This window comes from Zingiber officinale, chromosome 8A (genome assembly GCF_018446385.1).
Source record: "Zingiber officinale cultivar Zhangliang chromosome 8A, Zo_v1.1, whole genome shotgun sequence".
NCBI lineage: Eukaryota > Viridiplantae > Streptophyta > Magnoliopsida > Zingiberales > Zingiberaceae > Zingiber > Zingiber officinale.
Window position 1 is genome coordinate 5681182 of NC_056000.1, and position 72089 is coordinate 5753270.

Consider the following 72089-nt stretch of genomic DNA (forward strand, 5'->3'; position numbering starts at 1 on the left):
CCCAGGTGCCCAGAATTGAATCTTGACCGGATCGTGATTAAACGCGATCCGTTGCGAAGGGGATAAAATTTTATCCCCTCCCAGGTGCCTGGAACCCTTTCAGGCACTCTGACTAAGGCTATAAATACAACCTTGGTCCAGAAGCTTTTAAATTCATTCAAGAAATTGTAACAACACTTGTGCGCTTCTATTGTTTTGTTTAGCTTCCTTCTTTCTGTGCTTACACTGCTGTAAACGAGGCTTCTCCGCCTGAAGGAGAATTTAGTGTGATCATTTTCCTTGGAGTAACAACCTCCCCAGTTGTAACTAAGTTAAATCTGGTGCCTCTTCTTTTTGTTATTTTCTGTTTATTTAATTTATGCAAGTGTTCCTTTGAAAGTCTGTGAAGGGTAGTTTGTTTTTATTTGTGCAGGCTATTCAACTCTCTTTTAGCCGGCCAAAGGTCTCCAACACCAGCGACCTTCTGACAACTTAGTCAACATAGAAGACAGGTCATCATACTCTCCTCCTCTGGGACATGGTGACCTAGTAATTATTCCAGCCACATCGCACCAGCAGGTTCCTCCTTCTTAGCTTCCTGACAGGATCATATTTGACACCATCTGTGAGAATCTCCGCCTGATCTAGAACGTGAAGATGGATGATACTAGAAAACTCTACGTTCATCATGATTCCAGGGGATTTAGACGAACACATTATATTCTCCTCTTACTCCACAGGTATTCAAGAGTCAAGGAACCGAGTCAGATCCTCAACTGGTCAGCAGGTTAGATTTTTTATTATACTATGTTTTTCCTTCTGGCCGTAGAATCCACTACAGCTCTTCGATCAAGGATTAGGGGCTCAACTCTCTGGTACGGTATGCTACGGGCTTTGATCCCTTATATTGTTATGAGCTTTGCTCCCTTTGACTATCAGAGCTCAGATTATTTCCTCCTTGACTCTGCGGACATTAGGGAGTCAATGGATTGATATTATTTATCTCTCCGACTCCACGGGCATTCAGAAGTTGAGGTATTAAGTCATATCTTTAGATGGTTAGCACGATTCCATGATAATGCATGATAAGTGCCCTGCTCCCTTATATTACTACGAGCTCCGTTTCCACTGACATCAAGGCCCAACCTCCACCTGTTCGAGATTGAGCTATCTCCACTAGTCTCGGAACAGCTTATCGAAGCCTCCATCTCCTCCATTCGGGGTCAAACTATCTTCACTGGTCTTAGACCAGCTTATTGAATCCTCCATCTCCTTCGTTCAAAGTCGAGCAGTCTCCACTGGTCTCGGACCAAAATACATCAACAATTGAACGATGACTATAAATCATTGAGTCAGAGAACATCAACAGTCAAACGATAACTATAAATCCTTGAGTTAAAGAACATCAACAATCGAACGACGATTATAAACCCTTAACTCAAGGAACATTAATAGTCGAGTGATGACTATAAACTTTTGAGTCAGAGAACATCAATAGTCGAATGACAACGATAAACCCTTGTGTCAGAGAACATCAACAGTCGAGCAGCGACCATAAACCCTTAAGCCAGATAACATCACAGTCGAGCGGTAACTATTAACCCTCGAGCAGTCTCCACTAGTCTTGGACCAGCTTATTGAAGCCTCCATCTCCCATGTTTAGGGTCGAGTAGTCTCTACTAGTCTTGAGCCAGCTTATTGAAGATTCCATCTCCCTCGTTCGGGGTCGAGCAGTCTCCATTGATATCGAACCAGCTTATTGAAGACTCTATCTCCCCTATTCAGGATCGAGTAGTATCCATTGGTCTTGTACCAGCTTATTGATGCCTCCATCCCCCTATCTCGGACCAGCTTATTGATGTCTCCATTCCCCCCCCTAATTCGGGGCGAGCAGTTTCCACTGGTCTCAGACCAGCTTATTGAAACCTCCATATCTCCCGTTCGGGGTCTAGCAGTCTCCACTGGTCTCGAACCAACTTATTGAAGACTTCATCTCCCTCGTTCGGGGTCGAGCAATCTCCATTGGTCTTGGATCAGCCTATTGATGCCTCCATCTCCCCTATTTGAGGTCGAGCAGTCTCCACTAGTCTCGGACCAACTTATTGAAGCCTCCATCTCCCTTGTTCGGGGTCAAACAATCTCCACTGGTCTTGGGCCATCTTATTGAAGACTCTATCTCCCCCGTTCAGGGTCGAGCAGTCTCCACTGGTCTTCGACCAGCTTATTGAAGACTCCATCTCCCTCGTTTAGAGTCGTGCAGTCTCCACTGGTCTCGAACCAGCTTATTGATGCCTCCATCTCCCCCGTTCGAAGTCGAGTAGTCTCCATTGGCCTCGGACCAACTTATTGAAGCCTCCATCTCCTCCGTTCGGGGTTGATCAGTCTCCATTGGTCTTGGACTAGCTTATTGATGCCTCCATCTCTCCCGTTTGAAGTCGAGCAGTCTCCACTAGTCTCAGACCAACTTATTAAAGACTCTATCTCTCTCGTTCGGGGTCGACCAATCTCCATTAGTCTCAGACCAACTTATTGATACCTCCATCTCCCTCGTTCGGGATCGAGAAGTCTCCACTGGTCTTAGACCAGCTTATTAATGGCTCCATCTCCTCTGTTTAGGGTCGAACAGTCTCCACTAGTCTAGGACCAGCTTATTGAAGCCTCTATCTCAGTTGTTCGGGGTCGAGCAGTTTCCACTAGTCTCGGACCAGCTTATTGAAACATCAACCTCCTTCATTTGGGGTCGAGGTATCTCCACTGGTCTCTGACCAGAGTATCTCACGAGCTTTGCGCCCGCTCGACTCACGAGTTTTGTTCTAGTTCGCCTTTGATTTCACTGTCTATGCTCCCACTCAATTCTCATGTTCTGCATCCATTCAGTCACTTGCTTTGCATTCCCCCCTTAGCATCGCTCGGCATTCGCTCGATCGTCTGCTTGACATCTGCTCGACGCTATTTTTTGTCGCGTGCTCAGAATTGCTATTTCCGTTAGATCGACACCGCTACTATCCCTTGTGCGACACCACTACTATTGCGACTAATTGTGTGGAATTATATGATGGTTTCAACAATTTGACTCTATAGACGGAAGTGATTCAGCCTTTGTGATAGACTATCTAGTCAGTCGGATTTCCGCCTCCTTCGATTAGACTTGAAGGGGATGCTTGTGATGTGGATATATATATCTTAGGCACATGATAGAAATTAGGAAAGGAGAGAAGGGTATTTTGAGGAATTCACTGTTAGGTCTTTTTAGAGGAGAAGGCAATATTCACAGAGAAGAGGCGTCTTCTTTGCTTCTTCCACCATTGCCAATAGAGCCACGCACGCCTCCACTCCTCTTCCCCTTCCTTTGGCCATCCGCTGAGATAGCAGTCGGAGTCGTACACGTCGAGGAGCATCACGCCATTATCTCCCTCAAGTTAGCTCTGTTCGACTTTATCGTCGCCACCCCCTCTCACGGATGAGGCGACGTCGGCACTGTTAGGATCGACGGTCGCGGCTAGAGAGGGGGGGTGTGAATAGACGACCCCAAATTTGCGTTTCTTTCTACAAATCAAGTTAGCGCAGCGGAAAAATAACAACAGAAACGTAAATGAAGAATTCAAACCTCAAGCACAGCGATGTAACGAGGTTCGGAGATGAAACTCCTACTCCTTGGCGTGTCCGTAAGGTGGACGAAGCCTATCAATCCGTCGGTGGATGAGACCCCGGAAAACCGGCTAATATGAACTCCTTCTGGGTGGAGAAACCTCGCCACAATAACTCTTGCAACAGCAAGATAGAAGTACACAAAATACAAAGAAGCACAAGACAGTATGAATGTAAAACAAACAAGCTTGCCTTCTCGTCTGGAGATCCGTTGATGAAGCAGCAGCTTCACGGATGAAGCTCACGCGAAGCTTCAAGAAGTACGAGCTCAAGAAAGCTCGCAGAAGGAACCCGGAAGAACTTACGTAAGCAAGAAGAAGGTCCCGTATACCGCCGACTCTTTATATAGCCGAACCTGCAAACCCGTGAAGGCGTAAGAAGACACTGAAGATCGAGATCTAGCCGCTGTCACCACAACGATTAGGCACCGACCGATCGAGCCCAACTGATCGGTCCATCGCCCCGATCGGTCTTGGGACCGATCAGAGACGAGCATCGCGAGAAAGTATACACTCTAACTCTCCCGGACCGATCGCCTTCTCCTTCTTCCTCCCTGCCGCCTTCTTCCTCCTTCCTCACGACGCCATCTCCATTGCCGCCAACCGACCACCGTGCCATCAGTCAGACACCGATCGGTCCCCAGATCGATCCAGAGCTTGGTTTTCCCCCCAAGTCTCCCACACCAACATCCGGTCAACCTTGACCTGTTGATACATCATGCTTAGCATCCGGTCACTCCCTTGACCTGCTAAGACTCCCCACCAAGTGTCCGGTCAATCCCTTTGATCCACTTGGACTTTTCTCTTCGTGCTAAGTATCCGGTCACTCCCTTGACCTACTTAACCTTCTCAACACCAGATGTCCGATCATCCTTGATCCATCTGGATTTTTCCTTGCCCGGCTTCACTCACCAGGACTTTCACCTAGCTTCATTCACTAGGGTTTGCACCTGGCTTCACTCACTAGGATTTCTAATCTGCCTGGCTTCACTCACCAGGACTTCCAAACTGCCTAGCTTCACTCACTAGGACTTTTTACCTGGCTTCACTCACCAGGATTTCTCCGTCTGCCTGGCTTCACTCACCAGGACTTTCACCTGGCTTCACTCACCAGGATTTTCTATCTGCCTTCCTGGTCTAGAGAACGAGCTACCGAGCCCTCTCTGACCACAGTCCGGAGAACGAGCTATCAAGCTCTCTCCGACTTCCACATGCCAAGCTTCCATACTTGGACTTCTCCGTGCCAAGTCCCTGCTTGGACTTTTCCCATGCCAAGCTCCCTGCTTGGACTTTCCCGTGCCAAGTCTCCATACTTGGACTTTTCCCGTGCCAAGCTCCCTGCTTGGACTTCTCGAAATAGATCAACTCAAGTCGGGTCAACCAGGTCAACCTTGACCAAGGGTTGCACCCATAACCTCCCAAGTTTTCCAATATTCTTGTCAAACATCAAGATACAACTCTTCTATTCTCATCAAATATCAGAATAGAACTTTTCTATTCTCGTCAAACATCAGAATAAAACTTTTCTATTCTCGTCAAACATCAAAATACAACTCGAGTCAGGTCAACTCGAGTCAGGTCAACCAGGTCAACCTTGACCTAAGGTTGCACCAACAATCTCCCCCTTTTTGATGTTTGACAAAACCATAATCAAGTTAGGTTAAACCGATAACCTAACTTAGGTTCTTCCTTGAACATTCTTTGGACATTCTCCCATTCTCCCCCTTTTTTACACACATCAAAAGAAGTGAATCAAGGTCAAGAGTTTCTTCCTAATGAAAGTCTCATACCTTTCATTGAAACTCTTAATTTCCCCCTTGATACTAAGGTCAACAATTAACTTAGTGATAATCTCATATCACTCAAGTCTTTAGGAGTAAAAACTCCCTCTAAAGGTCAACTCCCCCTTGACCATTGCACCAACAATGTCTTGGAGAGTTTCAAACCTTTAGAAATCTAAACCACCAACTTCCATAGCTGAAATTTCAGTCAACAGTCGAAAAATCAGCATTTGGCACGCTCTGATCGGTCACCAGACCGATCAGCCTTCACTGGATCGGTCACCACACTCTCCTGGATCGGTCCTAGTGACCGATCCACACTTTCCTGGACCGATCAGAATCCTCTCTGATCGGTCCACAAGACTGATATCAGAATTTCTGTTTTTCCTCCCGAAATTCAGAAACTCCTAGAAAATTCCAAAAAATTCCAAAAATTGTAAAACTTTGAGGATACATTCCTCATAACATATACTATCAAGAAAAAAAAATAGTTTTCTATGAAAATAACTTCCATTTCCAAATCTTGATACAAACTTCAAAAGATTTTGAAATAACTCAAAGTTAATCAATCTTTGTATCAATTTACTCAATGATGAATGCTATCACTAGAAAAGCTTCATCAAGGTTTTTCAAATCAACTTTGAAATGATTTTAAACCATTTAATTTAGGACCACAATCTTAGGACTAAATGTACATGACTTGTACACAAGCTTTCCCTATGATCCTCAATTTCGAATTAGGCTCATCTAGGTACAAGAACTATGCACCTTGATCCTAACTCATGATCCTAATATCTCACACACATCTAAGGTGTATCAAACACATCCAAGTCAATTTTGATGTGAGATATGAGTTTAGGTCATCTTAGGCTAAGTTCTCATGCATTTTCTAAACAACAATTTGATCTCCATATCAAATTGTGTTTTTGTCCTTAAATCGAATTAATTGATTATAAATGCAAAAGATGATGGCATGGCATATAATGATATCATAAGTAAAAACATGTGCCAATGTCATGATGTCATGGCATAAAGTATGAAACTTAAATAGAGCATGACTTTTAACTAACCTAAGCATTATCATGACATTTCAAATGATAATAAATTAAATATGATGTCATGACATGGCATATGACAAACAATATATGGCAAATAACATGTAAGGGTATAGAAGATACCTAATTCTAGCCTTAATTACCATTTTTGATAGTTTTGATCATTTTGCCATAGGTTCTATATTCCTAAGTGTAATAGACATAGCATCTTATACCAAAGATTTTTAGATCACTATGTGCCAATTAGATTGACTCTAGACAACTCCTCAAATATGATTGGCACATCCTAATCACCTTAGGAATAACTTTTCATTTTATTTTCAAGGCTTGATTACACCTTGAAAATTCCTAAAGTGCCACCTTTTGCCATGATTAGGTTACCTACCTATTCAAGTACGGTTGGCACACCCTAAACCATCTAGCGTAATGGAATCACGCTCCTAGGAACCCAATACCTATTTGAGCTCATTGGGTTCACTAAATATTCACTAGGGATGACTTCCCTAGCAACCCTCCTAATGACCCTCCTATGATTTAAAGCCTTGGTCATTTGGGACTCATCAAGATCAACTCTAGGGGTGACTCCCCTTGTGACCTTGGTGATGGTCTTTCTAGCCCTAGGTCTTGTTCCATAATCGAATGGAACATTATAATAAGTGGGCTTTGATTTTTGACCCTTAGGCCATTGAGTTGACTTCTCTAAATTCTTAAGGGTCTTTTCTAAATTGTCAAGTCTTGACCTCAAGACTTGATTTTCCTTTTCTAATACCTCAAGTTTTAATTTGTCATTTATCTTTGAGGTATTCCTAGGTATATGTCTAGTTGTTTTGGGATTTCTACCTAGGTTTTCCTTAACCTTAGATGAGTTAATTCTAGGGTTGGTTTTTCTAGTATTGTCCTTATCTAGGCTAACATGTTTGGCACCTAAGCACGTGTATCGGTTACTATAGTTATCATGCTTATTATTATTGACAATAGCAATAAGGCTACTAGAATGCATCCTACTAGAATTGCAAGAATGTGCCTTAGAGATTACCTTAGGGTTTGCCTTATCTCCCCCTATAGACATGCTCGGTCTCTTGTCCTTGTGAGATTGCCTCCCCCTCGGACATTGGCTCCTATAGTGTCCCCTTTGCTTGCATTGGAAGCACACCACGTGCTCCTTACCCTTGCGTATCGGGACTCCGGCTTTCTTGACCTTTGGCGCCGGTGGAGTCTTCCTAATCCTCCTTGGACATTTACTCTTGTAATGCCCAAATTCCCTACACTCAAAGCACATTATATGTAATTTACAAGAAATTAAATTGCTTGAGTTACATAGGGTTGAGGATGGTTGTATGCTTTCTTCTTCATCCCTTCCGGAAGTAGAGGCTTCTTCTTCTTGCTCCAATCTTGAAGAAGAACTCTCCTCCTCTTCTTCCTTAGATGTTGAGTAGCCCTCAACTTCTAATTCCTTACCTCCATGAAGTGAGCTACTTGACTCACTTGACTCCTCTTCATGACTTGAATTGGAGCTTCCCTCATGGAACTTGGCCAAGTTGTTCCACAATTCCTTGGCATTGTTGTAACCACCTATCTTACACAAGATATCGTTAGGTAATGAGAATTCAAAAATTTACATTACCTCGTCGTTGATTACGGATTGGTGGATTTGTTCCTTCGTCCACCTCTTCTTCTCAAGAATTTCTCCTTCTTCATCCCTTGGAGGAACAAAATCTACTTCTACACAATTCCAATTAACTAAGTTAGTCATAAGAAAGTACTTTATTCTTACCTTCCAAAACGCGAAGTCGTCGCGATCGTAGAAGGGTGGAATCGTGATGTCTTCTCCAAGTTGATCCATTCTCTAGCTTGTGCTCCCCCGGGTGTTAATCCGACGAAGAGCAACCTTGCTCTGATACCACTTGTTAGGATCGACGGTCGCGGCTAGAGAGGGGGGGTGTGAATAGCCAACCCCAAATTTGCGTTTCTTTCTACAAATCAAGTTAGCGCAGCGAAAAAATAACAACAGAAACGTAAATGGAGAATTCAAACCTCAAGCACAACGATGTAACGAGGTTCGGAGATGAAACTCCTACTCCTCGGCGTGTCCGTAAGGTGGACGAAGCCTATCAATCCGTCGGTGGATGAGACCCCGGAAAACCGGCTAATATGAACTCCTTCTGGGTGGAGAAACCTTGCCACAATAACTCTTGCAACAGCAAGATAGAAGTACACAAAATACAAAGAAGCACAAGACAGTATGAATGTAAAACAAACAAGCTTGCCTTCTCGTCTGGAGATCCGTTGATGAAGCAGCAGCTTCACGGATGCCAGCAGCAGGGAAGCTCACGCGAAGCTTCAAGAAGTACGAGCTCAGCAAAGCTCGCAGAAGGAACCTGGAAGAACTTACAGAAGCAAGAAGAAGGTCCTGTAGAGTCGCTCGACTCTTTATATAGCTGAACCTGCAAACCTGTGAAGGCAGAAGAAGACACAGAAGACTGAGATCTAGCCGTTGTCACTCACAACGGCTAGGCCTGGACCGATCAGGCTCCAACCTGATCGGTCCACACTGTCCCTGATCGATCTTGGGACCGATCAGGCTAAGCCTGGACTGATCAGGCTATGTCCTGATCGGTCCAGGAGGAGTTTGATCGGTCCCTGGACCGATCAGCCTTTCTCCTTCTTCTCTTCTGTTTGCTTCCTAATCTTTCTTCAGACCGATCAGATAATCCACAGAAGCATTCTGTTTGGTTACTGATCGGTCACCAGACCGATCAGCCGTATCACTGGATCGGTCCCCAGATCGATCCAGAGCTTGGTTTTTGCCCTAAGTCTCCCACACCAACATCCGGTCAACCTTGACCTGTTGGTACGTCATGCTTAGCATCCGGTCACTCCCTTGACCTGCTAAGACTCCCCACCAAGTGTCCGGTCAATCCCTTTGACCCACTTGGACTTTTCTCTTCGTGCCAAGTATCCGGTCACTCCCTTGACCTACTTGACCTTCTCAACACCAGATGTCCGATCATCCTTGATCCATCTGGATTTTTCCTTGCCCGGCTTCACTCACCAGGACTTTCACCTAGCTTCATTCACTAGGGTTTTCACCTGGCTTCACTCACCAGGACTTCCAAACTGCCTAGCTTCACTCACTAGGACTTTTACCTGCCTTCACTCACCAGGATTTCTCCGTCTGCCTGGCTTCACTCACCAGGACTTTCACCTAGCTTCACTCACCAGGATTTTCTATCTGCCTTCCTAGTCTAGAGAACGAGCTACCGAGCCCTCTGTGACCTAGTCCGGAGAACGAACTACCGAGCCCTCTCCGACTCCATCAGGTCCAGAGAACGAGCTACCGAGCCCTCTCTTACCACAGTCCGGAGAACGAGCTACCAAGCCCTCTCCGACTTCCACATGCCAAGCTTCCATACTTGGACTTCTCCGTGCCAAGTCCCTGCTTGGACTTTTCCCATGCCAAGCTCCCTGCTTGGACTTTCCCGTGCCAAGTCTCCATACTTGGACTTTTCCCGTGCCAAGCTTCCTGCTTGGACTTCTCGAAATAGATCAACTCAAGTCGGGTCAACCAGGTCAACCTTGACCAAGGGTTGCACCCATAACCTCCCAAGTTTTCCAATATTCTGGTCAAACATCAAGATACAACTCTTCTATTCTCATCAAACATCAGAATAGAACTTTTCTATTCTCGTCAAACATCAGAATAGAACTTTTCTATTCTCGTCAAACATCAAAATACAACTCGAGTCAGGTCAACTCGAGTCAGGTCAACTCGAGTCAGGTCAACCAGGTCAACCTTGACCTAAGGTTGCACCAACAGGCACCACCTCTATCTCTCGATAGAGCACACTGCCTCACGTTGGGGGACGACGCCGCTGTTGGTTTGGTGGGTCGGCTGGAGAGGGTTGAGTTGCCTGAAATAATAAAACGCCTTTCTTGATCTTCCAACTTAGGTTAGCAGCAATAGCAAATAAAATAAAACAGAAATAACAACTTAAATAAAATCAATAAAAGACACCAGAATTTACTTGGTTACAATGTAGCTGGTTGTTAATCCAAGCCAAATGGAAGCTCTTAAAAAGTCTCCTTCACTGAAGGCGGAGAAGCCTTTTACACTTGTTAATAGCTCAGACTATTGCTAGGAAATCAATACAGCAGTTGTTGTTTCTTTCCTAGGTCCAGGGGTCTTTTTATAGCCTCTGAAAAACCTTATCTGTAGACTGAAGGTACCTTCCATAGGGCTGGAAGGCGCCTCCAGCGAAGCGCTCGTGGATAAAACTTTATCATGGCCAATGGCTCATTTGAGCCTGGTCGAAGGCGCCTTCCATAGCCTTGGAAGGCGCCTTCGATGCGAAAGCGCCTTCCATCCATGGAAGGAGCCATCCACAGAAGGCGTGGAGGTGCCTTCAACAGTCTTTGAAGGCGCCTCCAGCAGCACTTACAGCTCTATTTCGCTCCTTTGTTGCTACGATCTCCTAGGTGATTTCGGCCACCGTAATAGAGCTCACCCGAATTCAATTTCTAGCCTTTTCCTCGAGTAGCCTTTCTCCCCAGCTTCTCATCCCTCGGACCGCCACGCACGTCTTTCTCGTTCGCTAGTGTACTCTTCCGCAGCACCTCGTCCCTCAGACGCACCGAGCCCGTCGACTCTCTCCCGAGTCGTCCTTCTCGCTAGCCGCATCTTCCACTCGACTTCCTGTGCTCCTAAGCTCCTGCATACTTAGACACAAGGATCAAAAAATAACAGGACCTAACCTAACTTAGTTGATCACACCAAAAATAACCTTGGGGTTCCAACAATCTTCCCTTTTTTTGGGATGAGCAACCCAAGTTAAGTTAGGATAAATAAATATAAAATTAAAGCAATAAAAATACAAGTATAAAGTGAAAAAATATTTTCAAATTAAATTTAAAATTTTAATTACTACCTTTTTAACTACTATTTCCCCCTAGACTTAATTTTCCTTTCTTTCCATTTGATCACATAAAAATTGGGGTAACAAAAAAGCTAAGGGTAACTTTCCAAGAACAAAAAGTAAGGATTTTTTTTTTAATTTTGAAAAAATTATTTTGATATCACTTAAAAAAATTGCAATAATTTTTGAAACTCTAAGTTTTTTTTAAAAAAATCTAAGTTATGAAATTGACAAAAATTGAAAGCATTATTTTAACTAACTATTTCATACTTATCAGTTTATCAATTAAATATTTTATTTCGTTAATCGGCTTCCAAACTGTGGCGAAACACTAGACATTCTTGGTTATTGGATCATCAACCACTTCTACACAAAACCTCATAATGAAATCAAATATTTAATGTACTCTTTGAAAGCCCCTAAGTCTAATTAAACTTTTAATTAAGACAAGTTTTTGGAACCCAATATATGTTCTAGCCTACTGGGTTAATTAAAAATCTTTTGGGTATATATTTATTTAAAATTTTCTTAACTTAAAAAATTATCCTTTGTGATATTTAAAATACTAGTTCAAATTATATCTTTTATTGTTTTGATTAAACGAACATGCACGATTTTTCAAGTATGTTATTTTTTTTTGTAAATTATTATTCTCCAATTTTATTTTATCAAATTCTTCTAATGGACAAGATTTTACTAGAATTAATTTTAATTTCTTAATTTTTTTTTCTAATTTGCAACAATCTTTATATAATAATTTAACGAATTTAGACATCTTATCGGGAGGAAGAGATCGTACCTGACTTACCTTGTCGATCTCGTTGTCCGTGGATTCCCCTGAACTACTGCTTTCTTCCAATGTCGCTCCCCCTTCATCGATGCTCTCGATACTCATCTCGGACAAGCTTGCTTCGTGTTCATCCTCTTAAGGACTTGCCATCAACGCAAGCCCGGAAAAGGCTTCGACCTCCGATTCGGACGACGTTTCGTCCCATGTCGCCATCAGGGTCTTGTATTTGTTCTTTTTATCGGGCTTCTTGTTCTTGCCTTTGTCCTTCTCGTTGATCTTTAACTTAGAGCAGTTGTCTTTAACGTGTCTTTCTTCATTATAGTGGTAGTATCTTATTGTCCTTCTTTTTCTACCCTGCGGATAGTTTGATTTTCTAGATTTAAGAAACTTTTTAAAATGTCTTACCATCATTACCATTTCATCTTCGTTGAGAGAGGACTCTGAATCTTGTTCGTCCATCTTTGCCTTAAAGGTAATGTAGTGCTTCGGCTCCTTCAGATCTGTACATCTTGTTTCATGGACTTCAAAGGTAAAAAATAATTCTTCTAACGTAGTTGAATCTAAATCCTTAGATATGTAATAGGCATCTACTAATGATGCTCATTCAGTACTTCTAGGGAATGTGTTAAGTGCGTACCTTAGCGGATATCGATTACTTACCTTTTCTCCATGATTCGTGAGTTAGTGATGAGCTCCTTGATCCTTGAATGAAGGTGTGCAACTGTTTCTCCTTATTCCAGTTTGATGTTGCTGATATGGTTTCTGAGCAAATCCCGTCTTGCAAGTTTCGCCTCCGAGGTTCCTTCGTGAAGTTCCAGAAACTTCTCCCAGAGCTCCTTCGTAGACTCGTAGGCTCCAATTTGATTGACTTCTTATGGTAGTAGAACACTTAGCAGATGAAACTTTGCTTTCCCGTTTGCCACAAAATCAGCTTGCTCCTTTTAGATCCAGTGGTATTTATCTTTACCTTCGGGTGCTACAAAATCAAACTCCATTATTAGAAATAAATCGAAATCAGTCTTGAAAAATGCCTCCATCTTCTTTTCCCAGTTGGCGAAGTCCCCCTTGAATTTTGGTGGGTGGATGCTTGAACCGGTCATCTCGTATGCTTCGTTCGACGGTTAGTCCTCCTAAAGTTGTTAGGCTCTGATACCACTTGTTGGTCCGATGGGCCGGCTGGAGAGGGTTGAGTTGCCTGAAATAATAAAATGCCTTTCTCAATCTTCCAACTTAGGTTAGCAGCAATAGAAAATAAAAAAATAGAAATAACAACTTCAATAAAATCAGTAAAAGACACTAGAATTCACTTGGTTACAACCTAGCTGGTTGTTAATCTAAGCCAAATGGAAGCTCTTAAAAATCCCTTTCACTGAAGGCGGAGAAACCTTTTACACTCGTTAACAGCTCAGACTATTACTAAGAAATCAATACAGTAGTTGTTGTTTCTTTCTTAGGTTCAGGGGTCTTTTTATAACCTCTGGAAAATCTTATCCGTAGGTTGAAGGTGCCTTCCATAGGGCTGGAAGGCGCCTCCAGTGAGGTGCTCGTGGATAAAACATTATCCACGCCCAATGTCTTATTTCAGCCTGGTCGAAGGCGCCTTCCATAACCTTGGAAGGCGCCTTCTCACTATTCATCGAAGGCGCCTTCCATCCATAGAAGGCACCTTCAACAGCCTTTGAAGGTGTCTCCAGCAGCACTTGCAGCTCCATTTCACTCCTTTGTTGCTGCGATCTCCTAGGTGATTTCGGCCATCGGAATAGGGATCACCCGAACCCAATTTTTGACCTTTTCCTCAAGCATCCTTCCTCCCTAGCTTCTCGTCCCTCGGATCGTCGCGCGCGTCCTTCTCGTCCGTCGGTGTGCTCTTCCACAGCACCTTGTCTCTCAGACGCACCGAGCCCATCGGCTCTTTTCCGTGTCATCCTTCTTGCTAGCCGCGTCTTCCGCTCGACTTCCTGTGCTCCTAAGCTCCTGCACACTTAGACACAGGGATCAGAAAATGACATAACTTAACCTAACTTGGTTGATCACACCAAAAATAATCTTAGGGTTCCAATAGCCGCCACCACTAGATTGGCCACGTTGCTTGTCACACGCACATCACCTTGAGAGAGGGGTCGCCACCTCCTCGGTCGCCTGCCGGTTGCTTCTCATGCCTCCACCATTCCCTAAACCCCTCCTTCTTCTCCACGTGGAAGCCATAGTCATCTTCCCCCCGCCACCTACTCCGTCTGCCGTATCACGCATGTCGTGACGCCTAGGTAGCCCCCTCTCCTCCTCTCGTCGACAACTCCTCTCGTCGGCAGCCCCTGCGAGTAGCCCAGTGCCAACGCCGTCTCTAGCGTTGAGGTCGTCACTACCACCTCCCTAGCGTCGCCAACCCTTTCTCCATAGCCCCTGTGAGAAGCCACCAGTTGCCGACGCTGCTATCGGCGTCACTATCGGTGCCTCCGTTGTTGAATTCGACTGGCCAGCACCCCTGTCAGTGGATCTGATGATTTAGCATTCCGCTCAGCCTTGATCTAGCCTATTTTCGGCCATTGAGCCATTATGTTTCGCTCTTCATACTACTATTATGATTGTGAGTTGTTGGTATTATCCAGCTTATGAGTCGTTATTATGATCCGACCTTCGTGCCGCTGTAGTATTCGAGCATGCGATCTATTGTTTTATTCTAGCTTGTGTGTCGTGTGCTGTGTTCTGGCCTTCTGGCCTTTGAGTTGCTGGGATATTCAGGCCTGCATACTGCCTTTCGGATCCATGTCGCATCCAACTCCGAGTCGTCACCCATAGATCCAGCTCCTCAGCCGATTCACATTAAGCTACTCTTTCAGGTCACGACGACTCCATTAACATCATGACTAGCTTATCAGTTTATCAGTAAGCGCCCCTGGGTCAAGGTACGTCACCGTACTCACTCTTCATTCATTTCGTTGTTTAACTATATATTATCCTGCTCCTTATATATCTGTGGGATCTGCCTCGAGCATCTAGATGTCAGGGATCGAGGAAATTAAACTCGGGTCATGCATGCATGCAGTTAGCGTTGACCAAGTCTCTATTTGATCAACATAGAAGACAACTCATCATACCCTCCCCCTTCAGGGTATGACGATTTGGTCAGCATTTCAACCACATCACATCAGTAGGTTTCATCTTAGTTTTCCGACTGAATCATATTTGGACCAGAGACCTTTTGACGACTTGATTAACATAGAAGACAACTTATCATATCCTCCCCCTCCGAGGCATGACAACTTGGTCAATATTATTCCAGCCATATCACATTGGTAGATTCAATCTTCTCAGCTTCATGACAGGATCAATATGGATCCCTTCTTTCGTTTGTGAAATAATATGCATTTTGTTTATAAATAATGCTAATGGTCTCATAGATTGAACTGCCAACGTATCAATTTGAGGAGGGATTATCGAAACCAAAGTAAAATGTATGATGATTAATAAAGATAAATTTATCTATATTTTAGACACGCCTCTTTTATCTCCATAGTCTATGCCTTGGCCTTTTATGACAAATTGAGGCGAGTATTGATTTTAGCTAGAGATGAAAGTGAAGTGTTAAGGTGTCAAGTTTTCGATCGCGTAGTAAAGTTTCTCACAGCTGTATGTTTTTACCTTAAATAAAAATATCCCATCAATCAATCATCTTAGTCGTACAAACTTAATGATATTAAAGAAGAAAAGAGGCCTTTAACATCCATGGTTCTAGGTGTGCTCCACCTATTTAAGTTAGTAATTTTCCAAGGCCATGTTCTATACTTGAAAGCAATCATCTGGATGTCTTTGCTCATGAGCAATTGAGGGTGATTAATTTGGGCAGTGTTTATCTTCTTACACCTAATGATACAGTACATAATGATGGGGTTCAATAAAATCATGACAGTTAGAGGTCAAGGGGACGTAGCAGTCAGAAGTCAAGAGGACGTGGCAGTCAGAAGTCAAGAGAACGTGACAGCCAGAAGTCAAGAGGACGTAACAGTCAGAAATCAAGGGAGCGTAGTAGTCAGAAGTCAAGAGGGCATGACGGTCAGAAGTCAAAGGGACGTGACAGTCAGAAGTCAAGGGAACATGGCGATCAGCAGAGAGGAAGTATAAGACCGCGTGATGACGTCAGCAACACGATCCCCGGTCGGGTTCTCACATACCAGGACCCTAGATCTAATGCGCCTTGGTCTAAGCCATTGGGTGGGGGGGGGGGGGGGGGGTTGACAGAGTAATATACGGTCAGGATCTGACTGGTCGGGTTCTCATAGCTCGATTATATCCAGTCCTAGTTCTCTCAGTAAGTTAACTCTCGATCGACTCTTGGACGATCTCACCACAGCTCCTAGTTCCGCAAGGTTTAGGCTAGATATTATACCCGACAGATCATCCTGAGCTGCCCCATTCATACCCGATTGTGACAGAATGTCAGGATGAAAGGTGCTACACGACAACAAGGTCAAGGAATCGTAATCGCCTGTCAGAGGATAACTACTGAGTGTCAGGGAATATTCCAACAGTCGACGATCATCTGCGAATGAAACCTTCCTTCAGTGCACAGGAGGATGTCACGTGTCCTCCATCACCCAATAGGTCCTGACACCCGACATTCTTTTACATCAGTCAGCCTCCAGAGGTACGCACTGTCATATAAAAAGGGAGGTCTTCTCCCTTGCGCAGGTTCGCTCTCTCGCACATTCGCATTTGTCTTCTACTTTTCTTTCTCTTTCGTACACTGTTCTTCTGGAGGAAAAGTACCTGACTTGAGCGTTGAAGGGTCTATTTCGGGATCTTTTTCCTTGATTTCTAGCCTCTAACGTCCTGTGTATTTGTCTGAGCATGCGCAGAGTTTAAGTACCACCAGTGCAGCCATCGTCGTCCGTCAGTACCACGTGGGGGTTCATTCTTGTAGGCGCATACAAGAATAGTATCCTAGTCGCCCCTCCGTCAACACCGACAACAGGTCATCCGACTTCCGTTTGACTCATATTCTAGACAGAATCACCTAACAAACCTTAACGATAATTCCTTCTTCTTAAACAAGTCCAAGACATTGCAATTACCTTAACGATAATTCCTTGCTTCTTAAACAAGTCCGAGACATGCAAATTGCAAGGACAAAGGGTTGGTTATTAACTCGGAACATGAGGAGGCCACTCTACTTATCTTTTCTATATATAGCTACTAAATTCTACAAGCATGGGAAGAATAATAGTATCGATTAGAGAAGAATAAGAACAATAGAAACACTACAATCAGACTAATTTAGGAATCACATGAAGCCCACCACATTTACTCTCTCAAGCTCCCAAACAAGATCCATGGATATGAACCTCCGACAAGAAGACAAAAATCCATTCATGTAGTACCTGCTGAGTCCATGACTTGCTCAGCGGATCATGACAACAGTCCTGCCAATGCTAGCTCACGAGACTCACCTTAATCAAATCCCTTCAATAATGCTCTGAACGATCTCATCCTCCTCCGATTTAAATCCATATCTACAGCTCGCTTTCCTCCCACCCAACAAGTAGCTCTATAGGAAACGAAGCCGACAGGAATGGCTTGCCTGCTTCTTCTTCTACTACTAAGCCTCACTCACGTCGCAATGGCAGCGGCCGCAGGCGCCGGCGCCTCCCGCTGCCACATTCCGAAGGACGATGGCTCCACGCTCCACGTTCTCCACGCCTTCGGCCCGTGCTCGCCGCTCGGCCAATACGCCTCGTGGGAGGACAGAGTGGCCGATCTCATGGGTCGCGACGAGTCACGCCTTGCCTACCTGTCCTCCCTGGCCGTCGCCGCCACCGGAAGCGCTTCCGTGCCCGTCGCGTCAGGCCGGCAGTTCCTTCAGATTCCCAACTACGTCATCCGGGCCGCCGTGGGCTCCCCGGCTCAGTCATTGCTCGTTGCACTCGACACCAGCAGCGACGCAGCCTGGGTCCCCTGCTTCGGTTGCGTGGGATGCACCTCCGCGACTCCAGCCTTCGACCCAGCTCGCTCCGCCACTTACCTCCCGGTCCGCTGCGGCTCCCCTCGGTGCACTCAGGTGCCCAACCCCACCTGCCCCGCAGGCGCGACCGCCTGCTCCTTTAATCTCACCTACGGTGGCTCCTCTGTTCAGGCGGCGCTCGCGCAGGACGTGCTCACTCTAGCATCCAACGTTGTGCCGGTGTATACATTCGGGTGCATGCAGAAGGTCACCGGAAGTTCCTTGCCACCGCAGGGCTTGCTTGGCCTCGGACGCGGCCCTCTCTCCTTCCTCTCCCAAACCAGGGACCTCTATGGCTCTACCTTCTCCTACTGCCTCCCAAGCTTCAAATCACTCAACTTCACCGGCTCGCTGAAGCTTGGAACAACTGGTCAGCCGCGGGTTATCAAGACTACGCCACTACTCTCCAACCCCCGTCGCTCGTCCCTCTACTACGTCAACATGACCGGGATCATGGTGGGGCGCAAAGTGCTCGACGTACCGAGTGCGGCGCTCGCATTCGACCCCGCCACCGGGGCGGGCACTGTGGTCGACTCCGGAACCATGTTCACGCGGCTGGTGGCGCCGGCGTACATGGTCTTGCGGGAGGAGTTCCGACGCCGGATGCGGGCAGTGGGACCGGTGACGTCTCTGGGGGGATTCGACACGTGCTACAGCGGCAGTGCGGTGACGCCCCCGTCCGTGACGTTCATCTTCACGGGGATGAACGTGACGCTGCCGCCTGAGAACGTGATGATCCACAGCACCGCCGGGTCGACCGCGTGCCTGGCGATGGCGGCGGCGCCAGACAACGTGAACTCGGTGCTCAACGTGTTCGCCAACATGCAGCAGCAGAACCACCGAGTGCTCTTCGATGTGCCGAATTCTAGGATTGGATTCGCCCGTGAGCCCTGCACGTCTGCCTGAGTCACCTCTTGTGCGAGCATTAATTGAGCTGTGTTGCCCCACGGGGTTATCTCGGCTGGTAAAGACGTGGAAGTTTACCACTGAGAACATGGGTTCGAGTCCGCAGGGCAACGGGGATTTATTTCCTATCCCTGTGCAAAAAGTCTCGGCCCACTGCGTACTTGCCACCGAGCTACCGTGATTTACCTCCCTCGTGATGACCCTGGGCAGGGTGCGGCGGGGGCCCTGAGGGCGAGGGTTTCGCCTTTTACCACCCCCATTAATTGAGCTGTGTTCTTTTGGGTCGTTTCGTTTAATTTGGGGCCAAATTCCATTGTTGCAGGGCAGTTGTGTTGGATTGTAGTTCTCAAGTAGTTGACTTGAGCCAGATTTGGAAGTGAACCGGGCTTTCCTGATCCTATTTTGTTGAACCATTCAAAATTTCTAATAACCGCAGTTTTTTTTTCCTTGCAATGATCAAATCTGACAGATCATTGAATTAAATCCTTTTTATTTTCAAGAGTCTTGTGTAATGATAAAATTATTATTTTGTGATTTAAAGATTAAGAATTCGAATCCTAAATATAACCTATAGGGTAAAGTAGGGTAAGACCGTGTAATGAATCCTTTTCTGAAACCCATATGACCGGACTATAATTTTTTCTTTTTTATCAGATACGTAAACATCTAGCAGCGGCAAGAAGGACCTCTTTATCCTTCCCAGCATCTTATTTAAATCAGCATGCAGTAAGAAGGGCCTTATGTATAAATCCAACAGTCTTCAAGGAATCGCATTCCTCGACGTCAGTGATGGTCTCATTTGCACTATTTGCTCATCATCAACTCCCATCTTCTTTGCGGACATTCCGGCTTCAAAGAAGCGATTCACGGCAGTGTCCATGTAGGCTATCCCTTCCCTAACATTCATATTCTTCAGTTTATCTCGGAAGTTGATTAGGAGATGATCGCCATTTAGAACTGATGCGAGTTGCATAAGCTCTTGCTGGAACTCACTCAGCTTGGCCTCCTCATTAGCTTCAGTCCTCCTAATCCTCACAGGAGTCGGTAGCTGAGCTGCATTTACAGTCAAAACCATATCAGAAACTTTATCACAGAGAATATATGATATGACTTTTAACTACCTAATTACTACTGGTACGTACACAAATTTTAAGCACAAGTTTAGAAACACTCGTATATAAATTATGACTGAGTTTCTCGGCTGAGTAGGTTATTGAAATAACGACACTATTTTAATGGACATGGATTTATCAAAAAAAAAAAATCTCCTAAGTTTTCATTTTGACCACTAGTGAAATTTTAAACCATTTAATTTGTATGCCAAATATTCATGCAACTAAATTCTTCATGAACATATATCACACACTTTGAGTCCTGATGAATCTAAATTTCAATAAAGCTAGCATCAAACGATGAGCAAACATATCACCTGGGCAATCAGTTCGGGGTTTTGTCCTAGTTTGCACAATGCCTTCGAAAGTTCCAGCCCACGCATCTCTTTTTGTCAGGAAAGGTGAAGGGAGATCAAAAATTTTCTTCACAGTGGCTGGTATGGATGAGTGTTCATATTCTGAAGTTGAAGTGGGTCCGCTGGGACCGTGAACAACTGCAAATATCCATCAACATATATAGTTCTTACTTCTTAATTAACCAATCACACAATTAGGTTAATGACCATATAAATAGAAAATTTTATGAAAATTACCGGTGCCCTTCTTGATCCACGGAGAGACCATGATCGCAGGCACCCTAACTCCCAACCGATCAAACTTAAAGAAGAAAGGGTCAGGCCCAACGATGTCATCAGGACTGGGGACACCCCTCACAGGTGTTGGAACATGATCGAAGAAGCCACCATGCTCATCATAAGTGATAATTAAGAGGGTCTCGTTCCACTGGGGACTGGCGCGAAGGGTTTCATAGACCTCCTTGATAAACATTTGGCCCTGGTAGACATCATGGGAAGGATGATCATCAGTGGCCGGGTTGTCTTTGGAGTCCATATAACGCTGCTCGATGACAACATAGTTCTCGAGGTTGCCTTTTCTAGCACGATCCTTGAACGACTTCTCGTATGAATGAAACTTCGAAATGTATTTGAGCTTCCTAAGGTTGCGATAGAACAGAACGGCTGGTACATTCTGGTAGTATATTCCAAAAGAAAGTCCTGCATCTTCAATGTTCTCGAATATTGTTCTCTGTGGCATCCCCAGTGCCAGAGATCTGCATGAGTTGTATCAAGTTCTTGAGATAGTTAGCAAGTCAAATACAGTGTAGGAAAAGGATATTGTAGTCAAAATTTTGCAATTTAATCAATTCTGGATAATTTTTCTAGGCAATGACAACTTACAATAAATTAATCAAAGATATGAAAACTTCCTTTTCTTTTTTTGGAAAGAAGGGATATTGTGTTCAGATCTCAGATCCAAAGTTATCACTGGAAATAGTACGCAACAGAATGCCTCTTGGGCATCCGTCATTCATTACAAGAGCCAAGAAATCTTGCGGAGGCCTCATCAAATCTAGCAATCAACAAAAGCTCTTTTTGACAAACAGGTATTTAAGGGAAAACTTCTTTTTGCCCTTCAATTTAGTTTCTTTTCTCCATGGAATTCAGAAATCTGAACAATGTAGAATGCCTCACCTAGTCTACAACTCCCTCACTTAAACCTGTTTGCCATGGTGAGGAGTCACCAGTGTGATAATCGAGGAGATTCATTGATGAGTTTATAAGATCTGGGAGCAATATAATTTGATGATTTTGAAATTTTGAGAGCATTTTGAAATCTAGATGTGAAATTATGTTCACATAAACAATCTAAATTGTCCTTTTCACGAGCTCGAACATATAAGCAAACCTGCAAATCTTGAAATTATTTAATCTGATCTTTCAACTTGAATAAGAATCATGACTTATCATAAAGAATCAACAGGAATCTATAAACCTGTTTATTCTTAATTTAAATTACGTAAAAACCCCAAAAAGATTCTAACTACTTAAAAAAAACGCCTTTTTAAAATGAGAGGCATTCTTCATTGAGATTCTATAAAAAATAATAATTTTAATTTTACCTATATATTATAGTCAAACTATTATTTATCTAATAGCCATTTTTTATAAAAAATACAACACATCAAGGTCAACAAATGATTTTGAAGATAAAATTGGATAAAGGGCAGTCCAGTGCAGACACCTCCACCGACACAAAAAATAAATAAATAAATAATAATAATAATAAAGCATCATGGTTCATCAGAGTAGAATTGCGGCTGTAAAATTTTCAGGTAGAATTATATAATATATGCGTCCTATAATGAAGACATGAGGATACATGCATTCAAACAATAAAGTCATCGTTAGGATTAAATTATCTTAGAATTTCTATTTCTTATTATAATTCTTATTATTATAATTATAAGATTACATATTATAAATTTTATTAATTTTGTATAGACATATAAAGACCGGCCCATAATGAGCTTTTACTCTTTTGTAGAGTAATCAGTATGGTTGGACTCCAAGACTTCTTTCGGAGAATGGTGTCCAATTAATGGTCCAGACAGCGATCCAGAGGCGTCCAATTCGATTTCCTAACAACTACTACCAGCAACCTTTTCGATCAAAAGCGAAAAAAACAAACAAACAAGCTAGCTATCAGCTATGATGCCCAAATCGAATTACCCATCTGAAATTCTCAAGCTCTCAGCGACGTTAAAAATACAAGGAACCCGCGGCGATCCATGAGAAGAAAAAACAGAGGAAGCTAATTAAGCAGGCAGGGGGCAGTCGATGCGTACCTCTGGTCGTTGCCGATGAGGCCGTGGGAAGTGCCGGAGTGGACGTAAAGCCGATTGGGCTGCGTCGAGGCCGGCATCGACGCGAACCATCGATCGCACACAGCGAACTCCTGGACCAGCGTTTGGTATACCACCACCATCTCCGGCCGGAACCCATTCATGACGCTCTCCGTCATATTATCCGACATGGATCGCGCCTGCTGCACGAATCCGTTCATGGGCGCCGGATCCGCCGACGAATCGTTCGACCCGAAGATCTGCTCGCGTATGGCCTGGAACGAGTGCCCCGGGTCAGGATCCACGTAGTGTGCGCCGTCGCGGAAGTAGACTCGCCCCGAAGCAGGGTCCGACGCCGAGATCGGGTTCCATTCCTGCCCCGTCACGCCATTGATCTCCGGATTGAGACGCTTCATCCACCCTAGCATGTGGTCGAAGGAGCGGTTCTCCATTACCAGGACTACTATCGTCTTTATTGGCCCGGAGGCGGCGCCACCTCCGCCTCCGGCGAGAAGGAGAAGGATAAGGAGGAGGGGAACTGGGAAAGAGGAGGGTCGGAAGCGGTCCCCCATGACCAAATGTGGATGTCTTCTCGCTTCTGGTTCACCAAGTGGAGCGGGATCGAGTGGGACATGGGATTCCGTTTAGGCAGTACCACGCTCGAGCTATATAAAGCGGAAGACGGTGGGCCATGTGAAATGATTCCTCTCTCGTGTCTCGTGTCGTGTCTCTCTGGCGCGGCCACGTCATCCGAAGATTTTTATTTAGTTTTGTGGGATGTAAAAATTATTAATTATGAATTTGAATTTATATTTATATTTATATTTTTCTAATTTGTTGGATGTGTTAAATATACTTTCAGTTTTAATTACCAGGTAATAAAGCTACTCATTAAATATTTGCCAACACTATAAACCGGATAAATACATGTGCGACGTATCATTGATGTGAAATATAACGATATTTATCGTTTGATTAATTTTTCCATTATTTATTGCTTTGTAGAGGGAGATTGCGTACGTATCGTTTGTAGGAGATAGCACAAACGATCAATTACGTCGATTGAACCAGCTGATTTATAATATCTATATAGCATATAATATTATAAGAAGTAAATTCAATGACGTACGTCCAATTTTTTAGTTTGTTTTTTGCTAAAATTTAAAACAAAATGAATTTTTAATAAGCACCGGTATATATAGTTGTATGTATACAATTAACATTCTACGAGATCCATTAACTACATAGAAAAAAAAATACAATTCCACTTTCGGTTCAATTAAATTGTTTTTTTCCTTAGTGCACGGACTTTCGTAAAGAAGGAGAAGAAAAGTGATATCGAATGTGGATATATAGTTTAGTTGTTTTATTTCTTCCACTGTCAAATCTGGACAGTTAATTGCTTTAATATAATTCTCTTCATATTTGGGTCTGTTGATATGCATTTTGTAGGTATATTTTTATCTTTTGTAAAAGCGTTGCAACTCCACAAATTTTTAGAGATGAAAAACTAAAAATAATCTTCATTCACAATTTTTCAAAATATAAAGTTTAACTTGATTTAATATAACTTCCTTAAGAGAAAAAAAATGGTTGCAGTTTATTTTCCTCAATTTTTTTGGTGGCCGCCATCTTCTTGTGGGAGGGAAATGGAATTAGTGGCGTAAGATTTAGCTGATGCGTAATGGAAAAAGGTTTCTTCGAAGGTTGTGCCAGACTAAGATGTAACTGAGAGTTGAGTGCAAGCATAACCTAAAAGAATATCAGAAACATTAGTTCTCTTTATAGATTGGTGGCCCGCAGATCAAGAAGCTAGCTGGAAACTTCAGAAAAATGCAGATTGAATTTTGAATTCATTAAAGAAAGGGGACGGTGGAAGTTCATGGTATAGCTGACAAAAGCTGCGATAATGTTCGTTGGCATGTTGTTGAAGTCAATTAAGGTCTTGGGGGCATAGTAATGGCTGGAGAGAATATATCTACACACTCACATGATATATAGATCATTTCTATAGCAGATCATTGTCTTTGCAAATTGCAACGCCATTTTTAATTAAAACGATGGGAAAAATACTTCAATCAAGAATCAAGATAGCGCAACAAAAACGAAATCAGGGCCTAGTGCCAAATCAAAATGGTCCAAATTAAAGATGCAGTTCAGGAACTCAAATAAAAGAGGAGGAACCTCAGACCTAATCATTAATAAGATTTTATCGAAATTGATTGCTACAAGGATGCGACAAGTGTTGTCTAAATTAGTTCTCCCTCGCAGAGTGGTTTTATAGCATGGAGATTGATCGCTATAATATTCTTTTGGCTCAAGAACTCACTCATAAGTTGAATTTTCATGTAAGGGGCGGAAATGTGATTATGAAGCTCAATATGGAGAAAGCGTCTGATAGGTTGCAGTGGGGTTTTCTTTTCAAGGTGATGTTGAATTTTGGCTTCCATACGACAGTTATTGATATTATTAGGAGGTGCATTGAGAATTGTTGGTTCTCGGTCCGCAATAATGATCGTCTTTCGGGCTTCTTTCCATCGAAGTGAGTACTTAACTTCGGCAACGTGTCTCTCCTCTCTTATTTATTATTGCTGTGGAGTTTTTATCAAGGGGTTTAGATGACTTATGTAGCAAGGAGCCTCGATTGCATTTTGCTGCCCATGGTGGGGTTCGGTTATCAAATCTAGCATATGTGGATGATGCTATGATCATCATAAATGGCTCCATTAATTGCGTAAAACGAATCAAGGGCTTTTTGGAGAGGTATGAGGCTATATCGGGAGAAGCTATTAATGCTTCCAAGAGTCGATTTTTTCCGGTCAAAGGTATTTCTACTACAAGAAGGAATTTGATTACTACACTATCAGGTTTTGTGGAAGGTTCTCTTGAATATAGTTAGTGATATATGTTTAGTCCCATATTGAAAAGAATGAAGATGTTTGATAGCGTTATTAAAGGATGTACATCTAATATTGTATTTGATTGGTGCCCTTGGTGACCAAGTGGAACATATTTATATGTCAAAAATGGGCACTTGATCCTTCAACCCCAGTCGTGGCCTCTCTATCAGATTTTTGGTTTGATGTGTGGTTGGATTGAGGCCCTCTCTTTCAGTTTTGTGAAGTTATAGGGCATTCGGATTTGAAGGTGGCTGAAGTTATGGTGAGTTATGGTTGGCCATCAAGAGGAACCAGATATGATAAATTGGAGACTCACAAGGAATGACATTTTTTCACTAAAGTCGGCATGGTAGTATGTTCGGTTAGTACAAGAGGCTCCTTCAATTTGAACGGTCTATTGGAGCAAGCTTTTGGTGCCAAAAATTTCTATTTTTTGGTAGTGTGTTCGGTCAGTACAAGAGGCTCCTTCGGTTTGAACGGTCTGTTGGAGCAAGCTTTTGGTGCCAAAGATCTTTATTTTTGGTTGGCGGTTTTTGCAACAAAGATTGCCGGTTGATGAAATTTTAATGGGAAGAGGAGTTTTGCTAGCATCCAAATGCCAATGTTGTGGATATGAGCAATCTTGGGAACATCTATTCTTTCTTGAAGGGGTTGCTTTTGAGGTATGGTCTCACTATGCAAAATTATTTTGGGTTAGTAATTTTACTAATTTTGGGAGTTAGATGGTGGGAACTGTCCAATTCAGGACATATGAGGGAGGCTCTCCCTTTCTTGATCGTGTGGTTTTTATGGGGTGCTCGGAATGATGGAAAGCATCGGGGTATCAAGCCTTCATCACCGAAAATCATTTGGAGCATTTGGGGTTACATCTTCTATGGTATGGAAGCCGGCATCATCAAAGGAGCGTATTGGAAGGGATGGAATGAGGTGGCTTAAGAAGGGAGCTTGCATGTTCGGCTGAGCTTGGTAAATACCATCACGGTGGTGCCTTGGCGAAGGCCTTCTTTTGGGATAAGCTAAATACGGATGGTTCTTCAAAAAGGAATCCGGACATATCCTCTTATGGAGCTATCATTCGGGACCATGATGGACAAATGGTCTGAGCAGCCTATGGAGTTATTGGGACGGGTTACAATATTTGAGGAGAGCTATTTGCTATTTGGAAAGGATTCGAGTTTTGTGTGGAGGACCAATTCCTATCTATTTGGCTCAAGATAGATTCTCTTGCTTCTTTACAGATTATTTGGGCGTCGACGGTTTGTTGGAAGCTTCGGCACTTGGTACTCAAAATCAAAAAGATATTTTCTAAGTATCAAGTGAGATGGTCACATATCTATAGGGAAGCAAATGCAGCGGTGGATGACCTTGCCAACCAAGTTTTTCTTTATGTTGGTGATAGAGTGTTGTTTGGACAAGAGATTAACAGAGAGTTGTTTGACATATGTACACTTGGCATTTTTGAGTCACTTTAAGAGGTTAGGCTTCAGGCCCCTCTTGAGATGATTTACTTTATAGTTTTAATAAAGTGGACTCTTTCGTAAAAAAATATAAAAAATGAAAAAAAAAATAAAAAAGTAAATCTATAAATTCCTAATTAATTTGTAAATCTCCTTTGATATTATTATTGTTGAAAAATTCAATTAATTTAGTTTTTATCAAATTAATTGATATTTTTATACAATCAGTTTGTCCAATTTTATTAGAAAATTCGATCAGTTTAATTAATTTGAAAAAAAAAAATCAATTGATTTGATTTCAATTAATTAAATTTAATTCAATTTTAATCAAATACTAGCACCCTATATTCATATAAAAAAAATAAAAACTAATAATAATAAAAGTGTGTTCCATTAGTTTAGCAATAGTAGGGATACTCTAGTCCGTAAATTGCGGATCAGGGGATGGTCCATTGATAATGACTTTTGATTTGGATGAACCTCATCTTTAAGTAGGTAGGGTCCATCCAAATCAAAGGTCCTCATGTAGTGGACCATCCCTTAGTCCGTAATTTACGAACCAGGGGATCAGCTACCTAAAATAATATTAGTTGTTAACAAGATAAATAAATGATAAATAATTATTCAATTTATAAAAAAAATAAAAATGTAAAATATATACTACTTCCTCTATTTTAGCTAGGAGGCTTTGCTTTAAGTAATTTTAATATTTAATGTCAAAACTAATTGCCTTGTGTAAGTCTAATTTCATTTGCTTGAAAAAAAAAGAGAAAGGTGAAAAAAATTTAAAACCATCAAACTAAAATTGTTAACTTATCTGATTATCTGATTATATCCAAGTAGCACTGTATAGGATGATTAAAAATTTAGTTAAATCGAACAAACTAAATAAATCAACCAAATTTAAAAATTATGTTCCATTATTTTAGAATATCATTTTTTCTAAAAAAATTAAAAGTTGATTATCTTGATTAATTTCTGTTTTAAAATCTCTTATTCAATCAAACGAAATAAATTAAAATAAAACTAATCGGTAAATTATTAAGTAAGTTAATCTATAAATTCCTAATCGGTAAATTATTAAGTAAGTTCATCTATAAATTGATGAATTTTCCATGATAAATTCCTAAATTAAAAAATTAATTTTAATTGAAAATTTCTCTTTCAATGAACAAAGTTACAATAGATTTGTCCTAGACATTATGGTATAATTAAATTATATTTTGGCCTAATATTTAAATAAGTAGAATAAAAATGAACATATAAATTAAAAATTCAATAACAAAAAATTGATGGATGGGATAATGAAATTATAATTAATTAGATAAATAATGAAATTTAACGGGAGAAGCTGCTATAACTATTTTTCTAATAAATAAAAAAATTATAAAACTTAGTAAGATACACTGTATTTTATACAATATAGTTTTATTTTAGTGATGGGATTGTTAAAAATAACATACAAAAAGTTAATATATACAGTAGAGATAGGAAACATTAAAGTAAATGCATGATTATTGATATAGGATCTTAATAAAAGTATAAAATTAATTATCTAATTGTCAAGTATACAGCTAGACCAAATTTGATTATACATGGCCTGACTTGCCTTCCAAGATATTGTCATGTAGGAAAATCATGATTCTGCAAGTAGGGGCTATAGTCGAGTCCAGATTTTTTTCCTACGGTGTTGTGCATTATTGGCAACAGAATCACAATTTCATGAGCAAATTGATTGTCACATATTTTCTTCTTTATTTTATTCCTTTCGTTCACTTCATAGATTGGCTATACCTCAAAATGAAGTCAGCTTCTCACTGTACAATCCAATAAGAAGGCCATCTACCTATTATCATAAAAAGAAATTTATCCAAGTCGAATTAACAATTTTATTTGCAAGATCTTTTAGTTCATCTTATTTCTGCATTTATTTTTTATATAATTTAGGTGTTCGAACTTCACCTCCATTAATTCACCTATAGAAAAATCTAAAACATAACTTATACCCACTCATAAGGTAGCATATTCATTTTTATTGAGATTTAAATTATGATATTCTAGTTTATTTCTTTTTAAGTCTTTTACATTGCATCATATTCGTATATATGTATGTAATTTATTTTAAATATTTCTCATATTTATGTAAAGCTTACAGTATTTATTACTTCTATCAATTATTCCACCACTTGATTGATATATATATATATATCATTTTTTTTATTTAGCCCACTAAATTTCACCTCTTTATTTCATCCAAAGTCTAGTCCAACTCTAATTCTCTATCCTGACTTTCATACCCTCTAATACAGCTTTTCTGATGTGATTATGACAAATTAATCTTTAATTTTCATTTTGTTGATCATCGATCAATTTCTTTTTATTTTAGTTTTGTCTACTCGTGTGACAAAGGCGATTCGCTCGCTCCCAACGCCCCCGTCAATCCGTCCTTAGGCCAACACGGAGAAGGTAAATCACGAGTGACTACTAGCCATTAGTGCAAATGACCAAGACATGGAGAAAGTTATGCTCGATCACGTCGAATTTCGATCTCAAAATCTCGTATGACAACACCTTATGTTTTAATCATCGTCCCATCCCGAGGGGACTAATTTTGACTACTCGTGACCCCCCGGATAGTGATGCTCTCGAACTATTAAGTTTTGGCATGAGTATTTGATCAGTCCCCTTTTGTTGGTAGCAAGTCAATATCCATGTGCCTAGAATTTGTATATATCGAACCAGCATGATTGGATCAGTCCCCTTTTGTTCATCGTACACATGAGCATGTTATTAACTTACTACAAGATACGATCGATGGCACCGGCCTTGAGCCTTATCTAAAAGCTGATCGATCTCGCGCTGATTCGAAGGCTGTAAAAAAATTATTTAAATTTGTTACATTTTAAATAACAAAGAGCCAGCCGCCCATGAATTTCATGAAGGTGGCCTTCAGGTTTGCTGATGACCTGCAAATCCCAGCCGGCGGAGGAAGTGGTGGGTGTCTTGGGGATGGTCTTCCAACTCGTGGTCGTCGCGGTCCGGCAGTAACCAGCGGCCATCAGCTTGAGTCATGCCCTTGTTCTCGTCTTGCCTCCAGTAAGGCGGCACCAGGACTTGTTCCTTGAGGAAGTCGCTCGACTTGTTTACCAACGCCGGATCTCTCCCGCTCGCCGACGCAAAGCTACGCCCCTTCCCATGGTACCTGCAACAGTTCAAGTTATATAAATATATTAATTAATGAATTGAATGAGTATATTGATGATGAATATAATCTAATTAAAATTGCTTCTATACCCGTCGAGGATGTGAGAAATAATCCCTCCATGTTATTAGTTTTTTTTTATTATGTTTTATTATCTTGATAATTGGTTATTACTTGGTCTAGATCCTATTTTTATGGATCTCATCTAGATCCTACTTTTATGGATCTTGTGGTTCGTGCTCTTATCATTTGTGATGCTATATAAAGAGTTGTAGAGGCATGTAGAAGGCATCTCGTTGTAAGGTTTCCTTTCATAAGTGAAGTTCCTATTTGTCCTATTCTTCTTGTTTCTTCTTGTGTGCTGTGTGCTTTGAGTGTGTTGTCCTATTCGATTCTAGGCCAACATCTGGTATCAGAGCCTTGGTAGTATAAGACATCCAAGAATCTACGATTCCATAAAATGTCGAGCATCCCAGTAAAGGAGAACGGCGGAGTGTCATTTCCCTATCCGATGGTAAGTTCTCACAATTATACTGTGTGGGCAATAAAGACAGAGGCGATCCTTGATGCCCAGGGAGTCTGGGAGGCGGTGGAGCCAGCGGAAGGAGCCCAGGTGGATGCAAAGAAGGACAAAAAGGCACGTGCATACATCCTGCAGTGTGTCCCCGAAGACATCCTTCTCCAGATCGCAACAAAGAAGACGTCGAACGAAGTCTGGGACAGCCTCAAGACGAGGTACCTTGGTAGTGATCGGGTGAAGAAGGCACGTGTACAAACATTGAAGAGCGAGTTCGACGCTCTCCGGATGACAGAGACCGAAACGATTGATGAGTTTGCTGGCAAACTCAGCGCCCTAAGCAACAAGTTTTCCACCCTTGGTGCCACGCTTGAAGATTCCTCGTTGGTAAAAAATTTGCTCGATTCTGTCCCTGATAAATTCTTTCCTATTGTTGCTGGTATTGAGCAATTCTACGACCTTGAGTCTATTCCATTTGAGGAGGCTATAGGGCGACTGAAGGCGTACGAAGAACGAACGCTACGACTACGCAGCAACACCAACGGCACTGAAGGTGACTCCTATTAACCCATGCTGAATGGCAAATGCGACAGAAGGGGAGCAACGTGGACACTTCGTCAGGAGGAAAGGGGTGTGGGTCCAGCAGGCCTAGTCGTGGCAAATGGCGTGGACGTGGGCAAGGGCGCGGTCGTGGCCGTGGTACGCAACGCCAAGACAGTGCAAGAGGGACTAGCGGCAACAACAGTGGCACTCGAGACAAGAGACATATAAAATGTTTCAATTGCGAGAAAATGGGGCATTATGCGTCCGAATGCTACAACAAGCGGCGTGATGATGAGGCTCACCTCACTTGTGCCACCGATGAAGAGCCGACACTAATGATGACCGTGTCCCACGAGGAGTCTGACACTAGGCGTGAGCGGCAGGATACCATTCTGCTCAGTGAAGATAGGTTGCTACCGGAGATGTACCGCGACGTTAAGAAAGAAGATAAAGACGTCTGGTACCTTGACAACGGTGCAGCAACCACATGACTGGCCATCGCGAGAAGTTTCAAGAACTAGATGAAACCATCACCGGGAGGGTGAGATTTGGCGATGGATCAACCATTGAGATCATGGGCAAGGGGACGGTTGTGTTCGAATGCAAGAATGGCGATCGGAAGGCTCTCCACGAGGTATACTACATTCCGAAACTTTGTAGTAATATCATAAGTCTCGGTCAATTGACAGAAACTGGGAATGAAGTGCACATGGAGAAAGATATCATGAAGGTGATTGATAGGAGCGGGAAGCTCTTGATGCGGGTAAAGCGAACACAAAATCGCTTGTACAAGGTAACCTTGAAGACATGCAAGCAAGTCTGTCTCCTAGCAAGCCTAGAAGACCCAACCTGGTTATGGCACACAAGGCTCGGACATGTCAATTTTCACGATTTGAAACTGTTAGGGGAGAAGAAATTGGCAGTTGATGTGCCTCCATTGCCCCAGCCGAACAAGCTTTGCGAGGTATGTGTGGTCGCTAAACATGCAAGGTCACCATTCCCGCACCAAGCAAACTTTAGAGCGACAAAGCCGTTGGAACTTCTCCATGCTGATATTTGCGGGCCAATTTCACCAAGTACACTGGCTGGTAACAAATATTTCTTTTTGATTGTTGATGATTGTACAAGATGGATGTGGGTATTTGTATTGGCAGCAAAGAAAGATGTATTCCAAGCATTCAAGAAATTCAAGTCCGTGACGGAGAACACGATTGAATACAAGATCAAAACACTTCGGACAGACCGTGGCGGTGAGTTTCTATCCACAGAGTTCACTCGATTATGTGAAAATGAAGGGATCGAGCGGCACCTGACGACTCCCTACACACCCCAACAAAATGGCGTTGTAGAGCGCCGTAATCGCACTATGATGGCCATGGCAAGATCTCTCCTCAAGGGTACACATATGCCGGCAAGGTTCTGGGGAGAGGCAGTTAGGCATGCTGTCTATCTGTTAAATCGTCTCCCAACTAAGGCGCTAGGAGACCGTACCCCATTTGAAGCCTGGATGGGGAGAAAGCCACATCTCGCCCACTTGAGAGTGTTCGGTTGTGTTGCATACGTGAAAAATACAACCCCTCACCTGAAGAAACTTGACCACAGAAGTTCACCCATGGTATACTTGGGTGTCGAGGAAGGCTGCAAAGCTCATCGTCTATTTGATCCAAGGCATGGCAAGCTACAAGTAAGTAGAGATGTAGTATTTCAAGAAAATAGTGAATGGACATGGACTGCAGGTGCTAACCATGAAGAAAACTTACCGGAGTTTATGGTGGAGGATGCACTCGACACCGACGAGGTGATTGTTGTAACAGACATTGAGGCAGGAACAGAAGATGTCGCACCACCGGCAACAGCAGTGGTACCCATGACAAGAGCATCAAGTCCATCTACATCATCATCGAGCACCCATACAACTACCTCACCTGACTCTCATGAAGGGCCAGTTCGGTTTAGGTCCATTGCCGATATCTATGCCAACACTGAGGAAGTGGTTGGTATTGATGAAGAAGAGAATGAGGTAATGCTGTTGATGTCTGAAGAGCCGACCTGTTACCAAGAGGCTGCAACCGAGGCTTGCTGGTACGAAGCAATGGAGGAAGAACTGGAAACTATTAAGATGAACAAGACCTGGACCCTAACTGAGCTCCCATTAGGCCACAAACCTATTGGCCTAAAGTGGGTGTACAAACTGAAGAAAGATTCAGCTGGGAAAGTTGTTAAGTATAAAGCAAAATTAGTTGCTAAAGGCTATGTACAGAGACAAGGCATCAACTTTGAAGAGGTATTTGCACCGGTCGTTAGACTTGATACTATTCGAGTCATTCTTGCACTTGCAGGGAATCGAAGCTGGGAGGTACACCATCTAGATGTGAAGTCAGCATTCCTTAACGGAGAGTTAGAAGAAGAAATATACGTCTCTCAACCGGAAGGGTTTGAGGTACAAAATCAGAAACATAAGGTGTACAGGTTATTCAAGGCCCTCTATGGACTGCGGCAGGCTCCACGAGCTTGGAACATGCGGCTGAACAGGAGTCTGGTAGAGCTCGGCTTCAAAAAATGTATCCAAGAACATGCAGTATATACAAGAGGTGAAGGAGAAGCAAGTATACTTGTTGGAGTGTATGTCGACGATCTCATCGTGACAGGAGGTAGCACAGAGAAAATCAACAAGTTCAAACAACAAATGATGATAGAATTTGAGATGAGTGATTTGGGTCTTCTCTCCTACTACTTAGGAATTGAAGTGGAGCAACAGAAGAGCCGAATTTCACTTAGACAATCAGCTTATGCCAAGAAAATTCTATCTCAATTCAAGATGGCAGACTGCAATGCCACAAAGCATCCAATGGAACCCAAGACACAGTTGCATAAGGACTTGGAAGGGACTCCAGTTGATGCCACGGAGTACAGGCGCATTGTTGGTTGTCTGAGATATTTGCTTCACACACGGCCGGACCTGTCATATTCTGTTGGAATGGCGAGCAGATACATGGAGAGGCCTACAATCATGCATCACAGGGTGGTCAAACAGATTCTCAGGTATTTAAAAGGTACAATTTATTTTGGGCTTGTTTACATAAAGGGACCCCAGGAAATTGGTATATTCTGCTACTCGGACAGTGATTTAGCCGGCGATCTCGATGGAAGGAAAAGCACAAGTGGAATGACTTTCTATTTTAATGAAAGTTTGGTGTCCTGGAACTCACAGAAGCAGAAGACAGTGGCGCTTTCATCTTGTGAGGCAGAGTTCATGGCAGCCACAACTGCGGCCTGCCATGCTTTGTGGTTGAGGAGCCTTGCCAGTGAATTAACAGGTGTAAAGACAAAACTGGTAACTTTGTTTATTGACAACAAATCCGCCATAGCTCTCATGAAGAATCCGGTATTCCATGGTCGAAGCAAGCATATAGATACAAGGTTTCATTTTATCAGAGAATGCATTGAGAAGGGACAGATTGTGGTGGAGTTCGTTAATACCGGAGAACAGCGAGTCGATGCGTTAACTAAAGCATTGCCAGGAGTGAAGTTAGCTGCCATGCGACAACTACTCGGCGTCCGTGATCTACAATCATGTCAGGATTAGGGGGAGTAATGTGAGAAATAATCCCTCCATGTTATTAGTTTTTTTATTATGTTTTATTATCTTGATAATTGGTTATTACTTGGTCTAGATCCTATTTTTATGGATCTCATCTAGATCCTATTTTTATGGATCTTGTGGTTCGTGCTCTTATCATTTGTGATGTTATATAAAGAGTTGTAGAGGCATGTAGAAGGCATCTCATTGTAAGGTTTCCTTTCATAAGTGAAGTTCCTATTTGCCCTATTCTTCTTGTTTCTTCTTGTGTGTGCGCCTCGAGGTTGTGGAAGCAGGAGATGTCGCTGGTGTTCTTGAGGAAGGGCGAGAGTTTGTGGTCGAGTTCCAGTTCCACCCCCACGTGGCTGTAGCTTCACGGCATCTTCTCCAGAATCCGCCACAAGAGCGCCGACACCTGCTCGTTGAACACTAGCCCCGTCACCTTGGGCACCAAGTCGTGCACGTTGACCACCCGGATCGCCTTGATCCCCAGCTCCTTGTCGAACCGCTCCTTGAACCGAGCGTTTCCCACCCTCGGCCCGGCGAATGAGAAGACCGTCAGCGGGACCACCGCCTTCTCCCCCACCTTCGTTAACCCCATCTCCGCGATGTCGTACGCGTTCAGGACCGCCAGCGCGCTCCCCAAGCTGTGACCCATCACCGACACGCTCACCTCTTCGCCTTTCTCGCCGGCGTAAAGTTCAACCAGTTTTCGCACCTCCGACAGCACCTGCTCCTGGGCCGAGTACTTGCAGAACCGGCACGTCGTGTCCTTGTTCACGTACAGATCGGCGAAGCCTGACTCCACCTTGACGGACTCGTCCGGACAGGGGATCCCTCTCGCCTTCACCGGCTGTTGGGAGGTCTTCAGGTCCTCGATCCACTCAAACACCGTCACCGTTCCCCGCCACACCATGATGATGTCGCGTCGGTCGAGCCATGCCGTGGCCTCGTCGCCGGACACCGCGATGTAGCCGATCCAGTTGGCCTTCTGGCTCCAGGTCCTTTGGTGGAGCTTCGAGGAGCGGAAGAAATTGGGGAGCTCGATGTTGGAGGTCGCGTAGAGGTAGCGCGTCACGGAGTAGCCGTGGTCGGCCATGCCGAGGTTGGCGAAGAAGCTTGGCTGGGTGTACCTGCAGTTGCCGCAGAAACGGGAGTAGGGATCGTAGTAGAAGGAGTCGTTAAAAGAAGAATAGAAAGAAGATAAAATAAGAGAGTGATAATTAATTTTATTGTTTGTTGATATTTGTCCTTAAAATAATACAATCTTGGCATGACCGATCAATTAATCAATTAATAAATAATAGAATAATTTTAAAAATTATTCTGAGAATTATTCTAATAATTATAACAGAATTATTAGAATAATCCTAAAACTAATTTGATTTGATTTGATGATTTGATCCGGTCAATTCTGGTAATTCTCTTTTATTTCTTTTATCCCCCGACAAACTTAACGGGAGATCTTTGACGTTGAGTTTGCTTGCTAATTTGTTGAAACGTTGTCTGGATAATGACTTAGTAAAGATATCAACAATTTGATCCTCAGCAGAGATATAAGAGACGGATAATTGTTGAGTTGTCACACGTTCACAAACAAAATGAAAATCAATCTCCACATGTTTTGTACGAGCATGAAAGATTGGATTTGCTGTGAGATATGTTGCTCCAATATTGTCGCACCAAATTTTTGGTACAACATTTGATGTAAGATGAAGTTCAGAGAGAAGTGATTGAAGTTAAATAATTTCAGACGTTGTATTTGCTATAACTTTATATTCTGCCTCAGTACTTGAACGAGATACCGTAGGTTGCTTCTTCGAATTCCATGAGACAGAGCGTCTATCTTCAGGAGAACTTGCCCAATCCGCATCACTATAGGTATGTAAATCTCGAGACGATTGACGATATAAAAGAAGACCATGTAGAATAGTACCTTTGAGATAGCGAAGTATTCTTTTTACATTATCCCAATTTTGTTCAGTTGGAGCATGCATGAATTTACAAGCACGATTTACTGCAAAAGTAATATCAGGGCGCGTAATAGTGACATATTGTAAGGCTCCAACAAGGCTTCAATAAATCTGTGGATCAGACAGAGCAGGAGAGGATGAAGATGGAGAGTTGTTTATAGAAATTGGTGTAGAGACCGGACGTACTCCATCCATTTTGGCTCTTTGAAGAAGTCCAATAATGTATTTGCTATGAGAGAGAAGATAGTCATCCTCATGTGGAATAAGCTCAATACCAAGGAAAAAACGAGCAATGCCCAAATCTCGGGTAGGAAATTCTTGATTGAGAAGACCTAATAAAATTATGATGCCCTTGTGATCATTACCAGTTATCAGGATGTCATCCACATAAATAAGAAAAAATATCATAGACCCATCATTATATTTGTGAAATAGAGACGAGTCAGTCTTTGATCCAGAAAATCCTTGAGATTGTAACCAATTGGATAGTCGATGAAACCATGCACGAGAAGCTTGTCGAAGACCATATAAGGATTTCTTAAGTTGGCAAACATGAGATGGAAATTGTGGATGAATGAACCCAGGTGGTTGCTCCATAAATACAGTTTCCTCAAGATGACCATGGAGAAACGCATTTGAGATGTCCAATTGGCGTACAGGCCAATTGAAACTAACAGCTATCGATAATAATAGTCTGACAGATGTAATCTTGATGACTGGACTAAAAGTGTCATTGAAGTCAATACCTGGTTGCTGACTAAAACCTTTGGCTACAAGTCGAGGTTTGTATCGTTCAAGAAAGCCATCAGCTCGATACTTAAGATGGAATACCCATTTAGAGCCCACAACATTCATTGAGGAAGTGCGTGGAACTAGACTTCATGTTCCATTGCGAAGAAGTGCATCAAATTCTATAGTCATTGCACTACACCAATTTGGATCCTTGTTTGCTTGCGTAAAACAAGTTGGTTCAATAGATTTTGAAGAAACCACTAGAGCCCGTGGAAGAGGATATCGAGTCGCATTTGGTGGGCAATGTTCATAAATGTCACTAATGGGAAGCATGCGACGAGGAGCATTATCATCTGAATCACTTGTTGATGGTGATGAGGAAGTAGACTGACATGGTGATGTAGATGATGGACTTGCATTATCCGAGGATTTAGAACTAGAGAGCATATTATCTTCGACCGGCGAGGCTTCCAAGATTGGAGCAGCATCCTGAGGTGATTCTGATGGTATAGGGGAGTTATTAGAGAGCGGAGCAGGACCTAGGATGTCATCATTTCTGACAATATTATGTGGTATTAAGAAGGTGTCACCTGTATCTGGAGGAGAGATCGAAGAAGATATTGAAAAAGGGAATAGAGTCTCATCAAAAGTAACATGTCGTGAAATATAAATTCGGTCTGTTGGTATATGTAAGCAACGATAACCATGGTGCAAATTGCTATAACCAAGGAAAACACATTGTAGTGAACGAGAGTCAAGTTTGTGTTTAGAGTATGGGCGTAACCATGGATAACATGCACAACCAAAAATTTGAAGGAAAGTGTAATTATGAGTTTGATTATAAAGTGTTTCAAAAGGACATTTATGATTGAGCAATGGAGTAGGAAGTCGATTATGAGATATACAGTAGTGGTAACAGCTTCATTCCAAAATTTACGTGGAACTGATGCATGATAAAGAAGAGCTAAGGCAGTTTCGACTATGTGTCTATGTTTTCTCTCAGCAGAGCCATTTTGTTCTAGAGTATGAGGACAAGAGACTCGATGAACAATTCCACAAGAGACAAGATGACGATGGAGAGTTTGATATTCACCTCCCCAATCAGAATGAAAATAAAATATTTTACGATTAAAATATCGTTCAACTTGATTTTGAAATTTACATAATATATCCAATGAATTAGATTTTCTTTTCATAGAATAGAGCCAAGTATATTTATTAAAATGATCAATAAAGGTAACATAATATTGGAAACCTTGGTTAGATAAAACAGGTGCAGGGCCCAAACATCAGAATGAATTAATTCAAGTGGGAAATTAGAAACATAATCGGATGAATAGAAAGGTAGCTTATGACTTTTAGATTCCATGCAGACCCTACATGAATGAAATGGAGAGGAGGTAATGGAAGTAGGTAAACCATACGTATTGATGATTGACTGGACAATATGAAGAGAAGGATGACCAAGTCGAGCATGCCAAGCTGGTTTATTTGTGTGTTCACCAACAAAAGCTTTGATTGAAGAACTTTGAAGATAGTAGAGGCCATTTTTTATTCTCCCATAAAACACAATAGCATTTGTTTCTTTATCTTTTATAAGATAATGATTATGATGAAACTCAAAAATGACATTGTTATCAAGACAAAACTGACAGGTAGAAAGTAAATTTTTAGTGATAGATAAAACATGAAAGATATTACACATGTGAAAAGTTCGATTAGATAAATGAATATATGTGTTTCCAAGATTAGCAATTTGCAAACCTGAGCCATCGCCTACTTGAACCGTATCTGATCCATAATATGACATTATGTCTGTAAGGATATTATAATCCGATGTGACATGATGAGTTGCTCCAGTGTCAATATACCAATCAGTAGATGAAACTCTGGGATTTTACCGCAAGTAGGCACAGATGAGAGAGCTTTAGGATATGCTAGTGAAATAAACGGTTGTCTTGAGACTGTAGAACCACCAATGAAATTTGAGGCAAATCTTTGAGGGCATAGATTTCCAGGATGACTAATGATGTGACAAATTTGACATTTTACCCGAGAGTAAATCTTTGAGGCAAATCCACCGATCGATCCAAAGGGGTTCTGTTCGCGGGGACTCACCGGATCGATCGGTCGATCGATTGGGCATGATCCAATCGATCGGCTGATCGATCCAGATCTGCTGGATCGATCCACTGATCGATCCAAATCTGCTGGATCAATCGGCTGATCAATCCAGATCTGCTGGATCAATCGGTGGATTAATCCAGATCTTGGTTTTTGCCCAAAACCAAGTCCAAAGCCCCCTAAACCAACATCTAGTCAACCATGACTTGTTGGTACATAAGACCTAGCATCCGGTCACCCTTGACCAGCTAGGACTCTCTCACCAAGTGTCTGGTCAATCCCTTTGACCCACTTGGACTTTTCTCTTCTTGCCAAGTATCTGGTCAATCCCTCTGACCTACTTGGACTTTTCTTCCTCGTGCCAAGTATCCGGTCAATCCCTTTGACCTACTTAGACTCTCACCAGATGTCTGGTCAACCTTGACCCATCTGGATTTCTCCTGCCTGGCTTCACTCACCAGGACTTTCCCAATTGCCTAGCTTCACTCACTAGGTCTTTCACCTGGCTTCACTCACCAGGATTTTCCTCCTGCCTAGCTTCACTCACCAGGACTTTCACCTAGCTTCACTCACTAAGATTTTCCTCTTACCTAGCTTCACTCACTAGGACTTTCTTCTGTCTGGCTTCACTCACCAGGACTTCCTTCTGCCTGGCTTCACTCACCAGGACTTTCACCTAGCTTCACTCACTAGGATTTCCTTCTGCCTAACATCCCAGTTAGGACTTCTCAGCCAAGTATCCGGTTAACCTTGACCTACTTGTCTCTTCTTCAACCAACCTGATCAGACCCTGATCAGAGGAGAATTGCACCAAACAATATCCCCAAATGTACAACTGCATTGTCAAACATCGAAACCCAAACCAAGACTCAAGCTTGGTCAACCAGGTCAGCCTTGACCTGAGGGATATTGCACCAACAATCTCCCCCTTTTTGATGTTTGACAATACCACATTTAAGTTAGGCTAATCCCATAGCCTCAACCTCCTTCATGCCACTAGGTAATGAAGACCTAAGTTAAACCCTTCATTCTCCTCCTAAGAGGGAAAACTCCCTCTAGGTAATGAAGTCCTAACTTAAACCCTTCATTCTCCCCCTATTGACACACATCAACAAATGCCCTATCTTTGGGCACACATCAACAAATTCACATGTTGAACATTCTCCCCTTTGAGACTCTCCCCCTGAAGAGTTGCTCATCGTTGTTCACAACTTCACTCGTTGTGATCAACATGATAATGAAGGTCCCATAGCCTTCATTATCAACCCTACATTTGCCCATTAATGTAGTCAAATGCCCATCCTTGAGCATTTTTAACTTAACCACTTGAACAATGAGGATATCCACTCCCCATTAAAGTTCAAACGCTCAACCTTGAGCATGTTCTGAAAAGAAGGTTAACCAACCTTCCAAGGTTCATGAAAAATAGTTTTCATGTCTTTAAAGAGTCTCTCCCCCTAAAGACATGGTGGTAACTTCTGTCATTGCACCAACAATGACTTGGAATCCCTACACCTTTAGGAAATCCAAATTTAGAAGTTTTGAGATTCAAAAATTCAATATTGAAACCAACCTCAATCTAAACTTCAATTTAGTCTTCCTTAACCAATCCATCCTTGTTTTCAATATGAAAACACCCTTTTTATGTATACACATGTATTTTGAGGGGTTAGGAATGGTTACCTAGACTAAAATAGGTTCAATATGCTGAAAATAAGCTTTCCCAGTCAAAATCAGCATCTTCGATCGATTGGAGTTGGGTTCCAATCGATTGAACCCTGCTGAATCGATCCACTGATCGATTCAGTCTTCTTGGATCGATCGGCTGATCGATCCAGCGAGCTTTTGCTCGCTAGAATTACCTTCTGAATCGATCTACTGATCGATTCAGACACTCCAATCGATCCATGGATCGATCGGAGCTCTGATAGTTGCTGAATTTCAAATTCAGCCAACTTCAGAAACCCTTAGAAAATTCTACAAAAATCCAAAAATCATGAAATTTCGTGTAGACATTATTTAGGGCATACTTTATCATGGAAAAATAGTTTTCTATGAAAATACATCATATTTTCAAAGATTGATACAAGCTTGAAAACTTGCTAAAACTTTAGCGTTTTTCTTCAAGTTTGTGTCTAACTATTCAATGGTGCTTACTATCAAAAGATAGCCTTCACCAAGGTTTTCCAAAAGCCTTTTAAAATAATTTTCAAAACCAATATCCCATCACATTCCTTGGGCTTAATGCACATGACTTGTACATTAGCTTTCCCAATGATGGGAAAACACATAACTATGTGTTTTGATGAACCTAAAATTTAAAAGAATGCACTAAATCAACATCTTGAGTTTTATTCATCTTCCTAACATCTCACTTGTATCTAATGTGCACTAAAACACATACAAGTCATTTTATGTGTCTTTGTGAGATGTAAAATTTGATTTTGCCATAATCTAGGGATCATGCATATCTATCTGGGCATTTTGAGTGGTAAACATCCACCAAGGATGTTACTTGTTGATTCACTTGTTAAACAACTGCCACTTGTTAAACAAATGCCACTTGTTGAACTAATGCCATTTGTTCTTAATTTAAAGAAAATAAAATAATGCATGATAATGTTATGGCATACATCAAAAAGAAATAACGTTCAAAAGAAAGACTTCTATAACTACATGATGTATGTATGACATGACATGATATTTTTGTATTTTTCATAATAAAAGAATGAATGCAAAATACAAACCTAAATATGATGTCATGGCATATCATGGGCAAACAATCATGGCAAAATTTAGCATAAATAAAGTATACCTAGATTACCTATCTAAGTATCTTTAAACCTTAGCTAAACTTAAAAATTAACCTAGATCACCCTAAATGCTTCAGGAAAATGCCAAAACATAAATTGGCATTTCTAATTTTCTTGATTAACTTATGCTAATTGAAATCGAGCTTATTCCTCAAATGTTGGCATATTTCACAAGAGTACCATTTTAAATTAAGGCTTAGATTTGCCTTAAGTTACTAAGCAAATACCAAAATCCCAACTTGGCATTTCTTATGTCTTTCCTAAACAGTGCCATTTTAAAATAAGATCAAGACTTCTCAAATTTGGCACATTTTACTCTTTTCGAAGAATAAACAATAATCCTTTTCATTTTCAAAGGTTAATAATAACCTTGAAAATGCTCCTTGAGTGTCAATTTGTTCAAAGTTGGGTTAACTACCCTTCTTCTTAGAGTTGACACTCTCTAACTCATCTATGGGGTAGAGAAAATGCTCCTATGAACCCAACACCTATCGGTGCTCCTTGGATGCTCTAGGTATTTACTAGGGATAACTTCCCTAGATACCTTCCTAGTGACCTTGTTTGGCTTCTTGGAAACCTTGGTCACATTTTCTAGGTCAACTCTAGGGATAGTCTCCCTTGTGACCTTGTTTGTGACTTTCTTAGACTTCTTAGAAGCCTTAGTCACATTTATTGCAAAAATACTCTTAGGGATGACTTCCCTAGTATTCTTGACTTGACCACTAGACCTAGGGTTAGTTCCATAACTATATGGAACCTTATGGTACGAAATTTCATCCTTCTTAGCCTTAGGTTTGTATCCCAAACCTCTATGGCCATTGGATGACTTTGATACTCCTAGACCTAGATTTTTACCCTTAGACCCTTGTGTCATATTTGTGACTTTTCTAAGGGTCTTCTCTAATTTATCAAGTCTTGACCTCAAGACTTGATTTTTCTTCCATAATCCCTCAACTATAGATTTTTCACTAAAATCATGATTTTTCTTCTTCTTAGGTACATACCTAGAATCCTTAGGGTTCTTACCTAAGTTTCTATCTACCTTTCTAACCCTAGATTGAGAGGTTTTGGCATGATAAGCCACATGATTTTCCTTAACGCTATCATGCTTCCTATTTTCATGGTAAATAGCATTAAAATGATATAAATTTGACCTAGCATGCTTTTTACCATTTTGCAAGGAAATAGGCTCAATAAAAGATACCTCCTTTTTTACCTTTGAGGCTCCCCCTTGAGTTGAGCTTCCTCCATGAGCCTTAACCACCTTCTTCCCATTAGGGCATTGACTTCGGTAATGCCCCTTTTGATTGCAAGAGAATCACACAATGTGCTCCTTGCTCTTCTTTGTTCCGGGGATGGTCTCCTTGGACTTCTCCTTGCCCTTTAATGCCACTTGGCCCTTCTTCTTGGCCAATTTAGGGCATTTGCTCTTGTAATGCCCATGTTCCCTACATTCAAAGCATATAATATTATTTTTATTATTAATTGAAATGTTTATACCTCTTTGTGTAGGGATGACACTTTCTCCTTTGGATCCGGAGGTAGAAGCTTCCTCTTGATCCGAAGATGATATTCCTCCATTTGATTTTGCTTGACTTGTGGAGGTGGAAGCTTCTTCATCCTCTTCTTCTCTTGACCCGGATGTGGAGGATTCTTCTTGCTCTTGTTCCAGTGTCAATGAAGATTGCTCCCCCTCAATCCTAGAGGTGGAGGCTTCACCTTCTTCTTCATCTTCATCCTCTTGTACATGAAACAAGGAATATACTCCTTCCTTGCTCTTTTGATTGCTCTCCTTTGAGGATGAAGCTTCTTGGACCTCCTCTTCGGAGGTTGAGCATCTCTCAACCTCGGAGTCCTCCTCTTCTTGGTTTTGATCCATTGAGTCGCCCTCTTTGGATTCTCCTTGATTTGGTACAGTGGAGGGGATCTCATGAATCCTTGCCAATTTGCTCCAAAGCTCCTTGGCATCTTCAAACTCTCCAATTTGCTCCAGGATGTTGCTTGGCAATAAATTGACCAAAAGCTTGGTCACTTTGTCATTGGCCTCACATCTTTGGATTTGGTCTTGGCTCCACTTGCTCCTCTTGAGTACTTTGCCCTTGGAATTTGTGGGAGCTTCAAAACCTTCCATGAGAGCAAACCATTGCTCTATCTCCACCATTAAGAAGTTTTCGATCCTTGATTTCCAAAGATCGAAGCTTGTAGATGTGTATGGTGGAGGTACCCTCGTGTCGAATCCGAGTCCATCTCGGAATTCCATTTGAAGTTAAGATTCTTGTGATGAAGTCTTCGACTTGTAGAATTGCTCCAACTTCTTCACCCTCTAGCTTTGCTTGTTTTGTTTGCCCCTTCCGGCGATGATTCCGGTGAAGAGCGGCTTTGCTCTGATACCACTTGTTGGGACCGAAAAGTAGCTAGAGGGGGGTGAATAGATCTTCGCGTGCTCTTCGTCGGCGTTGCTCGTTTCTTCAGAGATATGCAGCGGAAATATAAGAAACAAAAGCATACAACGCTAACAAGGATGGTTTACTTGGTATCCACCTCACAAGAGGTGACTAGTCCAAGGATCCACACCTACTCATGCACCCTCCACTATGAATAACACTCCTTTATGGTAACTACCAAAGGCGGAGAAGCCCTACAACACTCTCAATACAAGAAGAAAGGGAAATACAAGATAAGCAAAAGCTTACAAGATGTACAATAAAAACCATAACCCTAACTTCTTCTTCTTGTTTTTGATCCGCCTCTTGACTTGGAAGAGCCTCCAAGAATCTTCAAGAACTGGCGATCTGGAGCTTGGAGAGAGCTATGGAGTTGCTGGAGAGTATCTAGAGTGAATCGTGTAAGCGATGCCGAAGGAAATGAACGCCTGCGGCTTAAATCGACGCTAACGGTCGAATCCCGATCGATTGGAATGCTCACAATCGATCGGGGAGGCTTTGGATCGATCCACACGGATCGATCCAGAGCGCCTCTGTGCTCTGGAGAAATGCCTGGATCAATCCACGGATCGATCCAGCGCTTATCGCGCGAAGCAGCAGCGTCCCAATTGATCCACTGATCGATTGGGACCTCTGGATCGATCCACCGATCGATCCAGAGGGGTTCTGTTCGCGGGGGCTCACCGGATCGATCGGCCGATCAATTGGGCATGATCCAATCGATCGGCTGATCGATCCAGATCTGCTGGATCGATCCACTGATCGATCCAAATCTGCTGGATCAATCGGCTAATCAATCCAGATCTGCTAGATCAATCGGTGGATCAATCCAGATCTTGGTTTTTGCCCAAAACCAAGTCCAAAGTCCCCTAAACCAACATCTGGTCAACCATGACTTGTTGGTACATAAGACCTAGCATCCGGTCACCCTTGACCAGCTAGGACTCTCTCACCAAGTGTCTGGTCAATCCCTTTGACCCACTTGGACTTTTCTCTTCTTGCCAAGTATCCGGTCAATCCCTCTGACCTACTTGGACTTTTCTTCCTCATGCCAAGTATCCGGTCAATCCCTTTGACCTACTTGGACTCTCACCAGATGTCTGGTCAACCTTGACCCATTTGGATTTCTCCTGCCTGGCTTCACTCACCAGGACTTTCCCAATTGCCTAGCTTCACTCACTAGGTCTTTCACCTGGCTTCACTCACCAGGATTTTCCTCCTGCCTAGCTTCACTCACAAGGACTTTCACCTAGCTTCACTCACTAGGATTTTCCTCCTGTCTAGCTTCACTCACTAGGACTTTCTTCTGTCTGGCTTCACTCACCAGGACTTCCTTCTGCCTGGCTTCACTCACCAGGACTTCCTTCTGCCTGGCTTCACTCACCAGGACTTTCACCTAGCTTCACTCACTAGGATTTCCTTCTGCCTAACATCCCAGTTAGGACTTCTCAGTCAAGTATCCGGTTAACCTTGACCTACTTGGCTCTTCTTCAACCAACCTGATCAGACCCTGATCAGAGGAGAATTGCACCAAACAATATCCCCAAATGTACAACTGCATTGTCAAACATCGAAACCCAAACCAAGACTCAAGCTTGGTCAACCAGGTCAGCCTTGACCTGAGGGATATTGCACCAACAATAGAGAGACTGGATCGCCGGAAAGGGGGCCTTTCACCTGGAGAAACTCCCCTTGGAGAAAATAGAAGCCTTGGCTGGAGCAACCACTTGTTGTCGACGTCGAGGTTTGGTCGGCGTTTGGTGGACAGCGGCGGTAGCACAAAAGGAGAAGCCCTTTTGTCGTCTTGTTGTGCGGTTTCAAAAAAAAAAAAAGAAACTCCTCTTTTGTCTTGGGCGGCGACAGAAAAAGGAAGGGAAGAGGATTTGTGAGGGAGAATTAAGAGAAAGAGAAGGAACGAAGGATCATGACTCTGATACCATGTTAAAAGAAGAATAGAAAGAAGATAAAATAGGAGAGTAATAATTAATCTTATTATTTGTTGATACTTGCCCTTAAGACAATACAATATATAGGGTTTAAATAATTACTCGGTCAATTAACCAATTAATAAATAACAGAATAATTCTAAAAATTATTCTGAGAATTATTCTAATAATTATAACAGAATTATTAAAATAATCTTAAAACTAATTTGATTTGATTTGATGATTTGATCCGGTCAATTCTGGTAATTCTCTTTTATTTCTTTTAGTTATAACAGACCTGGACGAACTCTCTGTAGCAGATCAGCTCCGATCGCAGGAGAGGATCCACTAGGTCGAGCAGGCCGACCCAGTCACCGGAACCGTGGATCTCACGCCACCGATCGATGAGTTGCCCATCGACGTTGACCACCGGAGCTTTCTCATAAAACCCCTGTTCCTTCTCGATAATCGAGGACCTGGACTCTCCCTTCATCGCCGCCGATATTTGGAATCGTGCCGTGGAAGCCCTCGACGTAGGTGCCGGCGAGGGTCGGACCTGGACGAGAGGCTGGTTTAGGATGGGCCTGAGAGGCCAGGCGGCGAGCATAAGGAAGCATGGAGGAAGATTGGCTTGTGCGGTCGCCGCCATGGATTGAAAATTGGCTGATGATCGTAGGAGGAAGAACATTCATGGGCTTTTATAGAGGGAAGTGTGGTTAGCTTAGCTTAGCTAGCTAGAGTTGCAACTGGGCTCAAAACTGTCAGCCAGATTATTATGTCATGTGGGAAGCATGATAGTTGAGTTACGAGAGCACTAGCAATTTCCATGCCCCGACGACACAAAAACTTCCAAATTATATAAATCATAATAAAAGCACGTCAAATTGTGAAGCGTATACAAAAGAACACTAATTTAGGGACAAAATTTTGGAACAAAAATAATTCGTCCCAAAATTGGGATAAATTTAGCGACAAAAATAAATATCGACCCAAATTTCCAACGAAATTTGCAACAAAAATATTTCGTTTCAAGTTGGCAACAGAAAATATTTCGTTGCTAAATTTGTCCCCAAATTTGGGACGAATAACAGATTCGTCCCAAATTTAGGGACGAATAACAGATTCGTCCCAAATTTAGGGACGAATCCTGGATTCGTTCCCAAATTTAGGGACGAATCCTGGATTCGTCCCCAAATCTGGGACGAATCTTGGATTCATCCCCAAATCTGGGACGAATCCTGAATTCGACCCAAAATAGAAAATATTTAAAAAAAAAGAAAAAAAACACGGAGGGCTTATATATTAACCTAGAGATATCGAAATTTTATGAAATAAATTTATATGGATTCATATTATTGTCCTGATCATAAATATGCCATCATCCATAATTTTTAATTAATATTTTGAGAGATTCAATTTTTTAAATAAAATTAGGTCATATTAGGATAAAAATTTCAATCAATCAATATATTTGGTCAAAAATATTTATAAATATATATTTATGATCAGAACAATGATATGAACGCATAGAAAATTGTTTCATGAAATTCTGATGTCTCTAGGTCGATATGTAAGTTTTACGATTTTTCTTCTTTTTTTAAACTTTTGGGACGAATCCTGAATTCATCCCAGAATTGAGAATATTCAAAAAAAAAAAGGAAAAAACACGGAGGGCTTATATATTGACCTAGAGACATCGGAATTTCATGAAATAAATTTCTATGGATTTGTATTATTGTCTTGATCGTAAATATACCATAATCCATAATTTTTAATTAATATTTTGAGAGATTCAATTTTTTAAATCAAATTAGGTCAAATTAGGATAAAAAATTCAAATAATCAATATATATGGTCAAAAATATTTATAAATATATATTTACGATCAGGACAATGATATGAATGCATAGAAACTCGTTTCATGAAATTCTGATGTCTCTAGGTCGATATGTAAATTTACGATTTTTCTTCTTTTTTTTTTAACTTTTGGGACGAATCCAGGATTCGTCCCCAAATCTGGGACAAATCTAGGATTCGTCCCAGAATTGAGAATATTAAAAATAAAAGAAAAAAAACACGAAGGACTTATATATTGATCTAGAGACATCAGAATTTCATGAAATAAATTTCTATGGATTTGTATTATTGTCCTGATTGTAAATATACCATCATCCATAATTTTTAATTAATATTTTGATAGATTTAATTTTTTAAATCAAATTAGGTCAAATTAGGATAAAAAAATTGAAACAATCAATATATTTGGTCAAAAATATTTATAAATATATATTTAAGATCAGGACGATGATACGAACGTATAAAAACTTATTTCATAAAGTTATGATATCTCTAGATAGATGTTTTTAAAAACATATATAGTTTACGACTAACTTAAAAGTTATTATGCAACGCATGTTAGTAGATAAGTGACGAAAACCTTAAATTTAAACCTAGAGATATCAGAATTTCATGAAATAAATTTCTATGTATTCATATTATTGTCCTGATCGTAAATATACCATCATCCATAAATTTTAATTAATAATTTGAGAGATTCCATTTTTTAAAATCAAAATAGGATAAAAAATTTAAACAATCAATATATTTGGTCAAAAATATTTATAAATATATATTTACGATCAGGACAATTATACGAACACATAGAAACTTATTTCATGAAATTCCGATATCTCTACGTCGATATGTAAGGCTTACGATTTTTTTTTTTTACTTTTGGGGCGAATCCAGGATTCGTCCCCAAATCTGGGACGAATCCAGGATTTGTCCCAGAATTGAGAATATTAAAAATAAAAAAAAAATATGGGGGGCTTATATATTGACCTAGAAACATCGGAATTTCATGAAATAAATTTGTATGGATTTGTATTATTGTCTTAATCATAAATATATCATTATCCATAATTTTTTCATAATATTAAAAAAGATTTAAATTTTTAAATCAAATTAGGTCAAATTAGGATAAAAAATTCAAACAATCAATATATTTGGTCAAAAATATTTATAAATATATAATTACGATCATGACAATGATACGAACACATAGAAACTTGTTTCATGAAATTCCGATGTCTCTAGGTCGATATGTAAGCCTTACGATTTTATTTCTTTTTTTTTTTAAATTTGGGACGAATCCAGGATTCGTCCCCAAATCTGGGACGAATCCAGGATTCATCCCAGAATTGAAAATATTAAAATAAAAAAAAAAGGAAAAAAAACACGGAGGGCTTATATATTGACCTAGAGACTTCGGAATTTCATGAAATAAATTTCTATGGATTCGTATTATTGTCCTGATCATAAATATATCATCATCCATAATTTTTAATTAATATTTTAAGACATTTAAATTTTTTAGGTTAAATTAGGATAAAAAAATTCAAACAATCAATATATTTGGTCAAAAATATTTATAAATATATAATTATGATCAGGACAATGATACGAATACATAGAAACTTGTTTCATGAAATTCTGATATCTCTAAGTTGATATGTAAGCCTTACGATTTGATTTTTTTTTTTTTTTAAGTTTGGGACGAATCCTGGATTCTTCCCAAAATTTAGGACGAATACGAATCCTGGATTTGTCCCAGAATTGAAAATATTAAAATAAAAAAAATAAAAAAAAACACGGAGGGCTTATATATTGACCTAGAGACATCGAAATTTCATGAAATAAATTTCTATGGATTCGTATTATTGCTTTGATCATAAATATATCATCATCCATAATTTTTAATTAATATTTTAAGAGATTTAAATTTTTTAGGTTAAATTAGGATAAAAAAAATTCAAACAATCAATATATTTGGTCAAAAATATTTATAAATATATAATTATGATCAGGACAATGATACAAACACATAGAAACTTGTTTCATGAAATTCCGATATCTCTAGGTCGATATGTAAGCCTTACGATTTGATTTCTTTTTTTTTTAAAGTTTGGGACGAATCCAGGATTCGTCCCAGAATTGAAAATATTAAAAAAAAAAGAAAAAAAACACGGAGGGCTTATATATTGACCTAGAGACATCAGAATTTCATGAAATAAATTTCTATGGATTCGTATTATTGTCCTGATAGTAAATATACCATCATCCATAATTTTTAATTAATATTTTAAGAGATTTAAATTTTTTAGGTTAAATTAGGATAAAAAATTCAAACAATCAATATATTTGGTCAAAAATATTTATAAATATATAATTATGATCAGGACAATGATACGAACACATAGAAACTTGTTTCATAAAATTATGATATCTCTAAGTCGATATGTAAGCCTTACAATTTTATTTCTTTTTTTTTTTAAATTTGGGACGAATCCAGGATTCGTCCCCAAATCTGAGATGAATCCAGGATTCGTCTCCAAATCTGGGACGAATCCAGGATTCGTCCCAGAATTGAAAATATTAAAATAAAAAAAAATGAAAAAAAAAAACACGGAGGGCTTATATATTGACCTAGAGACTTCGGAATTTCATGAAATTAATTTCTATGGATTCTTATTATTGTCCTGATCATAAATATATCATCATCCATAATTTTTAATTAATATTTTAAGAGATTTAAATTTTTAAGGTTAAATTAGGATAAAAAAATTCAAGCAATCAATATATTTGGTCAAAAATATTTATAAATATATAATTATGATCAGGACAATGATACGAACACATAGAAACTTGTTTCATGAAATTCCGATATCTCTAAGTCGATATGTAAGCCTTAAGATTTGATTTTTTTTTTTTTTAAGTTTGGGACGAATCCTGGATTCGTCCCCAAATCTGGGACGAATCCAGGATTCGTCCCAGAATTGAAAATATTAAAATTAAAAAAAAAAAGAAAAAAAACATGGAGGGCTTATATATTGACCTAGAGATATTGGAATTTCATGAAATAAATTTCTATGGATTCGTATTATTGTTCTGATCATAAATATATCATCATCCATAATTTTTAATTAATATTTTAAGAGATTTAAATTTTTTAGATTAAATTAGGATAAAAAAATTCAAACAATCAATATATTTGGTCAAAAATATTTATAAATATAAAATTATGATCAGGACAATGATACGAACACATAGAAACTTGTTTCATGAAATTCCGATATCTCTAGGTCAATATGTAAGTCTTACGATTTGATTTCTTTTTTTTTTTAAAGTTTGGGACGAATCTTGGATTCGTCCCCAAATCTGGGACGAATCCAGGATTCATCCCAGAATTGAAAATATTAAAAAAAAAAAAGGAAAAAAAAACACGAAGGGCTTATATATTGACCTAGAGATATCAGAATTTCATGAAATAAATTTCTATGGATTCGTATTATTGTCCTAATCGTAAATATACCATCATCCATAATTTTTAAATAATATTTTAAGATATTTAAATTTTTTAGGTTAAATTAGGATAAAAAATTCAAACAATCAATATATTTTGTCAAAAATATTTATAAATATATAATTATGATCAGGACAATGATACGAACACATAGAAACTTGTTTTATGAAATTCCGATATCTCTACGTCAATATGTAAGCCTTACGAATTGATTTTTTTTTTTAAAGATTGGGACGAATCCTGGATTCGTCCCCAAATCTGGGACGAATCCAGAATTCGTCCCAGAATTGAAAATATTAAAAAGAAAAAAAAATACGGATGGATTATATATTGACCTAGAGACATCAGAATTTCAAGAAATAAATTTCTATGGATTCGTATTATTATCTTGATCGTAAATATACCATCATTCATAATTTTTAATTAATATTTTAAGATATTTAAATTTTTTAGTTTAAATTAGGATAAAAAAATTCAAACAATCAATATATTTGGTCAAAAATATTTATAAATATATAATTATGATCAGGACAATGATACGAATACATAGAAACTTGTTTCATGAAATTCCGATATCTCTAGGTCGATATGTAAGCCTTACGATTTGATTTCTTTTTTTTTTTTAAATTTGGGACGAATCCAGGATTCGTCCCCAAATATGGGACGAATCAAGGATTCGACCCAGAATTGAAAATATTAAAAAAAAAAACACGGAGGGCTTATATATTGACCTAGAGACATCGGAATTTCATGAAATAAATTTCTATGGATTCATATTATTATTATGATATTAAATATACCATCATCCATAATTTTTAATTAATATTTTAAGAGATATAAATTTTTTAGATTAAATTAGGATAAAAAATTCAAACAATCAATATATTTGGTCAAAAATATTTATAAATATAAAATTATGATCAGGACAATGATACAAACACATAGAAACTTGTTTCATGAAATTCTGATATCTCTAGGTCGATATGTAAGCCTTACGATTTTATTTTTTTTTTTTAAATTTGGGACGAATCCAGGATTCGTCCCCAAATCTTAGACGAATCCAGGATTCGTCCCAAAATTAAAAATATTAAAAAAAAAAAAAAGAAAAAAACACGGAGGGATTATATATTGACCTAGAGACTTCAGAATTTCATGAAATAAATTTCTATGGATTCGTATTATTGTCCTGATCATAAATATATCATCATCCATAATTTTTAATTAATATTTTAAGAGATTTAAATTTTTTAGTTTAAATTAGGATAAAAAAATTCAAACAATCAATATATTTGGTCAAAAATATTATAAATATATAATTATGATCAGGACAATGATACGAACATATAGAAACTTGTTTCATGAAATTCTGATATCTCTAAGTCGATATGTAAGCCTTACGATTTGATTTTTTTTTTTTTAAGTTTGGGGTGAATCCTGGATTCGTCCCAGAATTGAAAATATTAAAATAAAAAAAAAAGAAAAAAAAACACGGAGGGCTTATATATTGACCTAGAGACATCGGAATTTCATGAAATAAATTTCTATGGATTCGTATTATTGTTCTGATCATAAATATATCATCATCCATAATTTTTAATTAATATTTTAAGAGATTTAAATTTTTTTGTTTAAATTACGATAAAAAAATACAAACAATCAATATATTTGGTCAAAAATATTTATAAATATATAATTATGATCAGGACAATGATACGAACACATAGAAACGTGTTTCATGAAATTCCGATATATCTAGGTCGATATGTAAGCCTTACGATTTGATTTTTTTTTTTTTTAAGTTTAGGACGAATCCTGGATTCGTCCCAGAATTGAAAATATTAAAAAGAAAAAGAAAAAAAACACGGAGGGCTTATATATTGACCTAGAGACATCGGAATTTCATGAAATAAATTTCTATGGATTTGTATTATTGTCCTGATCGTAAATATACCATCATCCATAATTTTTAATTAATATTTTAAGATATTTAAATTTTTTAGGTTAAATTAGGATAAAAAAATTCAAACAATCAATATATTTTGTCAAAAATATTTATAAATATATAATTATGATCAGGACAATGATACGAACATATAGAAACTTGTTTCATGAAATTCCGATATCTCTAGGTCGATATGTAAGCCTTATGATTTGATTTCTTTTTTTTTTAAGTTTGGGACGAATCCAGGATTCATCCCAGAATTGAAAATATTAAAAAAAAAAGAAAAAAAAACACGGAGGGCTTATATATTGACCTAGAGATATCGGAATTTCATAAAATAAATTTCTATGGAATCGTATTATTGTTCTGATCGTAAATATGCCATCATCAATAATTTTTAATTAATATTTTAAGATATTTAAATTTTTTAGTTTAAATTAGGATAAAAAAATTTAAACAATCAATATATTTGGTCAAAAATATTTATAAATATATAATTATGATCAGGACAATGATACGAATACATAGAAACTTGTTTCATGAAATTCCGATATCTCTAGGTCGATATGTAAGCCTTACGATTTGATTTTTTTTTTTTTTTTTAAATTTGGGGCGAATCCTGGATTCGTCCCAAAATTTGGGACGAATCCAGGATCGACCCAAAATTTGGGACGAATCCAGGATCGACCCAGAATTGAAAATATTAAAAAAAAAAGAAAAAAAATACGGAGGGCTTATATATTGACCTAGAGACATCGGAATTTCATGAAATAAATTTCTATGGATTCGTATTATTGTCCTAATCATAAATATATCATCATCCATAATTTTTAATTAATATTTTAAGAGATTTAAAGTTTTTAGGTTAAATTAGGATAAAAAAATTCAAACAATCAATATATTTGGTCAAAAATATTTATAAATATATAATTATGATCAGGACAATGATACGAACACATAGAAACTTGTTTCATGAAATTCCGATATCTCTAGGTCGATATGTAAGCCTTACGATTTGATTTTTTTTTTTTTAAGTTTGGGACGAATCCAGGATTCGTCCCAGAATTGAAAATATTAAAAAAAAAGAAAAAAAAAACACGGAGGGCTTATATATTGACCTAGAGACATCAGAATTTCATGAAATAAATTTCTATGGATTCGTATTATTGTCCTGGTCATAAATATATCATCATCCATAATTTTTAATTAATATTTTAATAGATTTAAAATTTTAAATGAAATTAGGTCAAATTAGGATAAAAAATTCAAACAATCAATATATTTGGTCAAAAATATTTATAAATATATAATTATGATTAGGACAATGATACGAACACATAGAAACTTGTTTCATGAAATTCCGATATCTCTAGGTCGATATGTAAGCCTTAAGATTTTATTTCTTTTTTTTTTTAAATTTGGGACGAATCCAGGATTCGTCCCCAAATCTGGGACGAATCCAGGATTCATCCCAGAATTGAAAATATTAAGGGGGCGTTTGGTTTAGGGGAATAGGAGTGGGGAATGGGAATGAGAATAATTGATTACCATTGTTAATGTTTGGATTATAGAATAGGAATACAAATAAGGGAATGAATCCTTGAAATTGGGTAATGACTCATTCCCATGTACCTCCCCTTTAATGAGTCATTATCCTATTTTCATCAATCAAAATATTCTCTTATTCCAAAAATACCCTTGACCTAAAACTAAAATTTTCTCCCTTAATATCAAATATCAAAATATATTTATTTATTTTTTCTTTCATATCACTTCTCTCTCCTTGTTCTCTCTTATCATATTTTCTCTCTCATCATTTTATCACATACTTTCTCTCTCCTTAATCTATTCTATCACACTCTCTTTCCTCTTTTTTTCTCATTACACTTTCTCTCTCATCATACTTTCTCTTTCCTCAATCTCTTCCATCCCACTCTCTTCCCTGTTTTTCTCATCATACGTTCTCTCTCATCATACTTTCTCTCTCCTCAATCTGTCCCATCACACTCTCTTTTCTCTTTTTTTTCTCATCACACTTTTGCTCTCATCACACTTTCTCTCTCTTCAATATCTCTTGTCACACTCCCTCCTTTTTTTCCTCAACACACATTCTCTCTCATCATACTTTCTCTTTCATCATACTTTCTCTCTCTTCAATCTCTCCCATCACACTCGCTGTTTTCTTTTTTTCTCATCACACTTTCTCTCTCATCATACTTTCTCTCTGATCATACTTTCTCTTTCATCATATTTTCTCTCTCACCATACTTTCTCTCTCCTCAATCTCTCTCATCATACTCTCTCTCCTTATTTTTTCTCATTACATTTTCTCTCTCTTCATCCTCTCCCATCATATTTTCTATCACATCATATTTTCTCTCTCATCTTCTCTCATCATGCTCTCTCTTATCACACTCTCTTTTATCATTTTATCTCATCACACTTTCTCTCTCTTCATTCTTTGTCATCACACTTTCTTTCTCATCATTTTCTTTCATCATATTTTTCTCTCACATTCATCTTTCTCTCACATCTAATTTTTTCTCTTATTTTCCTTTAAGGGTAAAAAAGGAAATTTTGATTTATTCCGATAGAAAATATACAACTAACCAAACATTATTTTTAAGAGTGTTATCCATGCTTATACCCATTCCTATTCCACTATACAATGATTCTCATTCCGATTCCTATTCCTAGGAAAGAACCAAACACTCTCTAAAATAAAAAAAAAAAGAAAAAAAACACGGAGGGCTTATATATTGACCTAGAGACATCGAAATTTCATGAAATAAATTTCTATGGATTCATATAATTGTTCTGATCATAAATATATCATCATCCATAATTTTTAATTAATATTTTAAGAGATTTAAATTTTTTAGGTTAAATTAGGATAAAAAAATTCAAACAATCAATATATTTGGTCAAAAATATTTATAAATATATAATTATGATCAGGACAATGATACGAACACATAGAAACTTGTTTCATGAAATTCCGATATCTCTAGGTCGATATGTAAGCCTTACGATTTGATTTCTTTTTTTTAATGTTTGGGACGAATCCTGGATTCATCCCAAAAGTTGGGACGAATCCAGGATTCGTCTCCAAATCTGGGACGAATCCAGGATTCGTCCCAGAATTGAAAATATTAAAAAAAAAACACGGAGGGCTTATATATTGACCTAGAGACATCGGAATTTCATGAAATAAATTTCTATGGATTCGTATTATTGTCCTGATCATAAATATATCATCATCCATAATTTTTAATTAATATTTTAATAGATTTAAAATTTTAAATGAAATTAGGTCAAATTAGGATAAAAAATTCAAACAATCAATATATTTGGTCAAAAATATTTATAAATATATAATTATGATCAGGACAATGATACGAACACATAGAAACTTGTTTCATGAAATTCTGATATCTCTAGGTCGATATGTAAGCCTTAAGATTTTATTTCTTTTTTTTTTAATTTGGGACGAATCCAGGATTCGTCCCCAAATCTGGGACGAATCCAGGATTCGTCCCAGAATTGAAAATATTAAAATAAAAAAAATGAAAAAAAAACACGGAGGGCTTATATATTGACCTAGAGACTTCGGAATTTCATAAAATAAATTTCTATGGATTCGTATTATTGTCCTGATCATAAATATATCATCATCCATAATTTTTAATTAATATTTTAAGAGATTTAAATTTTTTAGGTTAAATTAGGATAAAAAAATTCAAACAATCAATATATTTGGTCAAAAATATTTATAAATATATAATTATGATCAGGACAATGATACGAATACATAGAAACTTGTTTCATGAAATTCTGATATCTCTAAGTCGATATGTAAGCCTTACGATTTGATTTTTTTTTTTTTTTAAAGTTTGGGACGAATCCTGGATTCGTCCCAAAATTTGGGACGAATCGAGGATTCATCCCAGAATTGAAAATATTAAAAAGAAAAAGAAAAAAAAACATGAAGGGCTTATATATTGACCTAGAGACATCAAAATTTCATGAAATAAATTTCTATGGATTCGTATTATTGTCCTGATCATAAATATATCATCATCCATAATTTTTAATTAATATTTTAATAGATTTAAAATTTTAAATGAAATTAGGTCAAATTAGGATAAAAAATTCAAACAATCAATATATTTGGTCAAAAATATTTATAAATATATATTTATGATCAGGACAATGATATAAACACATAGAAACTTGTTTCATGAAATTCTGATGTCTCTATGCCGATATGTAAGCTTTACAATTTTTCTTATTTTTTTAAACTTTTGGGACGAATCCTGGATTCGTCCCAAAATTTGGGACGAATCCTGGATTTGTTCCAAAAGTTGGGACGAATCTAGGATTCATCCCCAAATCTGGGACGAATCCAGGATTTGTCCCAGAATTGAGAATATTTAAAATAAAAGAAAAAAAATACGAAGGGCTTATATATTGACCTAGAGACATCAGAATTTCATGAAATAAATTTCTATAGATTCATATTATTGTCTTGATCATAAATATAACATCATCCATAATTTTTAATTAATATTTTGAGAGATTCAATTTTTTAAATCAAATTAGGTCAAATTAGGATAAAAAATTCAAACAATCAATATATTTGGTCAGAAATATTTATAAATATATAATTACGATCAGGACAATGATACGAACGCATAGAAACTTGTTTCATAAAATTCTGATGTCTCTAGTTAGATGTTTTTTAAAACATATATAGTTTACGACTAAATTAAAAGTTGTTATGCAACGCTTGTTAGTAGATAAGTGACGGAAACCTTAAATTTGGACCTAGAGATATCGGAATTTTATGAAATAAATTTCTATGGATTTGTATTATTGTTCTGATCGTAAATATATCATCATCCATAATTTTTAATTAATATTTTGAGAGATTCATTTTTTAAAATCAAATTAGGTCAAATTAGGATAAAAAATTCAAACAATCAATATATTTGGTCAAAAATATTTATAAATATATATTTACGATCAGGACAATGATACGAACGCATAGAAACTTATTTCATAAAATTCTGATGTCTCTAGGTAGATGTTTTTTAAAACATATATAGTTTACGACTAAATTAAAAGTTGTTATGCAACGCTTGTTAGTAGATAAGTGACGGAAACCTTAAATTTGGACCTAGAGACATCGGAATTTTATGAAATAAATTTTTATGGATTTGTTTTATTGTCTTGATCATAAGTATATCATCATCCATAATTTTTAATTAATATTTTGAGAGATTCATTTTTTTAAATCAAATTAGGTCAAATTAGGATAAAAAATTCAAACAATCAATATATTTGGTCAAAAATATTTATAAATATATATTTACGATCAGGACAATGATACGAACGCATAGAAACTTGTTTCATAAAATTCTGATGTCTCTAGGTAGATGTTTTTTAAAACATATATAGTTTACGACTAAATTAAAAGTTATTATGCAACGCTTGTTAGTAGATAAGTGACGGAAACCTTAAATTTGGACCTAGAGATATCGGAATTTTATGAAATAAATTTCTATAGATTTGTATTATTGTCCTGATCGTAAATATATCATCATCCATAATTTTTAATTAATATTTTGAGAGATTCATTTTTTATCTATAAACCCTCCGAGCGGAAGACCGTCGAGCTCCGACATTAAAAATCGAGAGACGAGCCGGCGTCTATAAACCCGCCGAGCGGAAGACTGTCGAGCTCCGACGTTAAATATCGAGAGACGAGCCGGCGTCTATAAACCCGCCGAGCGGAAGACCGTCGAGCTCCGACGTTAAATATCGAGAGAGCAGTCTATAAACCCGCTGAGCGGAAGACCGCCGAGCTCGACGTTAAAATCGAGAGACAAGCCGGCGTCTATAAACCCTCCGAGCGGAAGATCGCCGAGCTCGACAAAAGAGACGAGCGTCTATAAACCCTCCGAAGGAAGACCGCCGAGCCGACGTTAAAAATCGAGAGAGCGGTTATAAACCCTCCGGCGGAAGACCGTCGAGCTCCGACGCTAAAAATCGAGAGACGACGCGTTTATAAACCGAGCGGAAGACCGCCGAGCTCCGGCGTTAAAAATCGAGAGACGACGCTATAAACCCTCCGAGCGGAAGACCGTCGAGCTCCGACGTTAAAAATCGAGAGACGAGCCGGCATCTATAAATCTTCCGAGCGGAAGACCGTCGAGCTTCGACGTTAAAAATCGAGAGACAAGCCGACGTCTATAAACCCTCCGAGCGGAAGACCGTCGAGCTCCGACGTTAAAAATCGAGTCGCGCGGCGACTAGAAACCCTCCGGCCGCAAGACCGTCGAGCTCCGACGTTAAATATCGAGAGTTGGCCGGCGACTATAAACCCTCCGCCCGGCAACTATAAGCGGTAATTCCAGTTAAAGCCATGCATGTATTCAACTAAGCGAGTCCGGCGGACCAAGTGTGCAAGCGGCCGGGTTACCAAGAGTACCCCATAAACATCTGACGAAAATCCCACTTGCGAAACGAGATATATTCAGCCGAGCGGACTAGCTATACAAAATACTTCGTGAGAAATCCCTTGTAAAACGCAAGAGAGGTGGGATGAGAGGCGATTAACGAGGAGAAGCGGAGGATGGTTTCTTGGATGCGCCGCTCGGCACTATGGGCGTCCAGTCAGTCGGACTATGCGCCTCCTTCGACTAGACTTGAAGGGGAGGCATGTGATCCGGTGGTAAGGACGGGGGACCCTCATGGGCAGAGGGTCAAAGACACGTGGAGGTCAACCCCAAGTTCGGGCCGAACGGAAGGAGGCCCTGCCGAACGGAAGGATGCCGGGCTGAACGGAAGGATGCCGGGCCGAACGAAAGGATGCCCTGCCGAACGGAGCGAAAGGATGCCTGGAAGTATGCCGGGGTGAGCGGAAGGATGCCGCACGAACGGAGGATCTGGGTCGAGCGGAAGGATGCCCCACGAACGGAGTATCCGGGCTGAACGGAAGGATGCGGGCTGAACGGAAGGATGGGCGAGCGAAGGATGCGGCGAGCGGAAGGTGTCGGGCGAGCGGAGGATGCCGGCCGACGACATTCGGCTAGGAGCTTCCGGGCGGACGAAGACAACCCCACCATGGGCGGGTTTCACGCCATGAAAAGGGACACTTGGCGAGCGGATAGCCGCTCTACCAAGCATAAAGCATTGTTCTTGTGGAACACTCTCGAGCACCGGCCGGACCGATACTCGCGGTCGGACCTATGCTGGCCGCTCGGCCCGGGAACAGAAGAGACAAAAGGACAAAGGAAACATCGGGGGAACATCTCCTGACAGCGGGTATGTTCAATGACCAAGCCATACGCAAGATCTTACAACAGAGGATCCCGCTGTCCCATCATAGATGTGCTCGGACTGTAGCAGTATGTGTCAGGTAAGCTCTTCTGACAAGCCCATACCGAGGTATGGACAGAGGACACGTATGCACTTCGGTATGTGTGTCCAAGCCTCTTCACAACTCTATATAAAGGGTCCTCACCCTTCGCCGGAGGTAGGCGCGTTCTGTTGGATCGAGAAGCGCTAGAGGGGGGGTGAATAGCGCTCGTGGCTATTTCGTTCGATTATCGAAATCGTAAAACACTCGAGTAAAAACGCAGCGGAAATGAAAGAAATACAAGTAGATGAACACAGTGGATTTACTTCGTTCGGAGCCTGTGACGACTCCTACTCTAAAGCCCGCGATCCTTGATCGCTTTCGGTGGGCAACTGTTGGTGCAACATCCCTCAGGTCAAGGTTGACCTGGTTGACCAAGCTGAGTCTTGGTTTGGGTTTAGATGTTTGACAATAAGATATTGATTGAAGAAGAGTCAAGTAGGTCAAGGATGACCGGATACTTGACTGGGAAGTCCTAACTGGGATGTTAGGCAAGAGGAAAATCCTGGTGAGTGAAGCCAGGTGAAAGACCTAGTGAGTGAAGCTAGGCAATTGGGAAGTCCTAGTGAGTGAAGCTAGGCAGGAGAAAAATCCTGGTGAGTGAAAGGCAATTGGGAAAGTCCTGGTGAGTGAAGCCAGGCAAGAGAAAGCCAGATGGGTCAAGGTTGACCAGACATCTGGTGAGAGTCCAAGTAGGTCAAAGGGATTGACCGGATACTTGGCACGAGGAAGAAAAGTCCAAGTAGGACTTAGGGAGTGACCGGATACTTGGCAAGAAGAGAAAAGTCCAAGTGGGTCAAAGGGATTGACCAGACACTTGGTGAGAGAGTCCTAGCTAGCCAAGGGTGACCGGATGCTAGGTCTTATGTACCAACAAGTCATGGTTGACTAGATGTTGGTTTAGGGGGCTTTGGGCTTGTTTTGGCAAAACCAAGGTTTGGATTGATCCGTGGATTGATCCAAAGCAGTTTGGATTGATCCGTGGATTGATCCGAGGTTTGGATCGATCGGTGGATCGATCCGAGATCTGGATCGATCCGTGGATCGATCCGGTGAGTCCCCGAGAATCTCGGATCGATCCGTGGATCGATCAGAGGTCCCAATCGATCGGTGGATCGATTGGGACGCCGCTGCTAATGGCCGGATCGATCCGTGGATCGATCCGAGTTTTCCAGCAGGAGCGCCCGGATCGATCCGTGGATCGATCCAAAGCCTCAATCGATTGGGAGTAATCCAATCGATTGGGATTCGACCGTTAGCGTTGTTGCAGGCGTGCGATTTCTTCACAGAACTTCACCGATTCATTCCAGATTCAACACTCCTCCCCAGACTCTCTAAGCTCCTCACCGCCAGTTCTTGAAGGTTCTTGGAGGTTCATCCAAGTCAAGAGGCGAGTTGCAACGAGAAGAAGAAGAAGCTAGGGTTTTTACTGCATTTCTTGTAAGCTTTTGCTTATTCTTTACTACCCTTTCTTCTTCTTGTACTGAGAGTCTTGTAGGGCTTCTCCGCTCTCGGTAGTTACCGAAAAGGAGTGTTTTCATAGTGGAGGGTGAGTGCGTGGTGTGGATCCTTGGATTAGTCATCTCCGTTGGAGGTGGATACCAAGTAAACTCCTAGTGTTAGCGTGTTTGTGTTTGTTTATGTATTTTCCGCTGCGCATTCTTGAAGAAACAAGCAACACCGAGCAACGAGCACGCGACGAGCTATTCACCCCCCCTCTAGCTACTTTTGGTCCTAACAAGTGGTATCAGAGCGAGGCCGCTCTTCACCGGAATCATCGCCGGAAGGGTCAAGCATATCAAGAAAAGCTAGAGGGTGAAGAAGTTGGAGCAAATTCTTCAGGCTTCAAGACTTTATCAAGCTCAACTTCAAGATGCAATTCCAAGATGGGCTTGGATTTGACACAAGGGTGGCTCCACCATACACTTCTACGAGTTTCGATTCTTGGAAATCAAGAATCGAAAATTTTCTTATGATGGAGATAGAGCAATGGTTTGCTCTAATGGAAGGCTTCAAGGCTCCAAGAAATTCAAAGGGCAAAGTTCTAAAGAAAAGCAAATGGAGCCCGGAGCAAGTCCAAAGGTGCGAGGCAAATGACAAAGTGACCAAGCTTTTGGTCAATTTATTGCCAAGCACCATCCTTTGCAAAATTGGAGAGTTTGAAGATGCAAAGGAGCTATGGAGCAAATTGGCCAAGCTTCATGAAGAGATCCCCTCCACTGTACAAGATCATGAAGAATCCAGAGAGGGTGACTCTTTGGAGCAAGACCAAGAGGAGGACTCCGAGGTTGAGAGATGCTCAACCTCCGAAGAAGAGGAAATCCAAGAAGCTTCATCCTCAAGGGAATGCAACGAAGGGAACAAGGAGGAGCATACTCCTTGTTTCATGTTCAAGATGATGAAGCCTCCACCTCTAGGATTGAGGGGAGCAATCCTTGGTGACGCCGGATCAAGAAGAAGGAGAAGCTTCTACATCCGGGTCAAGTGAAGAAGAAGAAGATGGTGCCACCTCGAAATTCAAGAAATAGCAAATGGAGGAGCAAGTGTCATCCCTACACAAGAAGGTATAAATGTTTCAATTAAAATAAAAATCATATAATATGTTTTGAGTGTAGGGAAAGTGGGCACTACAAGAGCAAGTGTCCCAACTTGGCCAAGAAGAAGGGTCAAGTGACGCAAAAGGGCAAGGAGAAGCCCGAGGAGACCATTCCCGGAACAAAGAAGAGCAAGGAGCATATCATATGCTTCTCTTGCAATCAAAAGGGGCATTACCGGAGTCAATGCCTCAAGGGGAAAGGAGGCATTAGTCAAGGGGCCTCCAAGGTAAAGAAGAAGGTAACATTTATTGAGCCTACTCCTTTACATTATGGTAAAAAGCATGATAGTTCTAATTTTTATTATTTTAATGCGATTTACCATAAGAATAGGAAGCATGAGGGCTTTAAGGAAAAGCATGTGGCCCTACATGCCAAAACTACTACACCTAAGGCTAGGAATGTAGGTAAAAGTCTAGGCAAGAACTCTAAGGATTGTAGCTACAAGCCTAGAAACAAAAATGCTCATGGACTTAATGGAAAACCAAAAACTAAGGACTTAGTGATGGAAAATCAAGTCTTGAGGTCAAGACTTGATAAAATGGAAAAGACCCTAAGAAGGATGGAAAATATCTTATTAGGCCAAAATGAGCATAGCCTAGGTCTAGGAGCACAAAGGTCATCCAATGGTCATAGAGGTTTGGGATACAAACCCAAAGCTAAAAAGGATGTGCCTAGTTATCATAGGGTTCCATATAGCTATGGAACAAACCCTAAGTCTAGAGGTCAAGTCCAAGATACAAGGGAAGATATCCTTAGAAGTATCTTTGCAACCAAGTGACTAAGACTTCTAAGAAGTCTAAGAAAGTCACTAACAAGGTCACAAGAGAGGCTATTCCTAGAGTTGACCTAGAAAATGTGACCAAGGCTTCTAAGAAGCTCAACAAGGTTACTAGGAAGGTATCTAGGGAAGTTATCCCTAGTGAGTACCTAGAGCATCCAAGGAGCACCAATAGGTGTTGGGTTCCTAGGAGCATCTTCTCTACCCCATAGATGGGTTAGAGTGTCAACTCTGATTAGAAGGGTAGTTAACCCAACTTTGAGGAAATTGACACTCAAGGAGCATTTTCAAGGTTTTGTTAACCTTTGAAAATGAAATGGAATTATTATTTACTCCTTGAAAGAGTAAAATGTGCCTAATGGTGGAAAATTGATTTTATCTTAAAAAGGCATAAATTGGGAAAACCTAGAGAAATCCCAAGTTGGGATTTTGGTATTCTCTTATAAATTTTAAGGCACTCCGGGCCTTGATTTATGTGATTACTCTTGAGGAAAAATGGAATATGCCAACATTTGAGGATAAGCTTAATTTCAATTGGCATAAATTAATCAAGAGAATTAGAAATGCCCATTTAGGTTTTGGCACTCTCTTGAAGCACTTTGGGCAATCTAGGGTTTAAGTTTTAGGATTAGCTAAGATTAACGATACTTAGATAGGTAATCTAGGTATATTTTATTTATGCTAAACCTTGCCATGATTGTTTGCTCATAATATGCCATGACATCATATTTTATCTTATTTGTATTTTGCATTCATGACTTATCATGAAAAATACAAAAATACCATGTCATGTCATACATACATCATGTAGTTATAGGAATCTTTCTTTTGAAAGCTATTTTATTTTGATGTATGTCATAACATTATCATGCATTATGTTTATTTCCTTAAAAATTAAGGACATATGGCATTAGTTAAACAAGTGGCATTTGTTTACAACAAGTGGAATAAACAAGTGACATTTGTTTAACAAGTAAATCAACAAGTAACATCCTTTGTGGATGTCTACCTCTCAAAATGCCTAGATAGATATGCATGATCCCTAGAATAGGGCAAAACCAAAATCTTACATCTCACAAAGACCTATAAGATGACTTGTATGTGTTTCAGTGCACATTAGATACAAGTGAGATGTTAGGATGATGAACAAAACTCAAGATGTTGATTTAGTGCATTCTTTTGAGTTTTAAGTTCATCAAAACACATAGTTATGTGTTTTCCCATCATTGGAAAGCTAATGTACAAGTCATGTGCATTATGCCCAAGGAACATGATGGGATATTGGTTTTGAAAATGTTTTAAAATGTTTTTGGAAAACTTTGGTGAAGGCTATCTTTTGATAGTAATCACCATTGAATAGTTAGACACAAACTTGAAGAAAACACTAAAGTTTTGCAAGTTTTCAAGTTTGTGTCAATCTTTGAAAATATAAAGTATTTTCATAGAAAGCTATTTTTCCATGATTAAGTATGCCCTAAATAATGTCTACACGAAATTTCATGATTTTTGAATTTTGTAGAATTTTCTAGGGTTTCGAAGTTGACCAAAATGGAATTTCAGAACTATCAGAACTCGATCGATCATGGATCGATTGAGTTCAATCGATCCGTGGATCGATTCAGAGGGTAAATCTCGCGAGCAGAAGCTCGCTGGATCGATCAGTGGATCGATCCACACATACTGAATCGATCAGTGGATCGATTCGGTTGGTTCAATCGATTGGATCCCAACTCCAATCGATCCAAGTTGCTGATTTTGGTCGGAACGACTTCAGCATCTTTGAACCATGGTTAGTCTATGTAACCATTCCAAACCCTTAAAATACATTTGTATACATAAAAGGGTGTTTTGTGTTGAAAACAAGGATGGAATGGTTAAGGAAGACTTCATTGAAGTTTAGGTTGAGGTTTGTTTCAAATTTTGAACATTTGAACCTCAAAACTTCTAAATCTGGGTTTCCTAAAGGTTTAGGGATTCCAAGTCATTGTTGGTGCAATGACAGAAGTTACCATCATGTCTTTAGGGAGAGGGACTCTTTAAAGGCATGAAAATTATTTTTCATGAACCTTGGAAGGTGGTTAACCTTCTTTAAAGAAAATGCTCATGGACGAGCTTTTGAACTTGAAATGGGGAGTGGATATCCTCATTATTTCAAGTGGGAACTCAAGATTTTAGAAAATTCTCAAGGTTGGGTATTTGTCTACATTGAGGAAGAAGTTAAGGATAAATGAAGGGTATGGGACCTTCATTATCATGTTGGTTCAACGAGTGAAGTTGTAACCAATGATGAGCAACTCTTCAGGGGGAGAGTTTTCAACAAATGGATTTGTTGAAGTGTGCCCAAAGAGGGGGCATAGGTTGATGTGTGCCAATAGGGGAGAATGAAAGGGCGTGTGAAAGGGAGTAAGTTAGGCTTTCATTATCTAAGAGGGAGTTTTCCCTCTTGAATGAAAAGCTAACTTATGCTTTCATTACCTAGTGGCATGAAGAATGAGGCTATGGGATTAACCTAACACATGTGGCATTGTAAGTGTTATTGTGGTATTGTCAAACATCAAAGGGAGATTGTTGGTGCAACATCCCTCGGGTCAAGGTTGACTGGTTGACCAAGCCGAGTCTTGGTTTGGGTTTAGATGTTTGACAATAAGATATTGATTGAAGAAGAGTCAAGTAGGTCAAGGATGACCGGATACTTGATGGGAAGTCCTAACCGGGATGTTAGGCGGGAGGAAAATCTGGTGAGTGAAGCCGGTGAAAGACCTAGTGAGTGAAGCTAGGCAATTGGGAAGTCCTAGTGAGTGAAGCTAGGCGGAGAAAATCTGGTGAGTGAAGCGGTGAAAGACCTAGTGAGTGAATCTAGGCAATGGGAAAGTCACGGTGAGTGAAGCCGGGCAAGAGAAATCCAGATGGGTCAAGGTTGACCAGACATCTGGTGAGAGTCAAGTAGGTCAAAGGTTGACCATACTTGGCACGAGGAAGAAAAGTCCAAGTAGGTCTTAGGGGTGACCGGATACTTGGTAAGAAGAGAAAAGTCCAAGTGGGTCAAAGGATTGACCGGACACTTGGTGAGAGAGTCCTAGCTAGCCAAGGGTGACGGATGCTAGGTCTTATGTACCAACAAGTCATGGTTGACTAGATGTTGGTTTAGGGGCTTTGGGCTTGGTTTTTGCAAAACCAAGGTTTGGATCAATCCGTGGATTGATCCCAGGTTTGGATTGATCCGTGGATTGATCCAGCGGTTTGGATTGATCCGTGGATTGATCCAGGCTTTGGATCGATCGGTGGATCGATCCGGAAAGATCTGGATCGATCCGTGGATCGATCCGGTGAGTCCTCAAAACCTTCCGGATCGATCCGTGGATCGATCAGAGTCAATCGATCGGTGGATCGATTGGGACGCTGTCGCGAGCGATAAAGTGGATCGATCCGTGGATCGATCGAAGTTTCAGAGCAGGCGCTCCGGATCGATCCGTGGATCGATCAAAGCCTCCCAATCGATTGGGGAGCAATCCAATCGATTGGGATTCGACCGTTAGCGTTGTTTATAGCCGTTGGCGTGTGATTTCTTCGAGAGAACTCTCACCGATTCATTCCAGATCAACACAGCTCCTCAAGGCTTCTTCTCCAGAGGTTCTTGGAGGTTCATCCAAGTCAAGAGGCGAGTTGCAACGAGAAGAAGAAGAAGCTAGGGTTTTTACTGCATTTCTTGTAAGCTTTTGCTTATTCTTTACTACCCTTTCTTCTTCTTGTACTGAGAGTCTTGTAGGGCTTCTCCGCCCTCGGTAGTTACCGAAAAGGAGTGTTTTCATAGTGGAGGGTGCGTGCGTGGTGTGGATCCTTGGATTAGTCATCTCCGTTGGAGGTGGATACCAAGTAAACTCCTAGTGTTAGCGTGTTTGTGTTTGTTTATGTATTTTCCGCTGCGCATTCTTGAAGAAACAAGCAACACCGAGCAACGAGCACGCGACGAGCTATTCACCCCCCCTCTAGCTACTTTTGGTCCTAACAGCAACAACTATAAGTTCGTTAAGAGTATTACAAACTAATTACAATTCAAAGCTGTAAAAGATTATACCGACAACAAAAAGATTAAATCTGAAGCTCGGGGTTGTCGGGGTGTTGTTGCAGCACTTCTGGATTGAGTCGTTAGCAGCTTGTCGCAAGGAGATTGCTTAGATAATTGTCGTTTTTTGAAGCTGCACCTCAACCCTCCTTTTATATGCGGTTCCGGGCGCCTGGATCCCTTCAGGGCCATGGTGTGACGTGGCAACCAACGGGATGCTCCACGTGGCGAAGTCGGCGGGGATAAAGTTTGGTCCGCGGACCTTTCGGGCGCTTGACTCTCAGCGCCGGACGGCCTTTTCCAGCAGGCTCCTCACTGCAAACAAAGGTTAGTCAGAGCAAAATACCCTGCAAGACATGTTAGAATCTGATAAAACATAGTAAATAATAATTGACAGTCTTGATTGTCAGAGTCTGACTTTAGATTTCCACGGAAACCCTAGGTCGACAAGACGCCTATTTCCTCTCAGCGTCCTCACCTACTCCACTCGGGAGATTACATGTTGTCATTCGATCCTCGGATCGTTGGACTTTGCTCAGCACTCGATGCTTCTGGACTTTCTGCTGGACATCCGCTTCCCCGGCTAGTCCAGTTTTTCACCTGGTTCGCGACACCGGGACTTTTCACCTAGGGTTACCACCCCCTAAGACTTTTGCCGAAAGCCATCGACCTGCCAAGACTTTCCGCATAGGGTTACCACCCCCTATGACCTAGGGTTACCGCCCCTAGGGTTTTCCCTTTTCCTAACCGCAGCTAGGACTTTCCTGAAATCCTCAAGTAGACTTGTTAGACTACAAAACATCTTAACTTTGAATTCTTTGCCATTATCAAAACACGAGTTCGATCGTCGGATGCTTCCCGCACCAACAATCTCCCCCTTTTTGATTATGGCAACACGAATTCGAAGTTAAGTAAACAAGCGAATAGATAGTCATTTTAAACACAGGCAAAATTTGCTAAGTATAGATGAACAAGGTAACTAAAGTAAATTTTGCCCTATATACTCCCTCTTAACTTTGGCTCCCCCTTAATTTTTTGCTCCCCCTTAATTTGAAATTTTTATGTATGTTTACTTTTTGCTACTCTCCCCCTTTGCCATAATTAAAAAAATGGGCAATGTGTAAAGATTTGTACATGATTAAAGTTAGCAATATTCAACAGAGTTTGGAAGTTCAAGGTTAATTGGAATTTAAGTTTTTAGAACAAGATTATTCTTTTAAGTTCAGTTGGTCCTTAAGTCCAAGCACAAGTCATGTTTATATATTAGGTATCAGAGCCATAGAAAACAAAACATTCTTTTAAAAGAAGAAATTGAGTATCCTTTGCCAACTGTCTAACCTTTAGCTACTTGTTGATTGTCTATAGGACAATAGCTTTTACCAGGTTAGTCAAGTTAAGTTATTTAGGCCCAGATAGACTTGACTAGAGCTGGAGAACTTTAACTTGATTAATGTTTATTGCATATTTAATGCCCAAACTCATATTGATGCACAGATATAAGCATTCTTGAGTCCAGGCTATACCCTATGCATCTCACGCCATTCTATGTTTTTCAACCATAATCAAGGTAAACCTAGGTGTTTTGTGAGATGCTCTGGCTTAATTCTAGGGGAACATGATATCTAGGGGGAAATCCTAGACTAAACCCAACTTTTGAAAGTCTAGTAAAATTGGAGTTTTGAAAAACTGTTTTGCCTAGCAGTTTAAAAAAAATGTGACCAAAAGATTAATTAGATTAAGGTATAGTCAATCAAGCCTGAAGTGAAACTGTCCATTAGACTAAAAAGTCTACATAGATAAAAGAGTCATAATAGAGCTGCTACAAGCTGTACTAGAGTCATGATAGAGCAACAGTAGGAGCTACTGAGATGATGAGGGAGGAGGTCCGGAACCCAGCGACCGGAGTAGTGTCAGGATCTCAGTGTGACGAGCCCGATCGTCCTCTCGAGAGCTCCTGTCGTACGTCTCGTCGTAAGTCGGAGACCTCCTGTCGAACCTCTCGTCGAAGATCGGAGACCTCTCGACGCATGGACTGATGAAACTCGGAGTTCTCGTGCTGGAGACTCGACATAGCCCTCTCTAGTCTGGAAACTCGATCAGCGAGAGTGCGGGGAGCTGGATGTGGTGCTCGAGGTGGTGGTGGGGCGGGAGCAGCCTCCTCAGGAAATAGTGCCAACATGAACTCATCATGCTCGCCTCCCCCTGTGCGTCCGCCAGGACATGGTGCCCTCATCGTCTATATGGATATTTGCTAGGAAAATTCTAGCTCCTATGATGTCAAACTCGATCATGTAGCGGATGTCACCTCTGGTGACATCAATGTGTAATGAGGACATGTATGTTGTCGAATATGACAATAAGGCATATGTACTCATCTGCTCACGTATCCAAATGCATAAATAATAGTGGAAAGATGAAGGCGATGTCTATATCTAACCTCCGACACGGGCATAGGCGAGAACGAGTGGAATGGACGCATCACCGCAATGTCATGAGTGGTTAGCGGTAGAATACAAAGTACTAGAACCCTATAAAGGGCGTAGTCCTGAATTCTAAGGTTAAGTGACCTAAAATGGGTCTCAGTGGGATCACGTTGGTCCTCAAAGAAGAACGAATAGATCGTATCGAGGGTAATATGTGAGTAGGGATCTCCAAAAGGTATCTCCCTAGGAGGATAGCATAGAAAGGTGCACGGTGACTCTCGTAATCCTAGAAATTCACGAATGGTGGTGGGAGATAATGTGATATCCGTGCCAGCTGCCCTAGTGGTGTAGGAGTAGTCGTCTACTTTCACTAGGTTGTTGTAAAATTCGGCACATAAACTTATGTTTACTGCGCTGGTGCACTCAACTA

At 40.2% G+C, this 72089-nt stretch overlaps 3 protein-coding genes across 3 annotated transcripts; 1 reads left to right on the forward strand and 2 right to left on the reverse strand.

Annotated features, from left to right (window-relative positions):
• Window positions 1–17638: 17638 nt before the first annotated feature.
• LOC122012103 (aspartyl protease AED3-like) lies at window positions 17639–19461 on the forward strand. The gene has a single exon (XM_042568558.1). It carries the CDS (start codon window positions 17732–17734, stop codon window positions 19064–19066), a length of 1335 nt encoding a protein of 444 aa, XP_042424492.1. The 5' UTR covers window positions 17639–17731; the 3' UTR covers window positions 19067–19461.
• Window positions 19462–19688: 227 nt separating this feature from the next.
• Window positions 19689–23512, reverse strand: LOC122012102 (non-specific phospholipase C2-like). Its single transcript, XM_042568557.1, has 4 exons — window positions 22865–23512; window positions 20772–21289; window positions 20496–20672; window positions 19689–20119 (listed from the first exon to the last, which is right to left on the reverse strand). The coding sequence occupies exons 1-4, from the start codon at window positions 23431–23433 to the stop codon at window positions 19827–19829; spliced, it is 1557 nt and encodes a 518-aa protein (XP_042424491.1). The 5' UTR covers window positions 23434–23512; the 3' UTR covers window positions 19689–19826.
• An 11845-nt stretch (window positions 23513–35357) lies between these two features.
• LOC122009829 (phospholipase A1-Igamma1, chloroplastic-like) lies at window positions 35358–47720 on the reverse strand. The gene is made up of 2 exons (XM_042566136.1): window positions 47370–47720; window positions 35358–36243 (listed from the first exon to the last, which is right to left on the reverse strand). The coding sequence occupies exons 1-2, from the start codon at window positions 47718–47720 to the stop codon at window positions 35434–35436; spliced, it is 1161 nt and encodes a 386-aa protein (XP_042422070.1). The 3' UTR covers window positions 35358–35433.
• Window positions 47721–72089: the final 24369 nt, after the last annotated feature.

Coding starts and splice junctions, on each gene's coding strand:
- LOC122012103 (XM_042568558.1), top strand. CDS start 17,732: ATGGCTTGCCTGCTTCTTCTTCTACTACTAAGCCTCACTCACGTCGCA.
- LOC122012102 (XM_042568557.1), bottom strand. CDS start 23,433: ATGGGGGACCGCTTCCGACCCTCCTCTTTCCCAGTTCCCCTCCTCCTT. Junction 21,290..22,864: donor CTCATCGGCAACGACCAGAG/GTACGCATCGAC, acceptor CAACTCATGCAG/ATCTCTGGCACTGGGGATGC. Junction 20,120..20,495: donor ACCCCGAACTGATTGCCCAG/GTGATATGTTTG, acceptor CTGTAAATGCAG/CTCAGCTACCGACTCCTGTG.
- LOC122009829 (XM_042566136.1), bottom strand. CDS start 47,720: ATGGCGGCGACCGCACAAGCCAATCTTCCTCCATGCTTCCTTATGCTC. Junction 36,244..47,369: donor GCTACAGAGAGTTCGTCCAG/GTCTGTTATAAC, acceptor TATTCTTCTTTT/AACGACTCCTTCTACTACGA.